Consider the following 72089-nt stretch of genomic DNA (forward strand, 5'->3'; position numbering starts at 1 on the left):
GGTGTGCACAATTGGTTCCAATCAGCCAATGATCGCGGAGAGTGGCGTGACATAGTGTCGGCAGCAGCGGGGGTGAAGGAGCCTGCCCCGAAGACGATTGTGTGCCACGTTTGCGGCCGCCTGTTTCGTCGGCGCGCCGACATGGCCTGGCACAAGTGCACAGCAGTCCGACAGCTCCCCGTATCACAGCAGCCTGGGTCGGTGCAGTGTCCTGCCTGCAGTAGATGGCTCCGGAGCAGGGGTGGGCTTGCAGTGCATAAGTGCCTAGGGAGTGGCAATTGTGACGACCGACCGCCTTTTGATGCTCCTCCTGTTGCCGAGGTCCCGGTGTGTACTGCCTGCCAGCGTACTTTCAAGTCTACTGCTGGCCTCAAGCGCCATCGCTGTGGACCCCGCCGGAAGCGCCCTACAGTGACTGATCGCCAGCACTTTGAACATCATTGCCGAGTCTGTAGTCAACGTCAGTTTCGGAGGCGACAGGACCTGGAGCGCCATTTGAAGCACTGCCTACCTCTCCCCTAACCTCTCTGACAGTACCTCCCTTTGGGGAGCGGCGTGGCCATTTCTGGCAGCTGTCAATAGTAGTAGTAGTAGTGTGTGCGTGCGTGTATGTGTGTGTATGTATGTGTGTGTGTGTATGTGTGTAGGGCGTGTGTAGTAAGATGGTGTTTGTTTGTTGTTGCTGATGGTTTGTATTTTACTTCGCAAGGCCAAACGGGCAATTTGTTTGTTTGTTTGGTTGTCTACTTTATTTGAATTCGCTAATCCAAACAAGCACAAATGCTCAATGACAAGGCAGCGAATATGGTATTGTTTTACAGGGGAGATGAGTTGGGGAGAAATTAATGAGGAAGAAGAGAGAATGGTAGATATCTCAATGATATCTCAATGGAGAGCGAAGCGTTATCAAACCTACATGTACAAGTAAGCCAACGAATGACAGTTCTGTAACCTGCCTAATACGACTCTTAAAACTATACAGTCAAATCTACATATACATGTACATGTACGTATGGACTTGTGTACATGTACATGTATTTGCATGCTTAGATAAGATATTTGATGAAAGTCTTTTTTTCGACTTGCAAAGAAAAGGACGAGCGGAATCGCCTTGTGTAACGACTTTATTTCCTTCTAGGAACAAGCAAATCATGGAAGCCAACTAAGGCTGTGATGGACAATCAATAAACAATGGGCTGAGTACATGTACAACAGAAAGTACATGTACATGTACATGTATGTGGAGAAACAAAAATGGTGGATAATGATTTACGCCAAACTAGCTTTCGCACAACGCTCATCAGGAAGAAACCGCTAAACTGAAGAAAAAATTAATGCGGCGGGGGCTATGGAAATGAAATTCAAAAGTGAGAAATGATACACGCAACAAGGCGAGTAGCAGTGGAGGGAGTGAATTTTCATGTATGTGTACAAGAGAGTTAAATTGGCAGAATTATGGAGAGTCTGGGGCTTGAACAGCGGCGGGTAGACGAAAAACGCTTACACTGTGCGATAATTCAACGGAGGAGGTAGAAAGGAATTCAAAGATAGCATCCCTGAAAATCATACAGGAGGGCAGCCTTGACTGCGACTGGTTAACTAAAGTAGAAAGGAAAATTGTGCTAGAGTATCAATGGCACAGTGGTTGTAGTCGAATGCTCAGTGCACTATTCGAATGACATGTACGTGTACGTGTATGGGTAAAGGTGTTGTATTAATTAAAAGTCGTGTGTGATTGATAGAGTGGGAAACAGAGAAGTGTGTGCAGGAGTACAACAGGGCACACCATGCTTTAGACTTGTGTTTAATAGTTACTCGGTTATCACGGAAGCACGAACCATTGCAAATAGTCAGGTGTTCCGGTGAGCAGTATCCTGTCCTGTGAAAGTTCTGTGAAAGATAAAGAGATTGTATAATAAAACAAATAATCACAATCTATTACAATATGTAAACAAACGTGTCGGAGGCAGCAGTTTTAATATACATGTAGCTACAAGAAGGTCTATTTGTACTGTAAGCATTGCTTAAAATGTCGAAATGTCCAAAGTACATGTATGTGTGTAAAGTATTCTAATATGTTTCCGAAAAAGAAGGATTTCGAGGCAAAAACAGCAGAGACTGGCCTGCAGTGAGCGGAATAGACCTAACTTTCCACCACTCCACAACTGAGAGTACAAAATGTTCATGCGTGTGGCCACGTACATGTATATCACGTGTACATGTAAACAAAGTCGGTAGCGGCCACTATTAGTGTTACTATAGATTTCGCAGCACCGCGAATCGCCTTGCTGCAGCCCCGCAATGTTGCCTGATAGCCCTGGGAGAAACTTCAATCATAAATTTTGATATGAAACAGTGTTGTCGATTAGGCTACAGTGCCGTTTTCTTGGATAACCCCGGGGAAAGCTTCAATCCGTACTTTAACATTGCTCTTACGCGATTAGGCTGAAGCAGCTTTCGCGGAATGATGTACATGCGCCAGCAAGGCTGCCGCGAAGGCCGGAACCAGCGTGATCCATGCGATGATGAAACTGGCACCATAACTTGCTTTAACGTTCAGACCCACGCTGGGGCGAGCCATTTGAAGATTGGCATCCTGGTTGATGAAGGCGACGAAGCTGAGTGCGGCAATGGAAATCGCGATACCTGAGTAAATAACCAGAGAGATACCAATACACAATGAAGAATGGCAGGAGGACATACATGTACATTCCAATTTTGTTGGCACCATTCCTAAGATCCGTAGATATGTCCTGAAATGAAAATGCTGTTTGCTGTTGATCGCTTGAAGCGTGAAACTCGAATTAAAAACACATTCGTCATCCTCTTATTCTCGTTCAATAAACCATGTAATCATTAGCACCTTTTGTACAAGAAGAAATGTTATGCTTGTATGATAGTTCTACATGGAAAAGAAAAATTAACCTTCTGAGGAAGACAGTGCAAATATCTTCCAGGATCCAGACGGAGTGGAGTTGGGTGTTAGAATGATTGACTGCAAACTGGCCTTGGGTATGAAGTGGTGGATAATGGCATCACAGGACTCCGGAATTCATGCATAATATGTGGATTCGCTTATCCTAATGCAGAACGAACTTGCAAACTAACAACGATGTGACTATGTTTGCTTGAGCATATGCACCTGTATATTAGATAGTACTTCTTTCAATATAATCCAGAGTACGTCACTACATTCGGTTCTAGTACTGCTTGGTCTCTGCCTCTTTCTATCTATCCGTGTATCTATCTCTCTCTTGCTCTATCTCTATCTCTCCTTCCCTGTCACTTTTTCTCTTTCTGTCTCTTCTTCTCTGTCTCTCTCTCTCTCTCTGTCTCTCTCTGTCTCGCTCTCTTTCTCTCTCTATCTATCTATGTCCCTCTCTCAAGTATCTCTCTATCTCTTGCGCTCTCTATGTCTCTGTGTCTCTGAATCGCAGTCGATGTCTCTGTATCTGTCTCTGTCTCTCTTTCTCTGTCTACCTCCCTGTTTGGACATTTATCTCTCCATACGTACCAGATACAGCGAAGAAGATGTTAGGCAGTCGCAGGAGTCCGACCTTTGTGCTGTCATACTCAATAACCAAGGTGCTGATCAAGGCTATACCTGTGAATATTGTGGCTATAAGGGAGAAGGACTGAGCCGAACGGAGGCTGGCTGAATTCAGAAATAGAAAAAATCAGACATACTCAATTATGTATTTGATACTCGGATATTGAACCAATGATATTATGTAGAAAGGATAGGGACATATGGAATGTCTCAATACTCTGTCAGTTTTGTGCCTATTAGATGCACTTTCTGACTGTCCTGTATATAGAATATAGTTACTATGGCGGACACTTAAACTTTAAAAAATTAATTAAGTGTCCTAACTACATGAACCTGTAGACTGTAGTCATATACATGTACAGTTGCGCTCACTGAAATCCGACCCAAAGTGCAAAGTTGGCGCCCTGGACCAGTTCCGATTACATCATTGTTTGTGTGCGCGTGTTTGTCCAGCCGCAGTCGTTCCACTTCCAGGGCGTCAAGGGCAGCGGAAGTTGAGGGCGCCAGCTTTGCACGATGGGTCGGATTTCAGTGAGCGCAATTGTACATATACGTGCACAATGTACAAATGTAAAACAAGCAGATTCTATGATGATCAACAGTGTGCTCGATGCCCAAAGGCACATCTACATGTATTTTCAACCGAGAGAAGAGGATGAAGATGTCGTTGTTCGTCCATATCTCACGCACGAGGCGGTCATCAGCCAACAGCAATGGGAAAGATCTGGATGAGTCGCAACGAAATGGTCAACTCTTCTTCTTGTTGTACATCCACCTGTTACACTACATCATACATGTACGTTGCATACAAGTAGTCAATGGTTCCATTGACGATGTGCTGTAACTTGTTTAAACACGTTACAGCACAATACGAGTGGGTATTCTGTACATGTATGTTTAAGTGCAATATACGGCAATCAACTAAACAGATCCTGCCCGTGTTTATCACGCAAACATCTGGCTATGGGGTCCTTTCCGCAACAGGAGTTACGCAAACTAGAAGTGCGCCACACAAAGAGGCGTGAGATCTATAGATATGAAAATGAGACCAAAGCGTCGCATAGAATTCATGTTCTCGTTTTAGGGATTGCCAAGCCAAAACATTTTGATTGTTTGTCCTCAACAAATTTGCTATTTCGTAAATTCTTGTACTTATGCATTCTCCGCAAAGCTGAGCCTAAATCGAGGGAGTCTCCGTCAACAACTTATGATGAAGAGGAAACTGAGGAGACAATTGAAACAGATAGAGCAGCGCGGAGTGGTAGCAAATTAGCACAGAACTATCATCATGCAGTATTCGCAAGAGAACTTCCATGTCGAGGTGCTCGCTTACCGGGAAACTTTGGTGTCGTGATCACGAATGATGTGCATCTAGTTTGCTTGGATGCTCCTCCCAATTTCAGCTCTTGACATTCTCGCCAAATTCCGGTGTTGTGCTTTCTGCTATTTCCAAATCTGTCAGTCAGGGTCTCCTCGTACCACTTTGGTACAGCTGTGTGGGGAAACATACAACATGCACTCAGTAAGCTAAAACTAATTGGCAAAGCATAACGCGTATGCGATGTGTGAAGTGAAGAGAAATATGGGCACCAGAAATCAATGTTACTCCTATCAGATACATTTTACAAAGTGTTTGAAGTGCTTGCTGGAAATATATTGATCAATACCCTTATGAGGGCAGTACTTCCCACATTGTACGGATGGGCATGTGCAGTGGCCTTGTCACGAATCATCTGAGCAATATCACCGTTAATGTTCTTTGTGCGTCTGTAACTTTAACCCTTCCCATCATGAAAGTGAGATTGTGGGCGGGGAGAGGAGGGAGGTACTTACAAATTGGCTACAACTAATCCGTTCTTCACACGAGATTCAAAACGCTTTCCAATGTTTAATAATAGGTCATATACATTCTGCGAAAGCTGGTTTTGAATTCTACTTGGGTTGAATGACAAGTCTGGCAAAAGAGGTCAGGACAAAACATGTTTACCGTAGGATCCTATTTATAAGGCCCATGGCTATAAAACAACACGATGCCATTGTTAGACGTAATGTTGTAAGTAGAATTGAACTGGAATGGAGCAGTTTCTGCGCCTCGGACGTGGCCAGACCAGTAGTGATCATGACTTTCTCTCGCGATAATGAAGCACCTTGTTGAAGGAGAAATCTCACCAGGACTTTATATTACGCGATGGTCCGATATTACATTTACATTCGGGGGAAGAAACACACGCCTCAGTATTGTTTTGAAATCCTGGGTTAACGGAAAAACGCAGTGCAACTAAATTGTTTTGACAAGGACATTTCCAACGTAATGCCCACATACGAAACACTCTCTACTCTGTTTACGTACATTGTACATGTACAAAAAGTGGGACCTCCGAAACTTTCCTTTTTCCTAAACCAGCCATTTGCCAGGTTCCTGTTTGGGCTACGCACTCCTAGATGCACGGTTTGAGGTATTCGACGGCAGTAGGGTAATATTGATAACGTCTCTACATTCAAGCGATCATATACATGTACATGTACATGTACGTCGCCACAACCTACCGATTATAAAAAATGAATTGCAACGAGGTAATAATACATATAGGTGATAAATTCTGGAAACTCACCATGAACAGTAATCAGGAGGGCAAGCGTCACCACCGCCGACAGTATAAGGGGAAAAACAACATTGTTGGCCATCCTTCTTCGTGCAAAGAAAATATCAGAGTCTGAAAAGCTTAGCAATTGCCTGCACAACAAAAATATACTTGCTGAAAGATGCAATGGAGGAGTAGTACTAGTAGTTTTGGAAGACCCTTTCCTCCCTTTTATAGGGAAAGGACACAAGAAGACTTTGGCAAAGGGCTAGATCTTCATCACTATCGAACTTGGTAGACGGGTCTGGACCAGGTTCTACTTTGCGGGGACACTTTGGGAAAAGTGAAGGAATGATAACTGGGGATTTTTTGTGGAAAACTACTTACGGTCGCCAGTGCCAGGACTGTTCGTACGTGTATATTCAATATACATGTGAATGTACTATGCAGTGGTAAACCAATCCGCCTGATGTAGCGCTCCATGAATCATTGAATGCCTTAGACCGTTGGTAGATTTCTGATATTCACCCAATCCACATGTACATGTATCATGTCAATGTATACCGTTCCTTTGTTTGTGTATACCGTTCCACAGCCACATATCTACATGTATATGTACATGTACATTGTACCTGTGTTATGCAGTAGCGTCTTCTATTGCCACATGCCGCTACGGCCGCTCGGTTATGGATATTATACAGTCATGTACATGTATGTACGTACGTACTTGAACATGTACTTGACTGTACATAATGATGTACTCTTTGTGGAGAGCCTAGGGGCATGAATGCGCAAAGCCAGGGTGTTGGTAGAACACATGTACAGGTACATGTATGGTACATGTACATATGTATGTACCATCCCGCCGTGCGTATATTGGTACGTAACGTTTTTGTTCACAGAAGTGTGCCTTCCTTCAGTGGATTGTACCTGCTGTACCTGCTGTACCTGTAATATACTAGTGCACTGTATACAGCATCAGTACAGGAATCAACATAATGCCGTCATGTCACGAGGTTTCACAAGTACATGACTGTCAAAAAATGTACAGTCACGTACATGTATGAGGAGTCAGGACTCAGGAGATGCTGATTCAGTACTGAACTGACATGGCATTATTTGCAACAAAAAATTACATTGAAACAAGACAGGTACATGTACATGTACCTCGACCCGGGTCGACGTCGAGGAAGCGCAGCTGGTTCGAAACAGTGTGCTCAGTGCGCACAATAATCAATAGGCTGAGCAGTACACACATACATGTACAAAGTCATGTACATGCACACGGGATGTGTAGCTGTAACATACATGTACATGTACATGTACATGTACATGAGTCTTTGGCATTCAAATGCTGCCGGCGGGGGCGGGGATGCTGTCTGATGATCACTGAAATGCGTGAAACTACATGTACATGTATTTTAGAGTTATTTGAAGTAATAATTATTATTAGTTAGAGCTACACAGCCTTTCACCTCCGTTGTATTTGTACCGGTTTTCATAATTAATTTATAGAGTCTGATGTTCTCAATTACTTCCTTTGACAACAGTTACATGTACTGATGTAGATTATGTAGCATGGCTCAGTATCGTTTTGCTTTTTCGGAGATTGTTCATGGTTTTCCTTCTCGTTAGACAACAGCTTGTGCATTTCCCTGCATTGATACGTCTACGTCATTGTATGGAAATGTACATGTATTTTAGTTTTTGCGCTTAGTCTACACTATACATGTACTTGTACATGTATATCCGGACAGCTAGCTGTTTTGGCATTGTACGTCGTAAGGTCTCGTCAGTGTACATGTAGCTGATAGTCGCTGGCCGACCCAATCCCAACGAGGATTACACGTGCTGAACAACAAAGCTTTGTTTTGAGCGGCTCTACGAATCTAGGTCATATACTATAGTTAAACATTCGTGAAGCAGACTGTGCATTCCGCATCTGCTAGTGCTAGTACATGTACATGTGTGTGAATGTGTTTGCAAATTGTTATTCTACATGTACGTGTACGTGTACATGTACATGTACACGTACATGTACATGTACATGTATAACTTTCTACTTGTGACTTCAAGCTGTGAGGGATGCACATCTTATCATGTTGTTTGATGCATCAACCTCTGAGTTACAACCACAAAGCCTTTCTGTTCACTTTTTGACTGTTTGATGAAGAGATTGGTGCGACTTCGACGACTTCAGTTTGACTTTAAAAGAAAATGAAAGTACACACGCACATGTAGATATTATTGTCCGTTTTATTTCACAGCAGTCCTTGCCTAGTCTAAGATTTCCGTCCAGGGTGCCCAAGGTATACTACAGAATGAGTTGGGAGTCGAGATCAAAGTCCTGTACTCACACTGCGGAGGAATTTGGGAAATGAATGAACGCTGTCTGCACCATAAAATGAAATAGATTTGAGGCCAGTACGGGTGTGTAAATGACATTGGAAGGACTAAGATAGTTTGTTTACAAATGCGTCATCCTGGCTCCCAAAGGTGCAAACAATTCGCAACAAATCAGCAATCATTTGTTGACAAAATTAATGCGTCATCCTGGCTCCCAAAGGTGCAAACAATTCGCAACAAGTCAGCATGGTCGGGATTTTGGTCACAAATCCAAAGCCCAGCATGCACCCGTACATTATGTCATGTACATGTAGTGTCGTGGACATGGAAATCCGGTCGCACGTCTAGCGGCCCAACGCCCAAGCCGTGCAGCCGTGTGTAAACAGTACACAACATGTCCATGTCCATGTACATGTACAATGTAAATGTTCATGTACATGTAAATGTAAATGTTCAATGATGTCGCTGTAGCGCGCTGGTCGCATCGGATCAATTATTACCACTGTACGTCATGTAGTACTAGTAGTACATACATGTACTGATTATGTGCACTGCATGCAACGACGTTCTGCACGCGCTGAGGGCGCCGGCCCCGCCCCTGTCAATCCACGGGATGTCCATGTCCACGACAGTGCATGACTGTCATGTATGTTACATGTACATGATGTAGCCTATCATTGTTATCAACACATTTTTGTCATGCTGCAGCGATTTTCTCCTCTTGTACATAATCCTCTGGCAAGACATTTTCAGAGCACACCAATGTAGTGTCACTTTCTTTTGCTCTCCTTCTCTTTCCTCCCGTAAAATGGCAACAGTCCATTTCCGTCACAGTTCAGGATGATCATGATGATGGAAATTTACTGAAAAGACGAATACCATTTGCTGGGGCCGGGGAGTAACGCCGGTCACCAGTACATCCTGGAACACAGCAATGGTCATGGTTGGTCGGCATCCGAAAACAAGACAGCGAAAAATCACTCCAGCCGCTATAGAGCAAGCAAAAATATATTTACTGTTTCTTCTATCCAGATTTACAGCTTTAGTTTTTCAGTAATCTCAACGCCGAAGGAAGTGCTAAAACTAGCACAGTAACAGTGGAACTGCATGCATTCCATTCATGCACATCCAGCACCTGATCACATAAGCACGCAACAAGCCTAAAATCCGTGTACTTTGCACATCCCGTGCACTTGACAAGCTGAACCTGGGCGCATGGATCGCATGCCCTCTCAACTTTTCGAGCGCTTAGTTATCATTTTATTTTATTTTATTTTTATTTTACTATGTTCACATAACCAGCTCGAAAAGAATAAGGAAAGACAATGGTACAGAGACTAGGGCAAACGTGACAACTAATGAGCAGGCGCTGCACCGAGACGCAGCAGTGATGGTGGGGCATTGACGACTCTGCCGACCTGAGGTCTCGGCGTCACGGCCAAAAACACGCACCAAAAACAATGCAAAACAAGAAGATAGAACTGTACAGGTACAGTAAGAAAGATGCAAAAACCCAAGGTTTAACACGAGCGATTGTTGGGGAGAAACTGTCTTGGCATCATACTATTCATAGGGAATCGACTGCCCAGAGCCAGTTTGTGCTGCGAAGATGGCGGTAAACATTCGTTTTGAATGATTGCATTCTCTTGCTGTGGGGAGGCTGGGATAAGAGAGCGGCAGGGAGGGAGTTCCTATCGCTGATGCTGCAGTGTGGGAACGAGCGCTTCAGTGCCAGCGAGACAGATGCAGGCAGCTGGTGTTGGAGCTGGTGGTCATGGCTACTGACAGCACCGTGCTCGCTGCGCGTTCTGGGGTTGGTAGAGATGATGTGGCGCGGTGGCAACACAGAGAGCAGCTGCGTGCGGAGGACCAGGCAAGTAGTGCAGCTTGTACAGGCAGGCAAGCGAGGCAACAGTGCGGCGGATGGCCAGGCTGGGTAGGTGTGCCTCAGAGCCGATAGGCGATAGCATGAAGCGCGCGGCGCTGAACATTGTTCAGACGCTGGAGGTGACTCTGCGCAGCTCCCATCCAAACAAGAGGCGCATACTCCATGACTGGTCGTACGAGCGCCTTGTATACGGTCGTCCGGCCGGCGGGGTGAGTATGTGGGCGGCTCTGTTTAGGACCCCAAGCCGTTGGCGTGCAAGGGTGGCTGCGGAGCGTAGGTGATCGCTGAAGGTCAACTTGGGTTCACCTTCACACCAAGGAGGGTGATGGTGGTTGTCTCGGGCACCAGTGTGCCACCAAACAGGAGTGGGGGGGGGGGGGGGAGATCTAAGCCAGTGGCAGAGGGTGTGGCTGAGGCTGAGGGTGAGGCTGAGGCTGAGGCTGAGGGTGGCTATCATGCCCTGGGATTTGGTCGGTTCAAACATAACTTTCCATGTACGACCCCACTCGTGCAGTCGGTCAATGGACACCTGCAGTGACTTCGCGGCGACTGTTGGGGTCTGCTGGGAGGTGATTATTGCCAAGGTCCTTGCAACGTACCGGTATTGTGTTCATTCATTGATGCTTGTCTTGAAGTGCTGGAGCACAGTACAGTGTACTGCATTAGGGTTCGTACGCTACCTGCGGCCGATTCACTACTTCAGTGGAAGCGAGGAAAATGAAGTGAACCTACCGTACTTGTGAAACCAGCCAATCTGACTGAACTCTTACTGTGTTTACAGAATACATGATCTGCTACATGTACATGTATGTACATGTACATTGTATGCCCTTTATGTGATGGTTGTGGTCTAATTGTGATTGATCTAAAAATAAAATGATGACGATTGAAGACAATGGGAAATAGGGTCTGTAAAGAAGTGAGGTACTAGTTGAGTATATACACTGTACATTGTACTGTTGCCGGTTGTCAGTTGTACATGGTATGCGTATTCTCTCTTCATGACGACTACAGAGTCAAAATGACAGATGCATTGCTTGCCACGTCTACCTCCATTCTCGTTGGGTGCCTTTGCGTTTGCTGACACATTGATTATGTGGATGGGACAACAGTGCTCTGTCATGCTCCCTGGGCGATTTAACAATTGTGCGTCACAATTTGAACCTGAATATAGCGGCTTCTGTTCTCAAACATACCTGCAATGGTGGTTCTATTGAACCACTACTTCAGACACTCAGCCGGGAGAGGATGGGATAGAGGTCTGCTCCCGAAAAGGAGCACACCCAACTTGATGTTGTTGTCTTCAGTTTGTGTAGTTGTTAGTTTGAATTTACTACTTGAGAAACGGATTTTAATCTTCAAGTAGATGTACGCTTGCCCCGATCTGAAAGACAACTCACTGTCTACTGGTGGCCTGATAAAGAGAAGCGAAGATGTTATGATGAGAGAGTGAGAGATGTGGAGCACGCGACGTTAGTTTTTGGATGTGTTGTGAGCTGTAGCAGTGGCTTGAGCACGTCATTCACAGCACTACATTATTATTAAGTTGATTGTTCCAACTAGGAACACACGCTTCTTGCCGAACTTGACACTTGACTGACTCACGACTGCCATCCGGAGCACACGAGGAGCACGTCGCACCTTCCACTCGGCAAACCTGCAAGAAAGCACCACTCGCTGCTCAATACACGGTGTTTCGGGGAATTCGCCCCTCATCAGTTGAGCTTGAGTAGGCTGAGTTCGGCAAGATCGGCAAGAAGCGTGTGTTCCTAGTTGGAACAATCAACTTCATGACTATTACCGCCGAAGTCGCAACTTCCAAGTTTACACCATTATTATTATTATTATTATTCATAATTATGTTGAGGAAATGGAAAAGGAAAAAGTCTAAAGAAAAATCGATTCCTATCGCCACCAAGAACCAGTCCTATGTCGACGAATTGATTCTCTGCTGGCGCTGAGAAAAGTATGGAGCAGTACATACACAGCTACATCTTAGACTCCAATTTGCCTTGCTGTGATCGGGCATCGTGCATTTGCCCAGTAGGGTCCGGCGGATTCTGCCGGCAGAAAAATTGGCAGTATTCGGTACTTTGTTTCTGGTAAGTTTCATGCATGTTTGGTATGTGGATAAAACAATGGATCAGGTTTCTACGGTTCTGCCAATTTCACTGCTTTTCGAGCAGAATCTGCCACCTTTTCGAGTAGAATCCACCGGTCCCTATTAATGTCCAGTGCATGGGTATAAAGTTTGCCAGTATTTCTGCGTCATAAATCGGCAGAGCTATTCGCTGCTGAAGTCCAAGTTAACCTACTCAGAAATGAAAACTTGAGCAATTTTACTTCCTGCAAGTTCGAATACTATGCTTATAACTGAATAAAAGAAAAGGACAAAATGTTACGAGTTCCAATGTTACGAGCGAATGTACATGTATTCTGCATCGGCTACAACATGTTGATGCTTCACTGCCTTATCTTCTGTTTGTCATCGTTACGTTAAACATTAACAGTCCTGTATATAAGGAAAGGGAAAAACAGAAAGGTTCCAGGCTGTCCAAGAGAGTGCTCAATACCGAGAGGCAGAGGTACACTGTAGTTCAAACATTTTAATAAGAGAACGGAAAATGTGTTATAACACTGGGTTCAACGCACTAGGAAAAACAGTCACGAGTAAATCGGGATCAGCACTGGTTTATATACCCTCAAGTCAAAGTGTAAATGACTGCATCATGAGCGCAAATCTAAAACTAAGTAAAAGTTGCGAATGACAGCAGTGCAAAGCGTGAATGACACTGAATCATGCCGTTCTCTTATTGTTTCCTATCAAGAAAAGGACATAAATTTGGATGAGGGTAGGCAACGGAACGTACTGTTCGTCAGAATGTTTAGTTCGCCCAAGTACGGGCTCGTTTCAGGCCTACGTGTAGATAAGAGCTAATTCATAAAGTGCAACTGCCAAGCACGAACCTCTGAGGGAGAGAGATGAGGTGGAGAGTTGCTGTCTTAGCTCAACTGCACAGACTGAGACGTTCTTGCTCTTTTTCCCACCCTTGTGTCGCAAAAGTGGAGGCACAGTTGAGTTTGAGTGCGCGGGGAGTGGAGGGGAGAGAGGGGGGTGGGAGAGTGGAGGCACAGTTGAGTTTGAGTGCGCGGGGAGGGGAGAGAGGGGGTGGTGGGGAGATGTGGAACAATGATTGGCACTTGGTTGCGTGCCATTCAGCCACATTAACTGTAATTTGGTGCTCACTCTTCTATTTCTTTAATGCACAGTCCATGGTATACATTGTATGTACTTAGAAGTTGTTGTTTGTTTTGCACGGACAAGCCTTGAGCCTCTTGTACGGGCAAAATAACACATTTTTTGAAGAATCAACACAATCACATAAAAGGAATCATCAGATACAGTAATGTGTATACAGAGTCTGTCACTCAGTAGGATCACTGCAGCTTCACTGGATACGTGCCTCCGCCGCCACTAGCACAGCAACTTTAGAAGTGCAATGATGGAGATGGACAACTGAAGCATTACGAGAGCCTGGCAAGTGGGTCTGTGGGGTGGAATCCCCAATCCCAGTGATTTGTTACAGTCTCTACTAGTGGATGCTTACAGCAGATTGCTAAACTAAAAATGAAAGGCAGCACTTCAAGTATCAAGTAATTACATTATGTAGACTGATGAAGTTGAAGACTCCGCTGCAGCTGTACTTATGGTTGATTCACATGGTGGCAAATATATGTACATGTACATGTACATAAGTATGAATAAGTTATGACCAAAGCAGCAGCAGAGAAGTACAAGCAATATACACGTAGATACGTGAACGTGAATTTACCAATAATTATTTTAGGCTAGTTTTGAGAGTTTTTTTGGATTTTTCTCCAGAATATGCACAGTGACCCCTATTTTCGCCGCGGTACACCTGTTTCAACCCACTTATAGAACGTATTTGAAGTATCCACATATGGGGAAAACTCATAAATAAGCTTCAAAAAATATTCAATTAGGTGTATAATCGATGCAGACATGGCCAGACAACAACAAGTTCATGGAATTTTTAAGGATTTTTATGTTATTCAAAATCGATTTTCGTGTTCCGCTCATCAGTGAATAGTATCGGAACTGAGGGTACTGTGTACAAAAATAGAACATTTTATAACAGCATAATTAATTAAAAGTGTGAACAACAAAGGAAGTGCTACAGCATTACATAATAGGTGTCAAACATAGTGCTAACGTATATAACTGAGTGCAGCCACAAAGCAAGAGGTGATACAGTGCAACATGACACAACATATACATCTGATAACCAGCTACGAGAACAACTTTAGCGCGACTACATGCTTCTTTTGTTTACAAAGAACAGGATTATGCACACGAATACATACAGCTTCCAGAACCTTCAACTGCTTAACATAACTTGCACGGCACAGAACAGAAAAGTGAGAATCATCGTACACACTAAGACAATCTGGACGTGATAACAAGTGACAAAATACAGCTGACTTTTTGCTCACGTCGCTCTCTTCCGTCTCATCCCGCTCCTTTCCTTCGATCTCCTCAATGCCCAACAAGCCGTATGCACTGCAAGTGTTAGGGCAATAGCGGAGGAGCATGCCGAGAAGCCTCCTGATCGCAGCACATTCTCCTTATCTCGTGAACATCTTAAAACTCGCCAGGAACTCATTAAAAACAATGCGATCATTATCACCCGACCTGACAAAGGACGGGCCACAGTCATCCTCACTAGAGAGGAATACCTTTCTAAAATGGCAGTCATCCTTGATGATACCTCGAAGTTCTCAAAATTAGGCCCAGTCGCGACTCATGACAACACCGTAAAAGTAGAGAAGAACCTAGTTACGTATCTCAAGCGACTAAAAGCCGAAAAGGAAATTACCAATGGCGAGTTTCTTAAAATCAAGCCAATGGGTTCCATCCGTCCACGACTTTATGGCTTGCCAAAAATACATAAAACCAATTGTCCTTTGCGACCGATACTATCAATGGTTTCATCTCCACAGTACAGCATTTCTAAGTGGCTCTGTGTTATTCTCGGGGTCGTACAAAGTTATTACTGTACGCGCACAGTGAAAGACAGTTTCCAGTTTGTAGATATCTTGCGCTCTCATCAGGTTCCCGCTAGTGCTCATATGTGTTCATTTGACGTAGTATCATTGTTCACGAACGTACCATTGGATGAGACAATCGATATTTGTGCTGATGTACTGTATCGAAATGATTCGGTAGATACTCCTTGGTTGTCGGAGACAGCCTTCCGTAAGTTAATGTCCTTGGTCACTACTGGCGTAGAGTTCTCGTTCAACGACATAATGTATCGGCAGGTGGACGGTGTGGCCATGGGGTCCCCCCTTGGACCCGTTTTGGCAAATATATTCGTTGGATACTGTGAATCCTTGATCAATGAGTCGATGTGGCCTAAGGTATACGTTCGTTTCGTCGATGATTCTTTTACATATTTTGATTCCGTTGAGCAATGTGACACATTCTTTCATCATCTAAACAACCTACACCCAGCGCTTAGATACACATGTGAGCATGAGCATGACAACAAACTCGCCTTTCTGGATGTGCAGGTAGAAAAATCTAATAACAGCGTCGTAACATCAGTCTACCGAAAGCCCACTTTCACTGGGCAGTACATCGTCTATGATTCATATTGCTCACATCAATACAAGGTGAACCTGGTACGTAACCTGGTGGGAAGAGCAAAGCGGCTCTGCTCTGAAACGAAGCTCAACGACGAGCTGGAATTTCTCAGATCAATATTCCTTAAGAATGGATACCCACATGACTTATTGAACAAAATACTGAAGCAAGAATCTAATAACAAAGATACATTCACAGGTCCTCGGAAGTGTCCTATCTACTTATGCCTGCCTTGGAAAGGCAACGCGTCTGTCAGCATGTCCAGAGCTATCAAGACCCTAGTCAATAAAACATACTTTGCTGCCCACTTCATCCCCGTGTTCACCACGGTACGTGCGTTCATGGTGAGGAAGGATGTCCTACCTCCCCAGCTTTCAAGCCATTTGGTTTATCTCTTTGAGTGCCGGAATTGTGCTGCCCGGTACGTTGGTAGGACTCTTCAACACCTGAACGCACGTATCAGACAACATGTGCCGTTGCACTTATTACCACCAGCAGCCAGAGCAAAGCGGCCAAAGCGTGGTAGGCCGTGTAAGAACCCAGTTAGCTCAGTAGACAAACACGCTGTGCCGACAGCGCCGCCTGTTCCCGTGCCACCACCGGCCCCACCACCTGGGGTGCCGTGGGTGGCTGGGGCTGGGGTGGGTTTGCCATCATTGACCTGGCCACCACTTCTCGACCCACTGCAAACGGTAGCGGAGCCTACTCTAGCACAACATCATCGTCCTGGAATGGAGGAGGGGCCACCGAGAGACACTGAACCTTCACCTCGGCAGTTACCCTTGCCTCCGCCTGAGCCACCCCCTTTACCTTTGGTGACTACCGAGACGGTGGTCCCCCCGGTGCTGGGATCCACGGTGCCGACTGTGTCTGGACAGAGAGGGAGATCATCGACAAACCAAAATGAAACCAATATCCTCACCCACAGACCCAGAAGAAGCACAGCAAACTATTCACTTGAAATTTATGCACGGAATGGACTTGGCCCACGCAAAATGGACAGTGGAAATGGGTGTGCAGTAGCAGAGAACCCAGCAACGGTGACGCGGAGCAGCGGTCAAACGACTTGTGATGCTGGTGGAGATGATGGAGCCATGTTGGAGGCTGATAAGGAGTGCAGTGAGACTGAGCATCAAACGGATGATGAGGAAGTGACTGATGATGATGATGGTGGTGATGAGGACGATGATGATGAAGATGAGACGGAGGACGAGGATAAGGCGGAGGAGATCGAAGGAAAGGAGCGGGATGAGACGGAAGAGAGCGACGTGAGCAAAAAGTCAGCTGTATTTTGTCACTTGTTATCACGTCCAGATTGTCTTAGTGTGTACGATGATTCTCACTTTTCTGTTCTGTGCCGTGCAAGTTATGTTAAGCAGTTGAAGGTTCTGGAAGCTGTATGTATTCGTGTGCATAATCCTGTTCTTTGTAAACAAAAGAAGCATGTAGTCGCGCTAAAGTTGTTCTCGTAGCTGGTTATCAGATGTATATGTTGTGTCATGTTGCACTGTATCACCTCTTGCTTTGTGGCTGCACTCAGTTATATACGTTAGCACTATGTTTGACACCTATTATGTAATGCTGTAGCACTTCCTTTGTTGTTCACACTTTTAATTAATTATGCTGTTATAAAATGTTCTATTTTTGTACACAGTACCCTCAGTTCCGATACTATTCACTGATGAGCGGAACACGAAAATCGATTTTGAATAACATAAAAATCCTTAAAAATTCCATGAACTTGTTGTTGTCTGGCCATGTCTGCATCGATTATACTCCTAATTGCACTAATAAAATTGCTTTCTCCACGCCGGCTCTTTAAAAAATATTCAAAGTTTCATTTTTGCGTCTTTTTGTTCTTCTCCAGGAAATGACGACCTGGATCCTATCGTCAACCAAAGTGGACATTTTTTCGGTGTTGATATCATCTTAGTCAATACCTCAAACAGTCTGCATACTTTTATGCCATATTTTCTGTCCTATCTGGTGTTGTGAACGAGTTCTCATCAATTTTCGGATTTGCGATATTTTGTGTTATCAAGGAAAATTGTGTTTTTGGCAAAGACCTATTCAGGCCATTGAAATCTGAAGTTACTAAGCGAAAATATAAGGTTGTACTTACATGTACATTGTATTCAAACCAGCTAGCTACATGTATAGCGTGAAAATGACAGTGTATAATGAGAAAAGAATACACGTACAACTACAGCGCACACAGCAAACCGCGCATAGCGCCCATAGCGTATACCACGTCGTAAACATCAGCGGTACGGCGGAGTCGAGATACAACTGCATTGAAACGAACACAATGTCACAAGCGAGAAGGCCTTTCACTCTCGAAAACTTGTGGTTTCGATACACACATGATGCGCGACCACAGCAAGGAAAATGTGCTTCTCAGAATGATAGTTGACACCAGATGAACGACATCACATGGCAATACACGTACTGTTCCCTCCTTTTCTAAGCGCGCAGAGGATCAATTCATCGACATACATGTAGGACTGATTCTTAGTGGCGACAGGAAGCGATTTTTATTTAGACTTTTTCCTTTTCCATTTCCTGAACATATTTATGAATATAATGTAGTGCTGTGAATGACGTGTTCAAGCCACTGCTACAGCTGACAACACAACCAAAAACAAACGTCGCGTGCTCCACATCTCTCACTCCCTCATCATAAAATCTTCGCTTCTTGATCTTTATCAGGCCTCCAGTAGATAGTGAGTTGTGTTTCAGATCAGGGCAAGCGTACATCTACTTGAAGATTAAAATCCGTTTCTCAAGTAGTAAAATCAAACTAACAACTACACAAACTGAAGACAACAACATCAAGTCGGGTGTGCTCCTTTTCGTGAGCAGACTTCTATCCCATCCTCTCCCGGCTGAGTGTCTGAAGTAGTTGTTCAATAGAACCACCATTGCAAGTATGTTTGAAAATGGAAGCCGCTATATTCAGGTTCAAATTGTGACGCACAATTCTCAAATCGCCCAGGGAGCATGACAGAGCACTGTCGTCCCGTCAACATAATCAATGTGTCAGCAAACTCAAGGGCACCCAACGAGAATGGAGGTAGACGTGGCACGCCGAGCAGCTGTCATTTTGACTCTGTAGCCACCATGAAGAAAGAGTACACATACATGTACCATGTAGACGTACATGTATGCATTCTAACTCACTTCGTGACATGCCAATATCGCATTGTCTTCAATCGTCATCATCTAATAGTTTTAGATCATTCACAATTAGACCACAACTTTCACGGTAAGGGGTTACATAGGATGTCATGCATTGTATTCTGTAAACAGAGTTCAGTCAGATTGGGTGGTTTCGCAAGTACAGTAGCTTGAGTAGGTTTACTTGCTTTTCCTCCCTTCCAATTACAATGAATAATCGGCCACAGGTAGCGTACGAACTACGAACCCTACTGTGCTCCAGCACTTCAAGACAAGCACCAATGAATGAACACAATACGTCGTTGCAAGGACCTTGGCTACACTACAGCATGACAATATTCATAATGTGTTGGTCAGCTACATGTACTGTGGGGGGCTTGGAAATCCAGTCGATTGATTGGGCCGGTGCCCTGAGCGCGCGTACAGAACGCTGCGTGCAGTGCTCATGTTGATCCGATGCGACCCTGTACTGTACCAGGCAGCGCATAAATAAAATACCTGTGTGTAGATCTACGTCCAAGGACATCCATTGCGACGCGCATCACAAGCGACTTACAGAGGAGGAACATCGACTTGAAGCGCAGCAGTCAGCTGGGGAATGTGAGGGCCATCGCTCTGGACAAGCTTACATGGAGAAATCTGGCCGACAATCCATGATCTGGTGTCACAGGTCATCAGTGCGCCGTGTTAATAATTACCTTGATAATGGAATTTGATCATAGGAGATAGGACAGAAGCGGAACGTATAATTATACCCACATAATTATATTATTACGCGTGCTGTGGTATTATTATTATTATTATTATTAGATCTACCGCTTATCCACGGCTGCATGGCCAGCGCCCTGGGGTCGCTAGACGTGAAACCGGATTTCCATATCCACGACAGCACATGCATACAGTCATTGTACTGTCTTGTGCAGTTTACAAGGAAATCCAGTCGATTGACAGGGCCGACGCCGCGTACAGAACGTCGTTGCATGCCGTGCACATAATAATAACTACGTGGATCCGATGCAACCAGCACGCTACGGCTACAGCACGCTACGGCTACATGTACATGTACATGACTTGTACATGAACACGAAACTCCGAGGTGCGAGCGAGATTTTTGGTCCCTGTTGTTCTGCTTTTGTGTAGTACGCTCTGGCCATTTTAGTGTATTGAGCACTATTTGCAGGTGTACATGATACAGTACAGTTTCTTTGGTAATGGTGTTTCATTTACTTTTGTATTTTCAGTTCGTTTTCTTTGTATTTAACTCCTCATTGTTTTTTTACCAGGCGTGGGCCGTCCCCTGACTTCATAGGTGCCAAACATTTTACGTTTTTCATTTCTATTTTGAGAGTTAATAAAAATTACCGCCTGTTTTTAATTTGCAGCAAGGACTCTTAGAAACTTTGACTTTTGCATTGCACATGACTATGTGTGTACTGTATACCTACGCCTACGGCAGCATGGCCTGCGCCCTGGGGCCGCTAGACGTGCGACCGGATTTCCTTGTTCACGACTCTTCATGTACATGTAGTACGGGCGCATGCTGGGCTTTGGATTTGTGACCAAACCGCAAAAGCCCGACCACACTGACTTGTTGTGTTTGAACCTTCGGTAGCCAGGATGACGCATTTGTCACCAAACTATTCTAAAAAGCAGAGTCCTTCCTATGCAGTTTACACACGCGTATTGGCCTCAAATCTATTGCATTTCATGGTGCAGACAGCTTTCACTCATTTCCCAAATTCCTCCAAGGGAAATTGATCTCGACTCCGAACTCATTCTATACCTTGGGCACCCTGGACGGAAACCTTAGACTAGGCAAGGACTGCTGTGAAATAAAACACACAATAGGAGTTCACAAAGAACGAAACAGCATGCTGTCCGCAGATTGAGTATGTTCGCTCCTGCTCTTTTAGTAGTTGAGCACTCTCATGTGGGGTAGTGCCTTTGCTGTTTGCATTACGTAGAGCTCACTGACTTGTCAGTTCGAGCACTCTGGCAAGGGACGTTCGGGCCTGATTTAAATCTGGCTTTGGAAATTTTATTTTCATTGCTATCAGGTTCGGCCTCATTTTCTCTGTGCTGCGCTGAGGAGTGCACAAAGAACGAAACAGCATGCTGTCCGCAGATTGAGCACAATACTATCTATGTATGCGTGTGCATTGAAAAAAAGTCAAACCGAAGTCGCCAAAGTCATGTACTTTGTACAATGTCATGTATGTGTGTACTGCTCAGCATATTTCGTGCACTGAGCACTCTGCTTCCAGCCAGCTGCATGTACATGTACATGCACCTCGACCGGTCTTGTTTGTTTGGTGAATGCATGTACATGTACGTACAGTCAACTTCGCAAATAACGAGTGCGGATATAACGACAAATCCCGAATAACGACAGAATTTCCATGCCCAGAGCAAAGTCCCATGTAACTGTAATACGTATAAGGAGACTTCGGGTATAACGACACTTCGCGAATAAGGACACACTTTTCTGATGCCCCGCCGAGTGTCGTTATAAGCGAAGTTGACTGTACTGTACTCGAGTTAACTCGCTAAGCCGTCCCGCGGCCTTATGGAACTGCCGGGTGCTCTGGCCGAGATGCGCAAGGTTTGTATTCAACGCCTACCGTGGGTACGCTGTGATCATCTTGAAAGGTTCCTGTACATCTGAGGTCCATACCCTTCTCAGCCTGGAAGGTACTACTCAGGGATGTCCCCTGGCAATTGTAATGTACGCCATTGGTCTGCACCCTCTGATTGAGAGTTTGAAGGAACCCAGCCAGCACACCCAAAACTGGTACGCCGATGATTCTTCTTGCGCAACATCAGGAAGTGGCTCGACCGCCTTATCGATCAGGGTGAAGCTTTCGGCTACGTAGCAAGTTGAGCCGACAAAGAGTATCATTATTGTTTCCCAGGATCTCGTTCAGCAAGCTAATGATATCTTTGGGGATCTGTACATCAAAGTAGCCACATCCGCCCGTTTCCAAGGAGGCTGTATAGGTTAACCCGACGGAGTGAAATCGTTTTTCAAGGGGAAAGTGGAGACGTGGGTGAGCAGTGTCAATTGCATTGCCGCTGCTGCCAGGAAATACCCCCAGTCTGCGTATTGTGCGTTGAATCGCTCGCTCTCATATGAGTGGTCATACCTCCAGCGTGTTGTCCAGGGTCTTGAAGAGGAGTTTGCTCCGCTTTTAGACGTCACCCAGGAGCAATTTGCCCAGCCATCCTTGGGCGGGAGGTTCTTCCTCGGGAACACCAGCTCCTCACCCTGCCAGTCCAGTATGGTGGCTTGGCTTTGGCCGATCCTGTCCACACGGCACCCAAGGCTTACCAGAACACGAGAAACGCAACTGACATCCTGCGCAACTCCATCCAATCTGGTAACCCTGTAAACACAAATGATCACAGCGCTCACTGTCGCCGCATCACAAGCCAAATCAGCAGGGAACGGGATGTGATTTCCGCTGAAATCAGCCAGTCCACCCTCAGTGGCCTGCCACAGCTTGAGGAGCGCACCCACTACCACATTGTACGGGGAAATGCCTCCGGATGGCTTATGGTGTTGCCCCTGAAGCGCGAGGAGTATGATCTGTCGAGTACAGAATTCCGAGATCAACTTGCCATCCGCTATGGGCGGCAGCCGCTTGCCCTGCCAGCGCAATGTGATGGTTGCGGTAAGCCCTTCTCTCTTCAGCATGGCCTTGACTGCCCCAAAGGTGGACTTATCAAGAGAGACCACAATGATCTGCGTGAATGGTAGCAGTGCAAAGCTAGCTGATATGCCATTAGGTGGTGTTGTCGGCGAGCCGATCATGGTGCGGGAGGATGATCGGACGGGGCAGCCTGATCTTCGGGCAGATTGGCTTGCCCGGGGTGTGTGGGAGGATAACAGGGTGGCCTTTTTGGTAATCGCATCATTGATGCCAACGCACCCAGTTACCCCCATTCATCCTGGGAAGCTTCTTCCAACCGCGCTGCTAATGCGAAGAAAAAGAAGTACCGCCAGCTATCAGAAGCGACTTGCTGGTCGCCTCGCGTTCAAGTGGGACAAGCCTTTTTCAGTCATCATGGCTTGGGTGCAATTTCGCAGCCAATTTGCAGTGTTCCATGCAGTCGACCTCCGGCTACGCGGGTCCAGAAGGCGCCGGACAGGCCTGGCGGGATGATGCTGGGGTAGGCATCGGCCATTGAGAACTGAATTTCATCTGTTCTACGTGGAATTTCTTGGAGTTTTCCAATGTATTGTACTTGAATAAAATTCTATTTTACCTTTCATGGTATATCTATTTTTTCACGTCTACATGACTTTATTTTGCAGGTAAAATAGGCCGTTACCCCCGAAAAAATGTACTGTACTCAATCAGTATCTCCTGATTGCTGACACCTCACACAACTCATGTACATGTACGTGTAAAACCTCGTGACATGACGGCATGGTTGATGCCTGTACTGAGGCTGGATACTTGTAGTGCGTGAATGGAAGGCACACGTCTGTGAACACAAAAATTTGTTTTTTAATATGCACGCCGGGATGGTACATACAATGTACATACGTTGTACATGTACCTGTGTTCTACCAACAGTCAACACCCTTGCGCACTCATGCCCCTATAGGTTCTCTATCAAAGAGTATACATGTAATTATAATTATACACCATTATGTCGAGTCGCCTCCACCATTACACTGCGCTCTTTAGCCGACTAGACCCTCCTGCACACAACCATCACCACTGCGAGGACACTTTCGTAGACGATATTGATAAACTCCTTCAGACAGCTGTTTCGCTAATACATAGCTCATCAGTGAAAGTAGATGTTGAATGATTAAAAATATAGACCAAACTGCTATTATATAGGGGTTTCCACATACAAAACTGGCATAGCTGGGTGATAACGCGGGAAAAGGAAAGTGTGAAGTCCTGTTGACGCGCATTGGACATGCATGCAGCGTCGGAAATTCGGCGCTGAAAATCAATCACTATCAAATGCAGAAATAACGTGCCAAAACCAGAGTACTATGTAGCTAGTGAAAGTCTGTGTACATACTAGTATTGCAGTTGTCCGAGCGTCATGAAGGCCCGCGAACGCACCTCACGACCCGCCGACGTCGACAGTCACAGCAGCCCCTGGGGCATGACACTGTACTGCTCGCCCGTCGCGCCAAGACGCTTGGCAGGCGCTAGGCTTCATGCCACCGATGTTGTCCGCAAACTACCTTGTTATCTGCCCATCACCCAGTGCCGCTGATACGCTAGGAGGCCCCGCGGCATTCGCCCAGTAATATCGTCGTCAGAGCTGTGTCGACGGTACAATAACGCTGGTAGCAACTGTCTGGTATTGCGTCCTCCGGATTGTCCCTTGACTCGGCTTGTCCCTCTTCTTGCTCTAACACTAACGCCGCACGTATCATATTATTACAGGGTGCGACAGAGCTCTAGGCCATTGAAGAAAATGTTGAGTCATGTAATGGTGGAGGTGACTCAACATTTTCTTCAATGGCCTAGAGCTCTGTCGCACCCTGTAATTATACACCACTATGCACAATCATGTACAATGTACATGTGTGTACAGGTATGCACATTATGTACATGTATGTACATAATGTGCATACAAGTACAATGTCATACCCATAACCATTATTATAATTATTGGCCGTAGCGGCATGATTGTGGCAATAAAAGAAGCTACTGCACAACACAGTTACAGTAACTTACACATACATTGCACATGTACATGTGCAATGTATGTGTCTGTGCAATGTATGTGTCTGTGGGGCAGTATACACAAACTGACAGGAACGGTATACATACAGTTGTACATGTACAATCATGGTATTAAATAACCCAATACTGGTTCAAAACCAGTATTACATACTAGTAAGCCTTGTTGTACATGTACATGTACATGTAGTTCACGCATATTGTTAGGTTGACAGCACGAAACAAGGTGGAGAACACTGTGTTCGGAAACAGCGGCCTTACTACAACCTTCCGCGGTTGGCAGAACCCAAAATTTGTACAATCATGTAGATTGGGAGAATATCAGAAATCTACCAACGGTCTAAGGCATTCAACGATTCATGGAGCGCTACATCAGGCGGATTGGTTTACCACTGCATAGTACATTCACATGTATATTGAATATACACGTACGAACAGTCCTGGCACTGGCGACCGTAAGTAGTTTTCCACAAAAAATCCCCAGTTATCATTCCTTCACTTTTCCCAAAGTGTCCCCGCAAAGTAGAACCTGGTCCAGACCCGTCTACCAAGTTCGATAGTGATGAAGATCTAGCCCTTTGCCAAAGTCTTCTTGTGTCCTTTCCCTATAAAAGGGAGGAAAGGGTCTTCCAAAACTACTAGTACTACTCCTCCATTGCATCTTTCAGCAAGTATATTTTTGTTGCGCAGGCAATTGCTAAGCTTTTCAGACTCTGATATTTTCTTTGCACGAAGAAGGATGGCCAACAATGTTTTTGTTCCCCTTGTACTGTCGGCGGTGGTGACGCTTGCCCTCCTGATTACTGTTCATGGTGAGTTTCCAGAATTTATCACCTATATGTATTATTACCTGGTTGCAATTCATTTTTTATAATCGGTAGGTTGTGGCGACGTACATTGTACATGTACATGTACATGTACATGTATATGATCGCTTGAATGTAGAGACGTTATCAATATTACCCTATTGCCGTCGAATACCTCAAACCGTGCATCTAGGAGTGCGTAGCCCAAACAGGAACCTGGAAAATGGCTGGTTTAGGAAAAAGGAAAGGTTCGGAGGTCCCACTTTTTGTACATGTGCAATGCACGTGAAGAGGGTAGACAGTGTTCCGTGTGTGGGCATTACGTTAGAAATGTCCTTGTCAAAACAATTTGGTGGCACTGCGTTCTTCTGCTTACCCAGGATTTCAAAACAACACTGAGGCGTGTGTTTCTTTCCCCCGGAATGTACATGTAATATCGGACCATCGCGTAATATAAAGTCCTGGTGAGATTTCTACTTCAACAAAGTGTTTCATTTTCGCGACAGAAGGTCATGATCACCACTGGTCTGGCCCCGCCCGGCGCACAGAAACTGCTCCATTCCAGTTCTATTCTGCATAAATGATTACTCCCGACAATGGCATCGTGTTGTTCTACGGCCATGAGCAATATAAAAATGGATCCTACGGGGAAAATGTTTTGTCCTGACCTCTTTTGTCACACTTGTCATTCAACTCAAGTAGAATTCAAAACCAGCTTTCGCAGAATGTATATGACTGACTATTCAAAATTGGAAAGCGTTTTGAATCTCGTGCGAAGAACGGATTAGTTGTAGCCAATTTGTAAGTATCTCCCCCTCCCCCCGCCCCGAATCTCGCTTTCCTGATGGGAAGGGTTAAAGTTACAGACGCACAAAGAACATTAACGGTGATATTGCTCAGATGATTCGTGACAAGGCCACTTCATATACCCATCCGTACAATGTAGTAAGCAATGCCATAATTAGGGTATTGATCAATACAATATTCGAACAAGGCCTTCAGACACTTTGTACATTGTATCTGATAGGAGTAACATTGATTTCTGGTGCCCATATTTCTCTTCACTTCTCACATCGTATATGGGTTATGCATTGCCAATATGTTTTAGCTTACTGCGTGCACATTGTTTGTTTCCCCACACAGATGTACCAAAGTGGTACGAGCAGACCCTGACTGACAGGTTCGGAAATAGCAGAAAAGACAACACCGGAATTTGGCGGCAATGTCAAAAGCTGAACGTAGCAGGACGCGAGTCGACTACATGCGCCGTGTTCAAGATCACGTCACTAAAGGTTCCCGGTAAGCCTGCAGTTCGAGATGGAAGTGCACTTGCGAATACTGAACGATGATAGCTCTGTGTTAATTTCCTACCACTCCGCATCGTTCCATCTGTTTTACATATTTGTCTCCTCAGTTTGCTCTTCTTCATAAGCTGTTGACGGAGACTCCCTCGATTTAGGCTTAGGATTGTGGAGAATGCATAAATACAAACAAATAGCAAATTTGTTGAGGGAAAACAATCAAAACTTATTAGGCTGGGCAATCCCAAGAATGAGACAACGACACAGAAAATATATAAAGGCCTGATTGACAAATGCTGGTTGCAAAACGTCAAGCCGAGCTGCCCACCATAGTAAATGTAATCATTACGTGACGTTTTGGTCTCATTTTCATATCTATAGATCTCGCGCCTCTTTGTGTGGTACACTTCTAGGGTACGTAATTCCTGATACGGAAAGCACCATATAGCCCGATGGTGCGAGATCAACACGGGCAAGATCTGTTTAGTCTATTGCCGTATAATGCACGTAAAACCCCATGAACAGGATACCCACTCGGATTGTGCTGTAACGTGTTTAAACAAGTTACTGCACATCGTCGATGGAACCATTAACTACTAGTATGCAACGTATGAAGCAGTGTACCAGGTGGATGTAAAACAAGAAGAAGAGTTGACTATTTCGTTGCGACTCATCCAGATCTTTCCCATTGCTGTTGGCTGATGACCGCCTCGTGCATGAAATTCGGGCGAACAACGAAATCTTCATCCTCTTCTATGTGTTGAAAATACATGTACCGGTAGATGTGCCTTTGTGCATCGAGCACACTATTGATCATCATAGAATCTGTCTGTTTTACATTTGTACACTGTGCACGTACATGACTACAGGTTCATGTTGTTTGGACACAAGTATTTTTCAAAGTGTAAATGACCACCATAGTCCCTATATTCTATAATGCGGTGCAGTCAGAAAGTGTACCAACTAGGCACACAACTGAAAGAGTACTGAGACATTCTATATGTCCATTTCCTTTCTACAAATATTATCCTCATAAAAAGGACACACTTCAAGCTCATTACAAACATCTTGAAAGTGTTTTGTCTTCACAAGTATACTTTGAAGCCTTCTCGTCAGGTGAAATACGGGTAAGGGAAAAGGAACAGGAGCAGTGGATTAAATACAGAAAGAATGTAGTAAAACAGCGCAAAGGTTGGGTTTCTTTGTGTGGTTGTATACGGCTTCCAAAACATTCAACCTTTGCAAGCAGAAACAAATTAAATTCACACTTAGGCTGTTAGGTAGGTCGTCAAAACCTCGTTCGTTACATGTATGTCCAGTGTTGTCTCTTGTTGTCGCACTACATGGCACGCTTATTGAGTTTTCTCGCACTTGCACCTTCGTGTCATTATTGCAATTGTTGTCTCATTCTTGGGATTGTATATCATGATTGCGCTGTTTACTTTAGCTATCTTCTTCTTTGCGCTGTTTTACTGCCTTATTTATGTATTTAATCCACTGTTCCTGTTCCTTTTCCCTTGCCTGTATTTCACCTGACGAGAAGGCTTGAAAGTATACTTGTGAAGACAAAAACTTTCAAGATGTTTGTAATGAGCCTGAAGTGTGTCCTTTTTATGAGTATTATCGCATTTTTGTCTCTTTTTTCTATTTCTGAATTCAGCCAGCCTCCGTTCGGCTCAGTCCCTCTCCATTATAGCCACAATATTCGCAGGTATAGCCTTGATCGGCACCTCGTTCATTGAGTATGACAGCACAAAGGTCGGGCTCCTGCGGGTGCCTTCCATCTTCTTCGCTGTATCTGGTACGTATGGAGTGATAAGTGTCCAGACAAGAAGGGAGACAGAGAAAGATAGAGAAAGAGAGAGAGAGAGAGAGAGAGAGAGAGAGAGAGAGAGGAAGAGAAAGACAGAGACAGAGACAGAGACAGAGACAGAGACATCGAATGAGATACAGAGACACAGAGACACAGAGAGCGCGAGAGATAGAGATAGATAGGTAGATGGATAGATAGATAGATAGATAGATGGATAGATAGATAGATAGATAGATAGATATGCTGTCTGATGAAGTGTTTTCACACGAAACTCGGACTAACAACGGAAAGAGACTTGTTTGATTCATTGCTGTGTAATATTACTGGCTGTGCCCACTGGACATTGAGCACTGTAAGCAGTCTAGGGACTTTAGACGATAGATAGACAGATTGATAGATTGATAGATAGGTAGATAGATAGAGGCAGAGACCAAGCAGGGCTAGACCCGACTGTAGTGACGTGCTCTGGATTATTTTGAAAGAAGTGCAATCTAATCTACAGGTGCATATGCTCGAGCAAACATACAATGTAGATGTGTTGTAAGTTTGCTCTGCATTAGGATAAGCGGATCCACGCATTTTGCATGGATTCTGAACTAGCTCCGCAGTTATGTGATACCATTATCCACCACTTCATACCCAAGGCCAGTTTGCAGTTCATCATTCTAACACCCAACCCCACTACGCCTGGATCCTGGAAGGCATTTGCAATGTTTTCCTCAGAAGGTTAATACGCATTTTTCTCTTCCATGTGGAACTATTATACAAGCATAAAATTTCTTCTTGTACAAAAGGTGCTTATCATTATCATTTTTAATTGAACATGAATAGGAGGATGAAAAAAGTGTTTTTAAAGCGAGTTTCACGCTCTAAGCGATCAACAGAAAACAGCATTTTTAATTCAGGACAATACCTGTTGATCTTTCGAATGGTGCCAACAGAACGGGAATGTATGTCTTCCTGCCATTCTTCATTGTGTATTGGTATCTTTCTGGTTATTTACTCAGGTATCGCGATTGCCCTCGCAGCTCTCAGCTTCGTCGCCTTCATCAGGCGGGATGCCAATCTCCAAACGTCTCGCCCCAGCGTGGGTCTGAGCGTTAAAGCAAGTTATGGTGCCAGTTTCATCATCGCATGGATCACGCTGGTTCCGGCCTTCGCTGCAGCCTTGCTGGCACATGTACATCATTCCGCGAAAGCTGCTTCAGCCTAATCGCGTAAGAGCAATGTTAAAGTACCGATTGAAGCTTCGCCCGGGGCTATTCAAGAAAACGGTACTGTGGCCTAATCGACAACAATGTTTCATATTATATAATTGAAGTTTCTCCCAGGGCTATCCCAGGGACCCTCGCTTGTAGCCAACGATGCTCTAACCCTTGAGCTATGGTGTAGTCGTCATCCCAGCAGAGACCGTTCAACATTTTCTTCAGACTTCGTAACTCACATTTCCTGAATAATAATAATAATAATAATAATAATAATAACTCTTTATGTTGTGCTGAACCCCGTTTTCGGGGGTTCCGCTGACTGAACATTATTTTAAAAATAAAGTATGAAAGTGATTTATCGTGTCCGTCCACGTCCTTACAAGCGTTCAATAATGCACTGACTCGCCTTAGAATTAGGCCAAAAACCACATTGCCTTTGCTCCTCGAGGGCCGCGTTTTACCGACCTACGTGTACATGTACATACATGTATGCTTACGGTCCACTGATGATAGTGTAGGCTGCGCTCTGGATTTATTTCACATATAAAATTAATAATTAGACTAGCTTTCAAATCGAAATCAATCCATTAATAACTTTTCTCAGCCTCTTTTGTTTGCCTATCGATCGCTGTTCAAGCACCAGACCCTCTCTTTCTCTCTCTCTCTCTCTCTCTCTCTCTCCTTATCCACTTCCCTCCCTCTCTGGATTTTCACATATCACCTTTTCGTACGTATACATGTAGAATTTGTACTGATCTTCTCTCTCAGCCTGGGTCTTATCTTGTTAGTGTACTTGTGTCATTTCAGAAACATTGTTCAGAATGTATGCTGTTCAACAAAATTATTCCCATCTGTGCATAGAATGGCTTATTCGAAAACTCCATGTCTGCTTACCTGGCTTGGGCAAGTCGGCACTTGTTGCCGAGTGCAAGGCCTACATTTCAAGGCCATCCGTGCCTCTCCTTCCTGCAGCACTACGGAATTATACTGTGAGGTTTTCACGCCACCATTTCGCTCTGCGTGGCGCAATCATCCATACAGCTTCTAAGTTACGAAATGTTCTACAGAAAAGAGCCTAACAGACGGTCTCTGCTTGAAGCAACGGGCTTTAGTTGTGATTTAAACACGTTGAACCAGTCTCAAGCCAATCCAAACGCACTTGCTCAGGTTTACAAGAACAGAGAACAGGAAACGTTTTGACTCTAGCCTAGGTCTACGTGAGCTGTGGCCGTGCGCGTCTACCTACATGTATCTGGGCAAAGCGTTGCTATGGACTCATCCCCGAAACATTATGGATGTGTTCCTATGGTTAGCAAGTGGTCTGCAGTGTACAGTCAGTAATGCTGATCTTACCAATCAGTTACATGTACATGTACATGCACAAGTGCACGCGGGGAGCCTGTAGCCGCCGCACTGTGAAAACTGGGCAGAGAACATGACAATTTCATGTACAGTCATGAACATTATTATTATTTTAATATAGCTATGAATAGGATGAAGGCCGCAGACACCACGCAACTACGCTACTTGTTCGACATGTATTTACTGTGTATTTTATAACAAAAATATTATTGAAAACCCATAATCGATTTTCTTGTTCCTATCATCAGTGGGAAAAATACGGAACTAAGGATACAACCAAAGAAACTGAAGTTAAGTACTGTAAATAGAAAGGTGTTAGAAATAACAACAAGATACAAGTGCAATAAAACCACTAGAGGAAATGCAAAAAAGGTAACAAGATTACGTAACCAAAGGCGAGAAGGCGCTAAACGAAGTGTCAACCTACGAATACAACTTCAGTGCAACAAAGTGCTCCTTCTGCTTACACAAAACAGGCTTATGAATACGTATACAGACTGCCTCAAGGACTTTCAGCTGTTGGACATAATGCGCACGACACAGTACGAGATAACAAGCGTAGATACACAGCTGACTTCTTACGATCAACACATTCATCCGCCTCATCTCGCTCCTTCCCACCCGACTCCTCCTCGTCCATCTCATCATCCTCTTCCTCGTTCCGCTCGTCATCCTCACGATCATCATCACTACCATCATCTGCCTCGTCCTCTGTCTCCTCACCAACAGTTTGGTCATCCAATTGCTCTTCTTGCTCTTCTATCCTCTGATCACCTGTCTCATCCTCCGTTTCTGTACAGACTACTTGTCTCCCATTTGCTAGCTGCTCTTCCCGTGAGCGGAGTTGTTCCTCCAGATCCGCTTCACTCACTGACTCATGATCCTGCTCGACCTTCTTTCTGTTGGTATTGTCCACAACGCGCGGTCCTTGGCCGCTTCTGGCATAAATATCTGTGGAGTAGTTTGCTGTTGCCCTCCGAGGTCTCTGGATTAATGTGGGAGCCATCTCAATTCGTGTGAGAGTTGGTGATGCCAGCGCGGGTGTAGGTGGGTCCACTGCAGCCCCGCCACAAGAAGAGCCTATTTATTATTACTTATTACAACATCTCAAGACTCGGCGGAAACACCGGGCAATGTTACGAGAGTGGGCGATTGCCAACAACGCCGATAAATAAAAATAAGGGGAGGGAAAAAGAAAGAGTAGCAAAATGAACAGCAACAACAACTCCGTAAAGAAAGATAATGTCAAATAAAAACAGTGAAAAACACAGAGACGCAAAGGACATGTGGATAAGGAGCTATATATGTCGTAGTAAATAAGGGGCAGCACGGATCTTAAACAGGCGGAGTGAGGTCAGGTCCTTAACTTCTCTGGGTAGAGTGAGCCAAACAGAATAAGCTATATAGAGAGGGGAGCGTAAAAGAGTGGATGAGTTACACTTAGGGAGTAGGAGCGAGTTTCTAGTTCTTAGAGAAGAGAACCAATTAAAACACATGAGATGAGGTGGGCACAACTCAAGCTTAATAGAATGGACAAGAGAAGCCAGGTGTGCACTGCGTCCATGTGATAACGGGGTTGTGTGAGCGATTTTATAAAGGGCGGATGATGAGAGCATGCGGGGTTGACGGAGGAGAATTTTCTAAAAGGATTTTCTTGTGGTGTATTTCAAGCTTTGCAGCAGCGGAAGAGGATAATCCAACCCAAGACGTATCGGCCTAATCAAATATTGGGCGAAGGTAGGCTAAATAAAAAAGAAGCTTGCAAGAAAGTGGGAGGTAGGAGCAGTTGGGGGGGGAGAGAATTCCTAAGGATTTACTTGATTTTTTACAGATATATTCGATGTGGGGTACCCAAGAGAGTGCAGAGTCAATCACAATGCCAAGGTGTTTGTGAGAAGACAGTATGTCAATTGGATTTGGAAAGTTGACATGGATGAGGGTTGTGAACTCCGACTGGGGCGGGAAGAGCATGATCTTTGTTTTTGATAGATTTGGGGACAACCTCCAGGACGACATCCAGGAAAGAACTTCCTGAATGCCAGCACGCAAGTTGTTTTTCATGCCAGTGAGGGAAGCTGATGAGGTGAGAAGGGTCGTATCATCAGCAAACAGAGACGTTCCAGGGAAGACTGCAGGTAAGTCGTTTACGTAAATTATAAATAGTAGGGGACCAAGAATTGATCCTTGAGGAACGCCCGACAATACTGGCTCTGCAGCCGAGGATGTGCCAAGCACAGTTACGTACTGATAACGCCCAGAGAGATAAGATTTCAGCCAGGAGAGTGGTTGTTTGCGTACCCTGAATGCATGCTCGAGCTTTGCCAAAAGTCCTCGATGCCAGACGGTATCAAAAGCCTTGGCCAAGTCAAAGAAGCAAATGCCAGCAAGCGCTCTGTTATCCCTATGCTGCCACACCTGCTGCACGACATATACACGTACATGTACATGAGACAGATAGAATGGCAAATACAGGCAGGGACTACCTGTATCATGAATGGAGCTATCTTTGAAGTTGAGTGGAGATTGTCAAGTTCTATTTTCATTTTTCTTTGAAAAATATAAACGAGCACAAATTCTCAATGACAAGGCAGCAAATATGTTATTGTGTTACAGGGGAGGGAGGAGGTGGTGAGAAATTAATGAGAAAGAAGAGAGAATGGTAGATATCTCAATGATAACTCAATGGAGAGCGAAGCGTTATCAAACCTACATGTACAAGTAAGCCAGCGAATGACAGTTCTGTGACCTGCCTAATAAGACACTCTTAAAACTAAGTACTAACTGCTAACGAGAGTACTTTCTACTAAACCTGCTACTAACATCGGAGGATTTTATGTTTTTTTTTGTTTTAAAAAAGGCCCAAATTCTGCCCTGTCAGTTACGGACTTACGAGGGTCGCCAAAGCAGATAATAATGGTAAACAGTGAAAATCAATCACAGACAGCAAGCTGTCTCAGGACAAGTGTATATTTTAACATAAGGAGGATCGGAGGGTAGACATGTACGGTACGACGGCGGCTTTGAAGCAAGCTGCTGAGAGACGACAGTACTCTGACTGCATCCGGTAGGACGTTCCAAAGGGCACTACCTTAGGAGGCAGTGCGAGATCGTCCGGCGCGGGTTCGTGTAGCTGGCAGACGGAGCCCCAGCGCGAGATCGAGGCGCGTCCTATGATCCGCGCAGCGTACGAAGAGCTCCTGGAGGGATGGACTCGCACTGGCGTGTATGCAGTGTGTGTACCCCCAGACACAATGGTGCCTAATTCTATGGACGCGAATTTGAAAGCGGAAGAGAGGTACGGACAGAGAGAGAGAGAGAGAGAGAGAGAGAGAGAGAGAGAGAGAGAGAGAGAGAGAGAGAGAGAGAGAGAGAGAGAGAGAGAGAGAGAGAGAGAGAGAGAGAGAAAGAGAGAGAGAGAGAGAGAGAGAGAGAGAGAGAGAAAGAGAGAGAGAGAGAGAGAGAGAGAGAGAGAGAGAGAGAGACAGAGAGAGAGAGAGACAGAGAGACAGACAGAGACAGAGAGACAGAGACAGAGAGAGACAGAGATAGAGACAGAGAGTGAGAGAGAGAGAGTGAGAGAGCGAGGGAGAAAGAATGAGAGAGAGAGAAAGAGAGAGAGAGATAGAGAGAGAGAGAGCTAAGGAGAGATATATATAGAGAGAGGAGAGAGAGGGGGGGGGAAGAAAGAAAGAAAGAGAGAGAGAGAGAGATGCTTCATGCTTTCATCTTCTTTCCCGGTGTGATTCATGTGGTGAAGACGGGATGTGAATTATGGCTCGGGAATCACATGCCTTTGACAGTTCTGAAAATTCGGTTGTTACCTGGCACAAGTCTCGATCTTCTCCAGTCACGTACTACCAGCCAGTTGTAGCGTTCACACAAAAGTCACAAACCATGAGTGCCTGACGGGACCAACAACTAAAATTCACCTCTAGGAGTTGGAGTTTCACTGTGAAAGCAAGCCATTCGAACGCCGAGCCGTACATCTTCAATCCTCATGTGAGTCATGTCTTTCTACTACTTCTTCCGCTAAGCAAAACTGCGTTGCTTTTTTAGTGTTCTTGTTATGATATTTCTGTCGGCATTAGACATACATGTCAGTGATCTACCCCCTACATAGAGTAGCTGAGTTGTCGTCCATTGTTCTGACAGGCTTTTGAACCTCCGAAAAGTGTGGAGTCCTTTGAAAAAATCGGCAAAGCAGAACCGTTTCTCGACAGGATGTCACCAGAACACAACCCCAGGCGCACGCGCATGACACCAAAGTGCAAAAATGAGAAACAGTTTGAAAGGCGCGTGGCTCCAAGAAGTGTCCAGCAGCCGGCCTGCACTCAGGCACTGCTCTACTAGCACGAGTCGATGGTGCGCGTCCGCACACAACCAAAATCAATGCACTTGTGTTTGCAGCGCAGGGGAAATCAAAAGCGTTCGACATTCAGGTTTTCATTCAGTCTGCGCAAAATCCTGTTCTCAACATCGACGACTTGGCGTTCTTCCACAGCCTGTAGACAGACGTGTCCCTCGTGGCGAAGGAAACCAGAAAGGAGCTTCTGCAGGGTGTGGAAACGTGCTGGCACGACTACACAGCTGCGAAGATGGCGAGCGTTTGTTTGGGTCTGTATGGCTCCTTCCATGGCGTTCCGGAGAGTGGCCACAACTACCAGCGCCACCGTGAAGGTCGTCAAGCTCACAGTTTGAGCCAAGAACTTGGAGATCTCCACGATCAAAATAATCGTGTCTTGGAAACTTATAAGGGCTGCGGAACAAAAGCTGGCAGCGCTGGCGGCGACAGTCAGCGAGGATACAGACTCGATGTCATCAGGGAGTGAGTCGTCATCAGATTCAGACGAAGAGTCAAGCTGGACTGCTTTGAAAGGAGCTGTGTGACATCTGTAAATGAAACGAGAGAGCTTGGAAGCTCAGGGCCCTACGCTATGCTTTTTTGCCTTGATGAATTAGACAAAAAAAAGATTAGGGATGTTATAAATTCTTATAAATTTCTACTTTTTGTTTTTAGACATAAAGCCCTTTGCGATAATTCTCCCGCTCTTCTCTCGAGAATGGCTCCACCCCGACACACCAACCCAGGACCACACGCCTCACCCGCCAGGCTGTACGACTATCCACCGCGAATTCCCATCAGTTACAGAAAGTTCTTCCTGCCCATTCCCGGAACAATGTGAGCCGAGCCTTTCCCCACTCCGTCATCCCAATTTGGAACCAGCTGCCTACCTCTATTATTACCCACCCATTTAACCCAAAGAACATCCAAAAGTTCAAGACAGCAGCTTATCACCATCTCCTCAGTACGAACTGGCACGGGGCCACTCATAGCATACGCGAGTAAGAGGGTACAGTGTCCTACCCTGCTTGGACATACATGTAATCTCTCCTCACAGACAGTCTCCTCTAGAATTTAAAAGTCTAACAGCGTTCACATCAATACTCAACTTATTCTTCTGCTCACTGAGCAATACAATCTTTCCATTTTCTTTCTTCTGTTTTCTTTTTCAATTTAATCCTCCCTACCCAATATCCCTTTGGTGCGTCCATTGAGCTATGAAGCCGAGACCTCTAGTCGGCGTAGCTTGATGGGCCCCACCACCACACTCCATCATTCACCCCAGTGTCTGGAGATATGTGATTTTGTAGAAAAAGAAGAAGAAAAAACATAACCTGGGATTCGAACCCACACTATCGCCCTGTATGCATCCCCGGACCCCTGATACACTTCGCATACATACTAATTCTTCCAAGTGGATTCACGTTATGATCTTGTATTTGAAAGCCGTGTTTGAAGATGCATTGTGGCCAGCCGTCTTTGATTGCACGGTACGGTAGGGGACAGGTACGGGACATGTACGAGACAGGTACGGGACAGGTACGGTCGAGGGTAATACGACACCATCTACTGCTTTCATGACGGCAAAAAAAGAATAGGGATGTTATAAATTTTTCAATTTTCCTATTTTTTCAGGCATTACCTGGGATTCGAACCCGCACTATCGCCCTACATGCATTCCCCCATACACTTCGCATTCGTACTCATTCTTCCAAGTTGCTTCACGTTATGATCTTGCGCTTGAAAGCCCTATTTGAATAGTGCGGCCAGCTGTATGTGGCCAGCTGTGTTTGATGGTACGGTACGGGACAGATACGGGATAGCGCCAGGCATGACACAAACACACAAACACACAAACACACAAACACACAAACACCAAACGAGAGAGCTTGGAAGCTCAGGGCCCTACGCTATGCTTTTTTGTCTTGATGACCTAGACAAAAAAGAATAGGGATGTTATAAATTCTTATAAGTTTCTACTTTTTGTTTTTAGACATATTAAACCTGGGATTCGATCCCGCACTATCGCCCTGCATGCATCCCCCGATACACTTCGCATACATACTAATTCTTCAGTTGCTTCACGTTATGATCTTGTATTTGAAAGCCCTATTTGAATATGCATTGTGGCCAGCCGTCTTTGATTGTACGGTACGGTACGGGATAGGTATGGGACAGGTACGGGACAGGTACGGGACAGATACGGTGGAGGGTAATACGACACCGTCTACCGCCTTGATGATTTAAAATAAAATTATTCTATTTTATTATTTAAAAAGGCGACGTGGAGACAATAATCTTTATAATGCAATGAATATAACTAAATGCGCACTCATATCACAACCATGGGGACGAATCATGTATTCCAGAACGTTTTCTTGTCACAATTATCAATGGAATTCGTGACTAAAGAGAATGATGAAACTACAATAGGATTTATACACTTGCAGAGGAACAGCGAGGATACAAGCATAGTAAGAAAAATAGCACAAACCTAGGAACAATTTGCACAGGTAATAAACTATAGGTGAGGTGAGAAATGATAGGAAATTCAGCAAGTGCAGTGTGACAATGGACATGCATGTGCTGCAAGTAGTTTCAAGCAGTTAAAAGTTCTAGAAGCAGTCTACATTCGCATTCGTGATCCAAATCTTTGTAAACAAAAAGAAAATGTCACCGCACTTACGCTATTCCAGTAAATTCGCACTCACACACACTTACACATGCATGTCCATTGTCACACTGCACTTGCTGAATTTCCTATCATTTCTCACCTCACCTATAGTTTATTACCTGTGCAAATTGTTCCTAGGTTTGTGCTATTTTTCTTACTATGCTTGTATCCTCGCTGTTCCTCTGCAAGTGTATAAATCCTATTGTAGTTTCATCATTCTCTTTAGTCACGAATTCCATTGATAATTGTGACAAGAAAACGTTCTGGAATACATGATTCGTCCCCATGGTTGTGATATGAGTGCGCATTTAGTTATATTCATTGCATTATTTTATTATTTATTTATGGATTCACCAAAGGCCGAGGCCTAAGGGCCTGGTCAGACTGCGGCAAATTTTGGTTGCCTGACGAAAACAAAACAGCGTCCAGAATTTGAATCGCGATCACACTACACATGTGGGGAGAGTGAAAATTCAAACTTCATTTGGAGCGTCAAGTGGTAATCTCCACGAACGACGTCAAATTCCTTCACCTTGGGGATCGCCAACACCTTCAGTGCAATCCTTGCAACCATCCTTATGAGTTTTGTTGTTGTCCGTGGCCAATTAGCTCTTCGATATCGAGATGAAAAAATCAGTGATTATCAGCGTCAATGGCGTATCAGCGTCAAATCCTGTTTGGAGCGGAAAAGCGTGGTCCGTTCTTGCTTTTTTTTTGGAGCGTCAACTCTCGCTTTTGCCGCTCTGGCGGCAAGTTACTATGGAGATTCGGATTATAATCCAAGGATTATTTCGATTTTGCCGCAGTCTGACCAGGCCCTAAGTCGAGCGGGTCTCTGTTCATGGCTTGCTGGGAATATATCTGCAAAATTATAACATATAGATTGAGAAGAGGAAGCGTTATAACAAATGCATACTGTAGAAATCAGCCATACCATTCCTTACTATGTTATAGAAACTCTGGAAGGAATGAAACCAGCGGGTTCGAAGCGAGTGTTGGCAAAGATGGTACGGACACGAGACACAAAGCAATGACTATTGTGGGTGGTTCTAATGTCAGTGGAGAGAGAATTCCAGGTGGCAGCGGTAACAAAGAGGAAGGTGGCACGCGAGTAGCTGCTCGCCCTGGCAGGCGGTACAAGTTGGAGAGGGCGCCGCGCGCTGGTGGAGAGACTATAGTCCAGCTCCATAAGGGCAGTGGTCTGGTGGTGGGCCAGGTGATGGAGCTCCCGGAGGCACTGGATGTGTCGCCGCCATGCCAGACTGGACCATTGCAGGTGCGCGAACAGAGATGCCTTCGGTTCAGTAGCGGAGGGAAACACACCATACTGTCTCAAGACGATGTGTGCCAATCTGGCCTGCAGACGCTCAAGCACCGCCGCTTGGGATGCGGACAGTTGGAACTGCCACAGTGGCGAGGTGTATTCGATGGTGGGTCGGACATAACCAGTATAAAGCCGGTTTGCAACTTCCGGCGTTAAAAAAAAAAGAGAAAAAGGGATGTTTCCTATTTTTTTCAGGCGTTACCTGGGATTCGAACCCGCGCTATCGCGCTACATGCATTCCCCCATGCACTTCGCATTCATACTCATTCTTCCAAGTTGCTTCACGTTATGATCTTGCGTTTGAAAGCCCTCTTTGAATAGTGCGACCAGATGTATGTGGCCAGCTGTGTTTGATGGTACGGTACGGTACGGGACAGATACGGGATAGCGCCAGGCGTGGCACAAACACACAAACACACAAACACACAAACACACAAACACACAAACACACAAACACACAAACACCAAATTAAAGCTGTGTGGACCCTGGCTAGCGCCAGACGTTACTGAAGTAACGTCTTCTGCATAGCTACGGGAATTAAAGCTGTGTGGACCCTGGCTAGCGCCAGACCTCACTGAAGTAACGTCTTCTGCATAGCTACGGGAATAAAATTAATATCTTTCATATGCCGCCTTGTTTTCCACTTTGCAAAGCGTGTTCGTAGCCAGAGAATGGTTTGGACTGAACTGTAAAAACGCAACGAAGTTTTGCCTAACGGAAAAAGCAAAATGTATTTCAAACAATGACGGCATGCATTCCTAAGTGCTGCGTCACTACCGCATGCTATCAAGTGCAAGGTATCTACAGTCCATTAAGAAAAAGATGATATCCTAGCTTTGGCCATAAATGGTTCCAATTTGAGTTTTTTCAAAATAATTTCTGCAAACCCCCATAGAATGCTCTTCCAGTTATGTTTCTGAAGTCCCTTTCTCCGAAAAGCAAGCCATAACAGGAATAGAATTTCGGCCAGGTTTTGTCTTGTAAGCACTAGGAAAGGCCATGAAAATCCAATCCGTTTCGCCCCACATGCATCACGGCTTGTCCGGTTCGAATCGCAGTTGAGGTACCCTTTTTGGACCCCTTTTCTAATCTGAAATTTCGCGGCACTGCACTGTGTACGATAAAATCACGAAACATCGCCAACAACGGGAGCTCGCCAGAGCCAGCGCCACCTTACTGGCCCACACTTGCCCAACTTGCCCAGTCATTAATTATTTACACCATAATTATTGCCAGGCGTGTACATGTGTGCTGTACATTTACATTGTACATGTACATGTATTTGCCACCATGTGAATCAACCATAAGTACAGCTGCAGCGGAGTCTTCAACTTCATCAGTCTACATAATGTAATTACTTGATACTTGAAGTGCTGCCTTTCATTTTTAGTTTAGCAATCTGCTGTAAGCATCCACTAGTAGAGACTGTAACAAATAACTGGGATTGGGGATTCCACCCCACAGACCCACTTGCCAGGCTCTCGTAATGCTTCAGTTGTCCATCTCCATCATTGCACTTCTAACTACATGTCCCATCGACTGAACATTAAAGAAATTGTGGGGTGGGCACCAAATTACAGTTAATGTGGCTGAATGGCTCGCAACCAAGTGCCAATCATTGTTCCGCATCTCCCCATCCCCCTCTCTCCCCTCCCCTCCCCGCGCACTCAAACTCAACTGTGCCTTCACTTTTGCGTCACAAGGGTGGGAAAAAGAGCAAGAACGTCTGAGTCTGTGCAGTTGAGTTAAGACAGCAACTCTCCACCTCATCTCTCTCCCTCACAGGTTCGTGCTTGGCAGTTGCACTTTATGACCGTAATAACTATTATTGTACATGTTGAAAATGGTTGCAGCGTGGCACAGATACTGTTGGCTCTTATCTACATGTAGGCCTGAAACGAATCCTAACTTTGGCGAACGAAACATTCTGACGAACTTTACGTTCCGTTGCCTCCCCTCATCCAAATTTATGTCCTTTTCTTTATAACAAACAATAAGAGAACGGCATGATGCAGTGACATATACGCTTTGCACTGCTGTCATTCGCACCTTGTAGATTTGCGCTCATGATGCAGTCATTTACACCAATTGACTTGAGGGTATATAAACCAATACTGGTCCGGATTTACTCGTGACTGTTTTGCCATGATTGCCTAGTGTGTTGAACCCAGTGTTATAACACATTCTCCGTTCTCTTAATGTTTGAACTACAGTGTACCTCTGCCTCTCGGTATTGAGCACCCTCTTGGACAGCCTGGAACCTTTCTGTTTTTCCCTTTCCTTATAATTATACAGGACTCTTAATGATTGTTTTACGTAACAATGAGGGGCAACAGATAAGGCAGTGAATCATCAATATGCGGAACCGGTGCAGAATACTGAATATGCATGTGCATGTATATTCAGTTATAAGCATAGTGTTCGAAGTTCGAACCGAAATGAAACCTTGAGCAATTTTACTGCCTGCAAGTTCGAACTTCGAACTAAAAAAAAAAAAAAGTAAATTATCGTATCCCTTCCCGAAGGGAACTCACGACGGCCGCTAACACCCGATAAACCCTAGCGGCAGATGCAGCGCCTAACGGTGGGGGTGAGTGGGCAAGTCTCACAACCACTGGCACAAGTGCCGAAAACGACCCAATTAGCTGCATCCATGTACCCCTTGTGCCTGGCCACAAGTTCCCAGTTGACTGTGGGTAGCAGCACGAACTTCGAACTTGCAGGCAGTAAAATTGCTCAAGGTTTCATTTCGGAGTAGGTTAACTTGGACTTCACCAGCGACTAGCTCTGCCGATTTATTGCGCAGAAATAGTGGCACACTAATTATACCATGCACTGGACATTAATAGGGACCGGCGGATTCTACTCGAAAAGGTGGCAGATTCTGCTCGAAAAGCAGTGAAAAAGCGCTTGAAAGTGCTACGTCACAGCATAGCAACAATTTCAAAAATTAAAAAACTGGATCCACTTGGATCCAGTTTTGTATGGATCCAAGCACATTTCAAGTGGTCTTACTCACAGCAAGGTGATGTAGCCAGTGAAACTGACTGATTTGGCTACAGGGGGCGGGGTTACAACTGGTGGCGAAGTAAAAGTCACTCCTGCATACGACATGAGTGGGTTGCTATGCACCCATATACTGAGGCAATAGCGAAGTCACACCTTAGTGAATCCAAAATAGAAATCTGATGTCAACTTACTACTCCCTGGCCGTTTTTGACGTCATCACTTTCAAGCCCTATTGGCACAACCATACAAACCTGATCCATTGTTTTATCCACATACCAAACATGCATGAAACTCACCAGAAAAAAAGTACTGAATACTGCCAATTTTTCTGCCAGCAGAATCCGCCGGACCCTACTGCCTGGGAAAATCATTGCATGATGCCCGACCACAGCAAGGCAAATTAATTGGAGTCTAAGAATGAGAGTTAACATAAGATGCAGCTGTGTATGTACTGCCCATACTTTTCTCAGCGCCAGCAGAGAATCAATTCGTTGACATAGGACTCGTTATTGGGGGCGACAGGAATCGGATTTTTCTTTAGACTGGTTCCTTTTCCATTTCCTCAAAATAATTATGAATAATAATAATGTAGTGCTGTGAATGACGTGCTCAAGCCACTGCTACAGCTCACAACACATCCAAAAACTAACGTCGCGTGCTCCACATCTCTCACTCTCTCATCATAACATCTTCGCTTCTCTTTATCAGGCCACCAGTAGACAGTGAGTTGTGTTTCAGATCAGGGCAAGCGTACATCTACTTGAAGATTAAAATCCGTTTCTCAAGTAGTAAATTCAAACTAACAACTACACAAACTGAAGACAACAACATCAAGTCGGGTGTGCTCCTTTTCGGGAGCAGCCTACTATCCCATCCTCTCCCGGCTGAGTGTCTGAAGTACGGACAACGGACAACTGAGTGTCTGAAGTAGTGGTTCAATAGAACCACCATTGCAAGTATGTTTGAAAATAGAAGCCGCTATATTCAGGTTCAAATTGTGACGCATACTTGTCAAATCGCCCAGGGAGCATGACAGAGCACTGTCGTCCCGTCCACATAATCAATGTGTCAGCAAACTCAAGGGCACCCCACGAGAATGGAGGTAGACGTGGCACGCAATGCAGCTGTCATTTTGACTCTGTAGTCGTCATGAAGAGAGAATACGCATACAATGTACAACGGACAACTGACAACTGTACAATGTACATGTATGACGTACTCTACTAGTAACTGACTTCTTTACACACCCTAATTTCCCATTGTCTTCAATCGTCATCATTTTATTTTTAGATCAATCACAATTAGACCACAACCATCACAGAAAGGATATACAATGTACAATGTACATACATGTACATGTAGCAGGTCATGTATTCTGTAAACACAGTAAGAGTTCAGTCAGATTGGGTGGTTTCACATGTACGGTAGGTTCACTTCATTTTCCGCCCTTCCACTGAAGTATTGAATCGGCCACAGATAGCGTACGAACCCTAATGCGGTACTGTGCTCCAGCACTTCAAGACAAGCATCAATGAAGGAACACAATAGTCAATACCGGTACGTTGCAAGGACCTTGGCTGCATGCAGCATGACAAAAATGTGTTGATAGGCTACACAATGCACATGTAACATACTCGACACTCATGCACTGTCGTGGACATATACATGGACATCCCGGATTGACAGGGGTGGGGCCGGCGCCCTCAGCGCGTGCAGAACGTCGTTGCATGCAGTGCACTTTATGTACTACTACTACTAGTAAGATCCGATGCGACCAGCGCGCTGCAGCGACATCATTGCACATTTACATGGACATGATGCATGTCTGTGTGTACTGTTTGCACACGGGTGCACGGCCTGGGCGTGGGGCCGCTACTGCGCTAGACGTGCGACCGGATTTCCAATGTCCACGACACTACATGTACATGACATAATGTACGGGCGTCGGGCGCATGCTGGGCTTTGGATTTGTGACCAAAATCCCGACCATGCTGACTTGTTGCGAATTGTTTGCACCTTTGGGAGCCAGGATGACGCATTAATTTTGTCAAAAAACTATCGCTGACTTGTCGCGAATTGTTTGCACCTTTGGGAGCCAGGATGACGAATTAATTTTGTCAACAAACTATTGCTGACTTGTTGCGAATTGTTTGCACCTTTGGGAGCCAGGATGACGCATTTGTCAACAAACTATCTGATTCCTTCCAATGTCATTTACACACCCGTACTGGCCTCAAATCTATTGCATTTCATAGGGCAGACAGCTTTCATTCATTTCCCAAATAGGGTCCAGCGGATTCTGCCGGCAGAGAAATTGGCAAAATTCGGTACTTTTTCATGCATGTTTGGTATGTGGATAAAGAAATGGAGCAGAATTCGAGGAATTGTCCGCCACAAGGTTTGTATGTGCATGTTTGTGTGTACTGCTCAGCATATTGATTATTGTGCGCACTGAGCACACTGCTTCAAGCCGGCTGCGCTTCCTCGACCCGTCTTGTATTAATGTTTGTTGCAAATAATGCCATGTCAGTACAGTAATGAATCAGCATCTCCTGAGTCCTGAGTCCTGAGTCCTGACACCTCATACATGACTGTACATTTTTGTACATGACATGATGTACAGTCAACTTCACTTATAACGACTACGGATATAACGACAATTCGCGAATAACGACAGAATTTCCATGCCCAGAATAAAGTCCATACTACCTGTATACAAGACTGTAATGAGACTTCGGGTATAACGACACTTCGCGAATAGGGACACTTTTCTGATGCCCCACCGAGTGTCGTTATAAGCGAAGTTGACTGTACTTGTAAAACCTCGTGATATTATGACGGCAATGTTGATGCATGTACTGAAGCTGTATACAATGTACATGTAGATGCAGCGCATTGATTGAAGGCGTACTTCTGTGAACACAGACGTTATGCACGGCGGGATGGCACATACATGTACATGTACATTGTGTTCCACCAACACCCTTGCCCATTCAAGCCCCTAGGCTCTCTACAAAGCGCACAACATTATGTACAGTCTTGTACATGTACATGGTGGTACATGTACAAGACTGTACATGATTGTGTGTACAGGTACATGTATGTACATGTATGTAAATACAAGTAAACGACTTACTTATACATACATGCACCCATATTAAACCATTATTTGCCGTAGCGGCATGTGGCAATAGCAGAGAACAAACGCTGGCAAGTCGAGGTACGCCTTCAACGCTACAGGTAAATGGAACAGATTACCTGGAGACGTCCGCTCCAGCACAACGCTGGAGACCTTCAAAGCTGCAGCAGACCCTACGCAATTGCTCGTTGACTACATGCAACAGTAGCAAATGCCATGCTTGACAATGGATCCGATTTCCAGCTGACTATCATTTCCAGTGCATACACACTTTTTTCTTTCCTTTTTTTTCTCTCTCTCTCTTTTCTTCCCTCTTAAGATCTTCGCTACCTTGTCATTGGAAAGAAATTCCCGTTTGGATTTTGCGAAGTAAAACAAAATTCAAAAAAAAAGAAAAAAAAGACGCTGCTGCATAACACAGTTGCATGTACAGTCATGTAGATATGTGGCTGTGGGACGGTGTACAGCAAGGAGCGGTACACATTGTCATGATACGTGTACATGTACATTGGGTGTCCCAATGGGTGGATATCAGAAATCTACCAACGGTCTTTGGCATTCAATGATTCATGGGACGGTACATCAGGCGGATTGGTTTACCACTGCATAGTATACATGTATATGCACATTCACATGTAAAAGTACATGTAGATGACATACATGTACGAATACTAACAGTTCTGACACTGGCGACGGTAAGTAGTTTTCCACAAAAAATCCCCAGTCATCATTCCTTCACCTTTCCCAAAGCATCACCGCAAAGTAGAACCTGGTCTAGACCCGCCTACTAAGTTCGATAGTGATGAAGATCTAGCCCTTTGCCAAAGTATTCTTCTGTCCTTTCCCTATAAAAGGGAGAAAAGGGTCTTCTAAAACTACTCCTCCCTTGCATCTTTCAGCAAGTATATTATAGTGGTGCAGGCAATTGCTAAGCTTTTCAGACTCTGATATTTTCTTTGCACGAAGAAGGATGGCCAACAATGTTGTTGTTTCCCTTGTACTGGCGGCGGTGGTGACCCTTGCGCTCCTGATTACTGTTCATGGTGAGTTTCCAGGATTTATCACCTACATGTACATGTATAATTATTACCTCGTTGCAATTCATTTTTTATAATCGGTAGGTTGTGGGAACGTTTATGTACATGTACATGTACATATCTATGATCGCTTGAATGTAGGGACGTTATCAATATTACCCTACTGCCGTCGAATACCCAAACCGTGCATTTAGGAGTGCGCAGCCCAAACAGGAACCTGGCAAATGGCTGGTTTAGGAAAAAGGAAAGTTTCGGAGGTCCCGCTTTTTGTACATGTACAATGTACGTGAACAGAGTAGAGAGTGTTTCGTATGTGGGCATTACGTTGGAAATGTCCTCGTCAAAACAATTTGGTGGCACTGCGTTCTTCCGACTTCCGCTTACCCAGGATTTCAAAACAATACTGAGGCGTGTGTTTCTTCCCCCAATGTACATGTACATGTAATATCGGACCATCGCGTAACATAAAGTCCTGGCGAGATTTCTACTTCAACAAAGTGTTTTATTTTCGCGAGAGAAGGTCATGATCACCACTGGTCTGGCCCCGCCCGGGGCACAGAAACAGCTCCATTCCTGCTCAATTCCACATAAGTTATTAACTTGTAAATCACCATTGTATTCGACCTGAAGAGTAATGGAATGAAAGGTGCCCTATTATTCAATATTGGAAAGCGTTTTGAATCTCGTGCGAAGAACGGATTAGTTGTAGCCAATTTGTAAGTATCTCCCTCTCCCCCCGCCCCGAATCTCGCTTTCCTGATGGGAAGGGTTAAAGTTACAGAAGCACAAAGAACATTAACGATGATATTGCTCAGATGATTCGTGATAAGGCCACTGCACATACCCATCCGTACAATGTAGTAAGCACTGCCCTCCTTAGGGTATTGATGAATATATTTTCAGCAAGGCCTTCAGACACTTTGTTCAATGTATCTGATAGGAGTAACATTAATTTATGGTGCCTATATTTCTCTTCACCTCACACATCGTATACGCGTTACGCGTTGCCAATTAGTTTTAGCTTACTGCGTGCACGTTGTCTGTTTCCCCACACAGCTGTACCAAAGTGGTACGAGCAGTCCGTGAGTGACAGGCTTGGAAATAGCCGAAAAATCGACACCGGAATTTGGCGGGAATGTGACGAGCTGAACGTAGCAGGACGCAGGTCGGCTACATGCACAGCATTCAAGATCACAACACCAGAGTTTCCAGGTAAGCGAGCAGTTTGAGATGGAAGTGCACTTGCGAATACTGCACGGTGATAGCTCTGGGTTAATTTCCTACCACTCCGCGTTGTTCCATCTGTTTTGCATGTATTATTATTTTCTCTCCTCAGTTTGTGCTGCTTCATAAGCTGTTGACTGTTGACTCCCTAGATTTAGGCTTAGGCTTGTGGAGAATGCAAAATTACAAATACAAAATTAATAGCAAATTTCTTGAGGGAAAACAATCAAAACTTATTAGGCTGGGCAATCCCAAGAACGAGACCACGACCCAGAAAAAAGATAAAGGCCTGATTGACAAATGCTGGTGACCAAACGTCATGCAGAGCTGGCCACCATTATCAATGTAATCATTACGCGACGTTTTGGTCTCATTTTCATATCTATAGATATCATGCCTCTTTGTGTGGTATACTTCTAGGGTACGTAATTCCTGCTACGGAAAGGACCATATAGCCCGATGGAACGAGATCAGCACGGGCAAGATCTGTTTAGTTGATTGCCGTATAATGCACGTAACCATCCGTGAACAGGATATCCACTCGGATTGTGCTGTAACTTGTTGAAACAAAAAATGTTGAAACAAGTTACTGCATATTGTCGATGGTACCACTAACTACTAGTATGCAACGTATGAAGTAGTGTAACAGGTGCATGTACAACAAGAAGAGGAGTTAACTATTTCGTTGCGACTCATCCAGATGTTTCCCATGGCTGTTGCCTGATGACCGCCTCGTGCATGAAATTCCGGGCGAACAACGAAATTTTCATCCTCTTCTTTCGGTTGTAAAATGGTGAAACGAATATTCGAATATTCAAACATTCGTTCGGTTTGTCGCATTCGAATATTCTTTAAGTCGCATTCGAGTACTTCGAAGTATTCGTGACGTCACTTCAAACGCAGTGCATGTGCATACTGGACTGCCAATGTTGCACATAACATGTATGAACTTCGAAGTAGCCTTATGTGGTGGTGCATTTTACGTGGCACTACCGTTTGTCATACCTAATAGTAACGACAATATCCATCAAATGACTGAGAGGAGGGCATGTGATGTCATCTGTGCCACCAAAAGAATATTCGTACGTTCGTTCGTTAAGCCAGAGAATATTCGGCTACTAGGTTTTGACATTCGTTTCACCTAAATACATGTACATATAGATGTGCCTTTGTGCATCGAGCACACTATTGATCATCATAGAATCTGTCTGTTTTACATTTGTACACTGTGCACGTACATGACTACAGGTTCATGTTGTTTGGACACAAGTATTTTTCAAAGTGTAACTGACCACCATAGGAACTATATAATTACATTCTATAATACGGTACAGTCAGAAAGTGTACCAACTGGGCACACAACTGACAGAGTACTGAGACATTCTATATGTCCATTTCATGTCTACAAACATGATTGGTTCAATATCCGAGTACCAAATAAAACATTGAGTATATGTTGATTTTTTCTATTTCTGAATTCAGCCAGCCTCCGTTCGGCTCAGTCCTTCTCCCTTACAGCCACAATATTCGCAGGTATAGCATTGATCATCACCTTGGTCATTGAGTATGACAGCACAAAGGTCAAGCTCCTGCGGCTGCCTCGCATCTTCTTCTCTGTATCTGGTACGTATGGAGAGATAAATGTCCAGACAGGGAGGGAGACAGAGAAAGAGACAGAGACAGAGAGAGAGACAGAGACAGATACAGTTGCATAGACTGAGATACAGAGACACAGAGACAAGGAGAGCGCGAGAGATAGACAGATAGGTAGATAGATAGATGGATAGATAGAGGCAGAGACCAAGCAGGGCTGGAACCGACTTTAGTGACGTACTCTGGATTATTTTGAAAGAAGTACAATCTAATCTACAGGTGCATATGCTCGAGCAAACATAGATGTGTTGTAAGTGTGCAAGTTCGTTCTGCATTAGGATAAGCCGATCCACGTAATATGCATGGATTCTGAACTAGCTCCGCAGTCATGTGATACCATTATTCACAACTTCATACCCAAGGCCAGTTTGCAGTTCATCATTCTAACACCCAACCCCACTACTCCTGGATCCTGTAAGGTATTTGCAATGTCTTCGTCAGAAGGTTAATATGCATTTTTCTTTTCCATGTGGAACTATTATACGAGCATAAAATATCTTCTTGTACAAAAGGTGCGGCATTCATACTTTACATAGCTATTATTGTACAAAAGGTGCTAATCATTACACTACATTGTAAATTGAACAAGAATAGGAGGAATAGAAGGATGAAAATAGTGTTTTTTTAATTCGAGTTTCACGCTCTAAGCGATCATCACAAACAGCATTTTCAATTCAGGAAAATATCTACGGATCTTTAGAATGGTGCCAACAATTTTGAATGTATGTCCTCCTGCCATGCTTCATTGTGTATTGTTATCTTTCTGGTTATTTACTCAGGTATCGCGATTGCCATTGCCGCTCTCAGCTTCGTCGCCTTCATCAGCCAGGATACTAATATCCAAACGTCTCGCCCCAGCGGGGCCGCGAGCTTTAAATCAAGTTACGGTGCCAGTTTCATCATCGCATGGATCACGTTGGTTCCAGCCTTCGTGGCAGCCTTGCTGGCACATGTCCATCATACTGCGAAAGCTGCTTCAGCCTAATTGAGTAAGAGCAATGTGAAATTACTGATGGAAGATTCCCTGGGGCTATTCAAGAAAACGGCACTGTAGCCTAATCTACAAGAATGTTTCTTGTTTATATTTGAAGTTTCTCCCAGGGCTATCAAGCAACATTTTCACCGCAAGCTAATCTCTGCTGTTTTTGCCTCGAAATCCTTCTTTTTCGGAAACATAGAGTTCTTTACACACATACATGTACATGTACACTGTACATGTCGACATTATAGGAAATGCTTACAGTACAATTAGACCTCCTTGTAGCTACATGTACATTAACACTGCTGTTTCCGACACGCTTGTTTAAATATTATAAGAATATTAGTATTATTAATATTATAAGAATATCTCTTAACTCGTTTCCATATGTCCTTTTCCTTTCTACTTTTATTTTTGGCTCAATATCCGAGTTTCAAATATATTTTGATTATTTGTTTTATGAACAATCTCTTTATCTTTCACAGAACTCGTTTTCTCCGGTGTCAAGAAAGGATACCGCTGAACGGAACACTTGATTATTTGCTATGGTTCGTGCTTCCGTGATAACCGAGTAACTATTAAACTAGTGTCCAAAGCATGGTGTGCCCTGTTGTACTCCTGCACACACTTCTCTGTTCCCCACTCTATCAATCATACACGACTTTATAACGCCTTTACCCATACCCATACACGTACACGTACATGTCATTCGAATAGTGCACTGAGCATTCGACTACAACCACTGTGCCATTGATACTCTAGCACAATTTTCCTTTCTACTCTACGTTAACCAGTCGCAGTCAATGCTGCCCTCCTGTATGATTTTCAGGGATGCTATCCTTGAATTCCTTTCTCCTCCTCCCTTGAATTATCGCACAGTGTAAGCGTTTTTCGTCTACCCGCCGCTGTTCAAGCCCCAGACTTTCCATATTTCTGCCAATTTAACTCTTTTGTACACATACATGAAAACTCACTCCCTCCACTGCTACTCGCCTTGTTGCGAGTATCAATTCTCACTTTTGAATTTCATTTCCATAGCCACCCGTCGCATTAATATTTTCTTCAGTTTAGCGGTTTCTTCCGGATGTTGTGCGAAAGCTAGTTTGACGTAAATCATTATCCACCATTTTTGTTTCTCCACATACATGTACATGTACTTTCTATTGTACATGTACTAGCCCATTGTTTATTGATTGTCCATCACAGCCTTAGTTGGCTTCCATGATTTGCTTGTTCCTCGAAGTAAAATAAAGTCGTTACACATGTCGATTCCGCTCGTCCTTTTCTTTGCAAGTCGAAAAAAAGAATTCATCAAATTTCTTATCTAAGCATGCAAATACATGTACATGTACATGTACACAAGTCCAAACGTACATGTACATGTACACGTACATGTAAAATGCATTGCCTGTGGTGTGCAGAGGAGGAGGGAATGTAAAAGGTAGCGAAAGCAGCCTAAACCTTTCAAGGAACTCGCATGGTTATAAATAAACCTTTCAATATACATGTACATGTACATGTACATGTACATTGTATGATGTGTCCTAATTGTACATGGTTGGGTGGGTGTACATTTTAGGGTCTGGCGGATTCTGCTGGCCGAAAAATTGGCAGCATTCGATACTTTTTCTGGTAAGTTTCATGCATGTTTGGTATGTGGGTAAAGAAATGGAGCGGAATTCGAGGAATTGCCCGCCATAAAGTTTGTATGGTTCTGCCAATTTCACTGCTTTTCGAGCAGAATCTGCCACCTTTTCGAGCAGAATCCGCCGGTCCCTAGACTGTACATGTACATACATGTACATCTACGCAATTATACGTACATGTACATGTACACACACTCGAGAGGAATCAAAAGCATGTACTGTACATGTACATGTACATATACGTATAATTGCGTTGATGGATGTGCAGGTAAGATACTTGACTACGGAAATTTGCCTCAACCGTCGATCACCTCAAAAGGACTATCTGACTATAATAATAATACACGTGCATGGATAATTTTATACAATGTACATGTACATGTACATTTTACATGCAAGAAACTCGTTGAGATGCACTTGGTAATACGCATGGGCGGGTAATGCTAGTTATTTGCAGCGATAATGCTAAAGGGAATGCTCAAAATAATTATGAGGATACAATGCCACTTATAATGCTCAAACTATTCCATAATGCCAGTTTGAAACTTTGAAAAGTCGATTTAAGAAGGCCGTCTTGGATCAAGGCCAAACCGTAGAAGAAAAAACCTTAAGAGAGCATGTCTGAGAAAACCAGAACATAATGTGAAATTCGATCTCTCAGATTTCGCTCAAATTTTGCAAGTAGATTTGCTTTGGGGTGTAGATCGAAATTCCAAAGCCCGCGCAAAATCTTTTGAAGGGAACCATAAAATTGGCATACCCCTCAATATTGGCCCAATATTGGCACGATTAATGGGTCTACAAACGAGCCACGGCACAGCGTACAAGGACAAGCTACGAACAAAACTCCATCAAGCCAACATTACCTAACCTTAGAAGAGTTCTTGGGGCAGCACCACTTAGCCACGCCAGCATCCCAGAAGACGATGGCAATCATCCTTTGACGCCACAAATGAACGTCTTGAAAATAGCCAAATTACAAGCGCTGATAAAACAGCGAGCTACGTCCTCAATTAGCAAACACTATACACCGGCAGATAGTAGAGCACCTCTTCTAGCACTGGGGACATGTCCCCCATTCATCCTTTTTGGGTTTTCTTGAAATAAACAATTTTGAATTTTTCAACTCGAACATTCTGAAATACGTCCAAACTCATACCTGCGCAGGAAAGCTCGCCCCTCCGCGACGTCTAGTCATCAATTTCTACTCCAACACCACTCCCAACGCTGCAGAACAAGCTGTTTTGTTGACTCTGACAAGGAAAAGTAGCGGTGATCACTTGTCACTCCAAACGACAAGCTTCTCCTTGCGCCACCAACATTTTTCGGTGCAACAGATGATGCAAAAGTGACTGAATTTTGCGCGTAGTTTTTGGATTTTACTGCAAGAGGAATGATGAAATCACGTGCCTCGTGACGTAAAATAATGCTTTCTGGTGCACGACACAATGCACCCGATCACGGTCGTTCCTGAGGCGTTGTTTGAAACGGACCATGAGGGAGGAGGTAAGATTTCATTATATTTCTTGCATGGTCTGCTCAGAACATGCAGAAACTATCGTTATAGCGCTAGCAGTATTGCATTGGCAAGAATTCTTTGAGATATTTCCTCTTCCAGTAAGAACAGGGATGCATTTGTTCACACTGACCTCGCTCATCCCGACCATGGTTCAACAGGAGCTACGGCTAGTTTACATGCTGATGATCCACGTAGATCTGCAACAGCAAGGAATGACCGTGGTCCATGCCATCAAGGTCGCTTGGAGTTGACCAGCACACGTCCTACACTGGTTGCATGGGTATGTGACGCGCCCAAATTAGTCAACAGTCCGAGGTGGTATTTCCTAGAAACTCGTAACCAGTAGGAGCTCACACATTTTTGAGAGCTTTTTCTGACTAAGTTGTGGCTGCTGAAGACGATAAAAGTATCAGCAAGTCTGTACAGTTGTCCGTTTGTTAGATATGGCGATCTCCCGCTGCGTACGGAAATTGTACATGTACTCGAACCCAGATATTCTAGAGTTTAGTGGGTTTCTGCATAGAGAGTCCGTTTTAGACTCCAGTTGGTGGCAGTCAGGGAAGGTACACCTCCCTGGTGGCAATAAAACATCATTCAGCTGAATACATTTAAAAAAACAAAAAAGTTTATGCAAAATTACTAAGGACTTGCAAGGTCAGTGCGAGCAACTGTACAAACACGATCAAATTGATTTTCATGCGAGTCTGTGGCATGGCTGTCAAACTTTGAGTTGTGTAATTATGTGGCGCTCAGTCCCTGATACAAATTTAGTGTTGGTGCTACAAAAAATGTAAAGTACATTGGCTGTGCCATGTACTTAAGCGCAGCAGCAAGTAGAATACAGTAGCAATGACTCTGAGCCGACATAATTATAATACAAGTGAAAAGACAACCAAACCATTTACATGTCTGTCTCAAGCGGCGCAGCAGCAAAGAATAGCAAAGAGCGACCAAAATGATATACAAGTGACACAACCAAATTATTTACATATTCAGCAGTTTGCAAGATTTGAAGTATTTACATGTACATAATTATAGCAAACCAAAAAAGCTCTGTTCATGACGCAGTAAACACATGCATCAGAGTTTTGCTCGCGATCCACAAGACAGCAGGATGAAGTAGGTCAATACAGCTCTTGGATTTCAGTGTTGATGTCGTCATCATCATTGCAGCAATCACGGCCAGCTCCATAGGAAAAGCCAAGTCAACATGCATATCATCATATCATCAAACTAAAGTGGGGAAATAATATCAAAATAAACAATTAAACACAAAAGCAATAAAACATTGGTCTTATTGTTTTGACCAGGTGGTGATCAGGGAAATCAACTCAAAGTCTTCTCAAAACCAATTTGTGAATGATTGAACATGTGATAACTCGCTCGGACAGCGTTCCGGTTAGTCTCGTCTGGCTGGATCGCTAACCTCGGAACGTTTGTGACAAGTATAGTCACGGCTGGTACGGAACGCAACTTCACCCAATCCTAATCCCAACACACACACACCAACTGATCTCGTCAGAGCAGAGAATATGTTCAGTGTTTGGAAGAAGAGCACCGAAAGAACCCCTCGCTAAAAGCAGCAGCATGCTATGATATAACACACTGTAGAAAACAGCAAGCAGCGGCAGTAGCGATAGTACTTGCTAAACATGCAGCTAAACTGCTACTTTGTCCTCTGCGCGGAACGGCGATCGGACACGCACACGCACACACATACACGCACAGGTCTGCGTGATCTAGAAGCGGCGGTCATCATGATAACTTAAATATGCAAAGTGTGAAAGAGTATTAGAAAGGGGCGAGACTAGACCCGGCGTCTAGACTGCAATAACCTGATTAAAAGCATTGCCAACCAAGTGATCAAGTAGGTGCACTCACACTCATCCACACCTCGCGTGCTACTACTATATTGCGAATTCATAATTACATTGTATTGCACTTTCTACCGCAAGTGCACAGTCGTGCGCTTCATCTATTGAAAGCAGCCAAACCTATCATCAAGAGTACATAACTGTTCCAACTACGCAAGACATAGTGTGTCCACGTTCTACGCACAGTAGCTATCAGCAGTAAGTTACAAGCCCTCACTCCCGGGCTATGACAAACACAACAGCCTAAACATTGGCGATATTATGTTGAACTGGTAGGTATTGGAGTAAAATAAAAAATAAATAGGAATAACACCAAGTACATACGGCCAAGGGCAAGTGCTTACTCAGCCTGGCGACACTGCGCAACAAACGAGTTCAACCGGGGCCTATCACTGTATGATGGGCGGCATCCTCTGAAGCAATTGACGGCCCATCTACATGTAACAAAATGACAATCTGGTGCGCAACAAGCCCATCACCACTGAATAGTTCAGTCCACTGTTCCGCTCCACGAACATCGAGGCTAAGGACTTTCGGCACACCTGTTGACGGATCGCCCTGCCGGGATGTCCCCGCCCGCACAAGGCAACAATCTCGGCTCTGTCTCAACTTTCTCCGTCCCGGCCTCTCGGAGCAGATGCGCAATCAAATAGCGCACCTCATTATGGCGCGCTATCATAATTATAGCCACCAGTTGTGTGGGTGAGCGCATTCTGTGCGGTGAGTTCTGCACCGCAAACACATGTGTCCGGAAGGCCCACCGAACGGCGGCCGTATCGAATGCAGAGTGCATCCCTGAAGTAAGTATTCTTCAGAACTGTTCCGCCCTGGAACCTGGGCACTACCGTAAGCCAAGATGAGAGTCCCTTCTCATCTCAGACCTCAACCAGAAGCTGCTGCTCCTCGTTTTAGACTCGCCTTAATCTCCTGCTGGCAGCCATATTGTCCGTACTTAAGCTGACCGCGCTACTCGCGCAAGTACTAGTAGTAGTAGTAGTAGTTGTCGAGTGGCGAAAATGGCAGGTATCTTACGTCATGAACAACGTCATTTGACCCTACTAGTACTCGCCCTAGTCTCTGTGCTGCCTGTTGCGGGAAAGTCCCGGTTGGAAGGCGTACAACACGTGACATGCGTGCTCTGAGCTGGACATCAAGATTCAAGATGCACTTGATCCGATCTAGATCAACGGGCGATACATGTACAATCATGTACATCTAAGTGCTGGTGCGCTTGATCACAGGTGACTCGGAACAACTGCTGAACCGTGATCTGCGAGACATGGCATTCTTGTGTCACGAGGCACGTGACTTCATCATTCCTCTTGCAGTAAAATCCAAAAACACTACACGCAAAAAATCAGTCACTTTTGCAAACGTCTAACTAAGGACCACGAGCCATGGACTAAAGACGGCTTTTTCTGGGCTCAAGGGGTACCGGGTGGTCGTTAGTCACATGCACAGGTTTCACTGTAGACTACATCAGTTAGGCCGAGAGTCGATTGCCTCATCGAATGTAGATCGATTGTGGTTCGGTGCACTCAAGGAACAATGAATCTAGACAATGTGAATGGCGTGCGCAAGGTAACCCAGGAATGCTGCAAGTACAGCCAGTAGCATTGACAGTTTCCTGAATTGTGAGTGACAAAGGTCGGGTATTGATTCGCATCTCTTGCTGCCTAGGAAATAATTTAATTCCACATCTGTATCAGTGTTTGCTGGGAAAAGTGCTAGTGATTAATTTTCAAACTCGAAGCCCGCGTGTAGATTTGAGATGGCCAGCTCGCCCACCTGGGCTGAAGTGCAGAGCAGCAGGAAAGAAGGCACCTCAGGATGCTGACCACTACCGGCCTGTGGGGACATACATAGATTATACATGTACATGACATGTATCGCAGGCCTATGTACAGATGTTAGTAAGGCTGTGACAAGGACTAACGCAACAAAAAGCTGCAATGCGGTGTGGCGGAGCATGCTTTCCAATGCACTGGACAATGAATGTAAAGTTCACGATGTCATTGCTTCCAGTATGCCGGTGCAGGTTTTGGTGATGTAAAGGTTCTGCCTAAGTACTGAGTGGGCAACAGAATGAACAATGGCGGTGTTCGTCGACTTTTCGATGTAATGCGAGCAACTAACCTCAAAACATGTACATGTACATGTACATAGCAGATTCAGCGGAGGACGTTCAGGTTGGTTGTCACTCTGAGTTTCATGCAGTTAGGCAATCATCAGACAACTGATACTCGGGTCTACCCAACAGTATGCTTACAAACGCAGAGGGCCACAAGCGTAAACAAATTTAGCGCTAAATCTGGTGTAAGGTATGGCTAGAAAGCTGGCGCGGGCCAAGGCGCGACAGTAGAAGGTCTAGGAGGGTGGCGAGCACCAGGCATGTACTGTGCCTTGCGTTGAGGTATAAAAATGTGACCACTGGTCAGATACCCTATCATAATCTCTGTAATAACTTGGTAATAACTGCTGCTGTGCCTGAAGTGCTGGTGCGTTGAAGAGCATAGTCAGATACATGTACGTCTCCAAACCTTACATTCAACCTAACTGTGTTCGTTACCAACCGGATTTATTACAACGTAGGTTGGATGTTAACCGGGCTTCACAGACAAGTTTAGATCATCTGTAGTTTTAGTAACAAAGCAGTTGAAGATGGCGAAGCTAGGTATACCGCTGCTGATAGTTGCTGTCGTTACGCCTATTCTGGTGTTCCTGCAGTGGATTCTCATGTATCCTGTGTTTGAAAGAGATTGGGAGTTTCTGAAAAGCACTGTTTGCTTGCATATGCTTTCTACTACAGGAAGGAGAAGGTACACAGTATGGAAGTGAATGCGCTCTCCGTCCATCAGATGACCATGTGTTGCCACCACCATCCGGGCCTGTGTCATATAAGCCACTGGAGACGTCAAAGGACACCAACTTAGTGTTCTTTGACCTGGAATCGACAGGGTTCGGCGACTGTGCCGAGATAGTTCAGCTTGCGGCCCAGTCTGGCAGCAACACCTTCAGCCAGTACGTTGTGCCGGAAAGACCCATCCATCCGAAAGCCACGGAGAAGATCGGCCTGACTGTCACTGCGGTCAATGGCCAGAGGAGGTTACAGCGCGTTGGATCCAAAGAGCCTTTGCAATCTGTCACCCTCCATGATGCCATCACCACTTTCATCCGTTGGTTGTAGGGGCTTGGCAGTCAAACTGTGTTGGTTGGTCACAATTTACTCAAGTTTGATTGCCGAGTCTTGTTCAACCAACTGGAGAGATTAGGTATGGTGCAAGACCTTCTCTCTGCGGTGGCTGGGTTCATTGACACTTTGCCTGCCATCAGGAATGCGCATCCAGGTTGTGTCTCCTACACTCAGGAGCATCTGTTCAGACAGTTTGTTGGCACCCAGGGGTATGATGCACACAATGCGATTGGTGATGTGAATGCCTTGTCTGAGCTCTATGACAAATGCCTAGATTCAGACAAGGCATTCACACTCTGTGTTACATCTCAATCGTCATTTGATGTGCATGCATACAACCTCCGGTGCAAGAAATTGGCTGAAGAGATGAAAGCTTGCATCCCCGTCAAGGCGCTGTCTAATGGCATGGCGAAGAAAATTGCCAGCAGTGGGCTAAGCCTTGCGGATTTGAGGGTTTCTTTCCGGAGAAACGGTGCAGCTGGTCTGAGAGCGCTACTTGCAGAGCCCGATACGACTGGTCGGCCAAGGGTGACTAAGTCTGCACCGACTCTAGCAAAGCTGGCGGGGCACTTTGCTGAGACCGAAGCCATCCGCCAGGCTACCAGTGCAACACAGTGTGAAGACATCAGTGCTACGCCAAGTGCCACTGTCAGTGCCGCCCCAAGTTCCACCGTCACTGCTACGCCAAGTGCCACTGTCAGTGCCGCCACAAGTTTCACCGTCAGTGCTGTTGCCAGCGCTTTGCTGCCACCGGCCACTCTAGCATTGTATCGTCGCCGGAAAGCAGAAGGGTACGACTTGCCAGATCCTGCTTATATGAAGTGGCTGAGAAGTGTACAAACCTAGAGTGTCCGGGGGACCATGACGACAGCATGGGCACGTACAGGTAATGACAGCTACTACGTGTTTTCAAGCCTTTTACTATGGCGATACATTGTGCCTACTGTGTAGGTATTCCTTTCCGTAGATCTACTCCAGATAATATTTATGGTTTCTTGATTGCAATGCCGCTGCGTTTGATGATTGGCTAATACTCATATTTTTCTTAGTTAGCTCAGGTTCTTACTGCTGTGAACAAAGCCATTGAAGTATAATAATAATAATACTGAGTTGTGTAAACAAATATGTAAGATAAATGTTGGTCATACGTGCGATTTGATTGGAAACGCACTCTGGAATGCATTGCGATTCTTCATTATGATACAATTTCGACACTTTCAAGCTCTATTTGAAGAGTTAGATCCGGTTGAATCCGCTCAAAATTGTTCAACACTATCCTATTATTTAGAAAAGCGATCCTGTCAGCTTTTCTATTATTGTGTTCACATGGCAGAAAAAACGACACCGCTATGCTACGTAAGTTTCTACGTAAGGTGCTCGGTACTTCACTTAGGCTACGTAAGTTTCTACGTAAGGTGCTCGGTATTATATTATCTACCAACGCGTGGTAGCCGCATGCTGTGCACGTGCACGGCAGACATTGTGTTGCATGCAGTGCAGTCCGTTTTCGGATGTGCATGCGCGAGGAACTTCCTTCTTTGGAACTGCTTCTTGCATGAGCTGTTTCGGATATTTCGTGTCCTGGCTTATTTCGCTTCGGCTCTGCTGAGACCTCTTTTCACGGAATATTACTCAATGACAGGTGAGTTGACCAGTTCCCTTTGATTCATTTGCTTGTGTTGACTCTTTCATTTACGAAAAGTGTGCTGATTTTAGGTGGAATACAATAAAATTAATAAATGGAAAAGCTGACAGGATCTCTTTTCTATATTATTAACTTTTCTGCTGTCGAGGCCTCCTTTTACGGGATACTCAATGACAGGTGATCTCTGAATTGACCAGCTTCCTTCGATTCATTTGCTTATGCTCACCCTTTCATTTACGGAAACGTGTGCTGATGTTATTCGGATTTAGATCCATTCGTATCTCTTTGCCCTTGCCAACAGTGTGCGAAGAACGCGAGTTCACCTTCTTGACGGTAAGGCTTATGTTGCTCCTGAGGCTTAGATGTGTTGTCGAAATACTCATGTTCATTGTACATTGGTACGTTACAAGTAAGGCACTGGTCATGATTACTTCCGGCATTCCGTGCTCCGATCATAGGGTAGAATCTGAATCAGTGGCATAGCATCGTTGGCAGTTCCCAATCTGGAGGGAAAAGTTCAAGGACGCATTGGCCGAGTACTAGTATGCAAACTAAATTCGCATATCAGGGAAAATCTCCATTATGGAGAGGTTCATGCATTCAGTGACTTGTTTGCTTCATACGAAACAAGCCAATGGGTGCAGTCTCGTCTCGTGAAAATCTCGTACGATCGGATTTGTTTGAAATTACTCGAGCCTGGGCTGTTTGATTTGTGAGTAGCGCCGAGATTGCACTGCCCCAAATAAAGTTGCGTGCCGGTAGAGCAAGAATTACGATCTGCAATCTGTTTGTAGTACCTGCAAGAATGTGCTGTACCGTAAGGCCCTCATCAGACTACGTACATAGAAAATCCAGTACAAAATCACATAAAACCTAAAAGGCAACATTTTTCCATGCCTGCTTTCAGACTACACATTTTACATGCAATATACAGGCAACCTTTGACCCTACGAAATTGCGCAAGGGGCCTGGGATGTGTGAAAGCAGCGGACAGTCGTACCCGGGTACAAAGTTCGTACAACTGCCTGGTGAAAGTACGATAAATGCAGGAAAGTTGCCTTGTACAAGGGTTGGCACCCTGCCTGAAAGGATTGGGCAGCTTTTTAGGCTTCCCGCCAGATTCTTGTTGTTGTCCTGGAAACTTCTATGTAAATGTGACTTATAGGCTGTTTTGTACCTAGTCTGAAGAGGGCCTAAAGTACCGCCAGAGCGCCCCACCATCTCATCCTTTCGTGGTCGTATTGTGGAGGTGGTCTGCTGTCTGTAGGTCATACGACATGAACCTTGTACACATATTGCACGTTTTGCAGTCAATCTGTACCTTCAAGATCAAGAGGACACAAGCTCCACACAAAAACCTGCCAAGTGTGACCTTAGTACACTAAGATTCTCACATCGTACACACTTCGTTGCACTCTGCCATACGATTTTACTTTCTCTGGCTGTAAAATCAAGGTGGGGCGCTCTGGCGGTACTTTACGGTACATGTATCGTATTTTCTCTGTTGTTGTTTCAGTTGCCGTCATGTTGCTAAAGAAAGGTTCAGTGACTCATTTCTTTCATAAAAGACGAGTCAATGGTTTGGTCTGGCTTCGAATCTTTCGCTGTAGAAGAAATCTATTCGTGTCTCTATTGGAGAAATAATTATTGTATGCACTCGTTATAAAATAGGGTTAAGACAAACTCACAGAGCAAATGCTATCGGTCCCTTGATGTTCGTCCTAAAGAGGTTTGACTGGATATCATTCATACTCCCCCAAAGTCGTGTAACCTGTTATTATTATGGAGTGCCTTGGTTATCTCTCAGTACCTCCAACCATATATCCTTGCCCCCTATATCCTCAGGATCAGTGTAGTTGTTGGAACGACGTGTTGGACTCAGCAATGTCTTTGTTTACATTTTAATACATGTTTATTGTTCCTACTTTGCTGTGTTGTTTTAGACAATCGTGGACTTGTAACACTTTGAAGTCATTGAACTGCTTCCAAAAGTTTTATAGACATCAACAGGATTACGATTTCACTACAATATGATGCCGGATGTGTAACAGGTTTAATCAAACTTGAAAAGTAAGAGGCCTGGTTGAGCGTGCCTCGACCAGTTATATGCAAAATGTGATAGTATACATGTGGCAATGGCGCCAATGAAGGTGCTAATAGACAGGCGTAAGACGCATGAGGTGCGAGGGAGTGTAAAGTTATAGAGAACAGGGGAAAACTGTTACATCATCCCGCTCCTATGGAGAGGAAGGAGCTTATAACCCAAATGCTCAAGTGGAATAGAGTACAATAAGCGCAAACACGTGCGAGACGAAAAAAGGCTTCGCACTGAAGTAACACAATAAGACGACTGAAACTCCATGCAAATAAAGTGTAATAAGCTCAACAAATGTGTAAGGTGAAACTAGAAGTTCAACTGCAAAACTCAGCGGGCAGAAGCCAAGGTTTTGTACTTCTGAAGTGGAACAATGTCATTACCAGATTCATCCAACAAATAATGTTCAGGCTCCCAAGTGGCATCAGAGTAGCCTTGCCACTTGACTAGGTACTGAAGCTGATTCTGCCGGCGGCGGTGACTGAGAATGTTCTCCACCACATAGCGGGCATGACCATCAAGGTCCGTGATAGGCGGAGGCGTAGGCTGTCTCCTATTAGGAATAGCGTTCTTCTCGTAGGCACGGAGTGCCGACACATTAAATACCGGGTGACAGCGGCTGGTATGAGGCAACTTGAGCTTGTAGGCATTCGGGCCGACCACATGGGTTATAGGAAAGGGGCCAAACCACTTGGGGCGTAATTTATGGGATGGTCGGTCCCGAGCTTCAGGAGTCAGGAGGAAATCCCGGTAGACCATTACCAAATCTCCCACCTTCAGCTTTCCCTCGACCCTTGTCCGATCTGCATAGAAGGCCTGACGAGCTTGAGCTGCCACTAGCGCATCTTGTGAGATCTTGACCGCGTCTTGTCTTGCTTGCAACCAATCAGCTGAATCTCTGCCTCCCTGAATAGGGTTGAGGAAGTCGGGTGGCGCTCTGGGATTTAGACCGTAATTTAAGAAGAACGGTGTGTTTCCTGTAGATGATTGAGTAGCGCTGTTGATAGAAAACTCACAGAGAGGTAGGAGCATATCCCAGTTATCTTGTTTATGATTTACAAAAGCCCTCAGCACATCCTCTACTATTCTGTTTACTCGTTCAGTTAGGCCATCTGTCTGAGGGTGATTGGCAGTACTAAATGCTAGTTTCGTTCCTAAGCGATCAAACAATTCCTGAAAAAATGCTGCCGTAAATCTTGGATCACGATCACATACAATACTAGAACTCAAACCATGAAGTCGAAATACATGTTGAATATACAGATCAGCACTTCCTTTAGCGTCAATAGTAGAGGAAGTAGGTGCTAAATGTACACACTTTGTCAAGCGGTCTACAAATACATATATAGCATCATGACCTGTATCGGTCCTAGGCAAACCCATGATAAAATCCATCGAGATATCCGCCCACGGCTGACTGGGCACTGGTAAATTCTGCAAGAGACCAGTTTTTAGCTGGCCGCCTTTAACTCGTTGGCAGACGTCACATGACTTGACAAACGCCTTTACATCCAGTCCCATTCTGGGCCAATAGAAATATCTAGCGAGTCTGAAATAGGTGCGATCTCGACCGGGATGCCCCGCAGTCACACAGTCATGGTATTCTTGAAGCAGGGCGAGTCGGAGTTTGCTACTCTTTGGAATGCATAGCCTGTTCTGTGGTGAAGATCTGAGATAAAGATAACCGGGTGTTTCATTTAGATTGTAACGGTCGTGCAGATTGTCATAGCTTGAATTTTTCAGTCTCCTGATAATGGGAGCAAGATCCTTGTCGCACTTGTAACCGCTGACAATTAACTGCGCTAAGTCTGGATTAATCTCTAGGGTATGCTCTATGGCATTCAACTGAATGTTAGGAGGATAGGATGACCCGCCTATTTCAGAATCACTGAACAGATCTGGACGGCGTGAAAGCGGGTCGGCAATGTTTTTCTTTCCTGGTTTGTGAAAGACCGTAAAGTCATAGTCAGCTAAAAACTCTACCCATCTTGCCTCACGCTTGGTGAGATTCGGTTTGGTTCGTAAATAGGCAACACCCATATTATCAGTCATCAGGTCAAAGTGGCGGAATAGATAGATTCTCCAGCACTTTAATGCAAATACCACAGCCAACGTTTCCCTCTCGGCCGCAGTATAGTTGCGTTCTGCAGCTGACAGTTTCCGACTACAATAGGCTACGGGATGCAAATCCATATCTTCTCCCTGCTGCAGGAGCACACCCGCCACGGCAAAGTCACTTGCGTCAGTTTCTACCGTGAAGCTTTTCTCAACATCGGCCAGTTGCAACACTGGCGCCTCGAGTAATGCTGATTTTAGAGACTCGAATGCCTTCTGTCTAGCAGCGCTCCATTCAAAGCGTGAATTTTTTCCGGTGATTTCTTCTAATGGACGAGAGATGGTCGAGTGTCGATCTATGAACCTTCGGAAATAGTTAGCAAAGCCAAGAAACTTCCTCACATCAGTTACTGACGACGGAGTTGGCCATGTTTCCACAGCACTTATCTTCTTGGGATCAGGGGAAATTGATGTGCCGTTGATTTTATGCCCCAAGAAGAGAACTTCTCTCACGCCGAATTCGCATTTAGACTGTTTACAATACAGCTCACTATTTCTAAGTGTTTCTAGAACTGTTTGAAGATGATGCTGATGATCTTCCCAGGTCTTGCTGAAAACTAGAATGTCATCCAAGAATACTACAACGAATTTTCGGAGATGCGGTTGCAGAATAGAGTTCATGAGTGACTGAAAGGTGGCCGGGGCATTAGTCAGCCCGAATCCCATGACTCTAAATTGGAAGTGGCCGAACGGCGTATTAATAGCCGTCTTAGAAACATCCGAGTCTTGAATTCTGATTTGATTGTACCCCGACCGCAAGTCCAACTTGGAGAAATATGCACTGCCCTGGATCGTGTCGAATAAGTCATCAATATTAGGAAGACAAGCTTTGTTTTTGATCGTAATTCTATTCAATTCTCGCCAATCGCACACCATTCTCAGAGTACCATCCGACTTTTTCACAAAAAACACAGGTGCACCGTATGGCGACTTACTTGGCTCAATGAATCCCTTCTCAAGTAATTCTGACAGCTGTGACTGGAGCTCGTCCATCTCTGGTTTCGGCAGGCGGTAGGCGGGTCGAGACGGTGGTCTGGCTCCATCTTCTATCTGGATTTCATGGTCGACTGGTCTCTTCGGTGGAAGCTCATTCGGCAGCTCGTCTGGAAATAAATCCTGGTACCTCTTGAGCAGGTTCTGGATGTCTTGTTGCTCTGATTCCTGGAGTTGTGGCCCGGAACGATTCTCCTCGTTTGCAGCAGTGACCCATGCAAGAAACCCCTCGGCTCCACTCCTCAGGGCATGACGAGCTTGTCGGCCACTGATAAACATGCTTTCCACAGATGGCCGGTCGGCTGTCGGCGGGTTAGCTGAAGGCAATTTGGCAACAAAGGGCTCACCGTCCAACTGAACTTCGTTCGTACGGAAGTTGATGCTGGGGTTGTTCCTTGTAAGCCACGGCTTGCCAAGAATAGCGTCGTAGCGAGTCAGGGGATACACAGTAAAGTGCTGTTCCTCACTGAAGCCCCCGACTGTCACCCTTAGCGTGCGTGTGGAAATCTGCGGGACCTCGCTGGTCGAGCCGTCCGCCAATGTTACGCTCAGCACTGCTGAGCTTGCATCCGTGTCAAGATGATGCTTTCGAACAAAACTGTCTGCAATGAAGTCATGCGTCGAACCGGAATCTATCAGCATCACTGCACGGCGACCGCCGATCTTTCCCTGTATGCGCAGTAGGTCGTGTTCAGGTTCATTGCCGACGCTGACGTTGCTGACATGACACCTTTCTGCAACGGGACAATTTCCTACAGCTATGGGTGTCTCCGGCTCCGTAGGTTCCTGGAGAGCAACGTCTTCAACCTCCAGAGCTCCGAACCGGTTAGCGACTGGTACCGGCGTGGGTGCTTGGGTCGTCGCCAGTAAGCGCACCCCCTTTCTTACTGGCGACCAGCGTTTGGGTAGCGCTGTCCACCCTCAGTACAGTCTTTAGCGAGGTGGCCTGGCTTCCTGCAAGCAAAGCAGTGTCCCATTGCTCGCAGTTGGACACGCTCTTGGTCCGTCAGCTTGCGGAGGCCCTGACCACGGAAGCTGGGCACGGAACGCGACTCTCTACTGGCTGGTGGCCCCGACGCCGGTGGCCCTGACGACTGCTCCACGGTGTTTGCTGCCATGACAGCTTGCTCCAGGGTACGTGGATGCTCACGCATGACCTGTCGCTGGATGTGCGGCACTAGACCCCTGACGAACAGCAGCGCTCTGGTGTGGTGGTCGATTTCCGGCACTTGCAGGCTGAGGCGAGTGAAAGCAGCAATGTATGCGTCCAGCGACCCGCGCTGCGCTGCGGAAATTAGTCCCATACGCGATGTTTCCTCGTTGTGCCGTGGTCCGTACACATCGCCAAGTGCCGCTTTCAGAGCAGGCCAGTCGGAAAACACTTGGTTAGCTTCCAATGCCGCTATCAACCAAAGACGAGCGTTTCCAGTCAAAAATCCTGCCGCGTAGTCGACCCTCTGTGCCGCATTTGGGAGTGCCAACGACCGTAGGGCCATGTCCATTGCAAACGTCCATTCTTTGAATGTAGCGGAATCTCCTCCAAACACAGGCGGCTCTTTCGTAAGGCGGGGTGTTGGCTCCCACGGTTCCGAGTTCGGATGTATCGTTCGGTTTCCTTGGCTAACGCGCTGAGCGGTCTTGATATCGTTTATCAGCCGAACGACGAGTACGAGGAGCGTAAGCAGAGCGACCAGAACACCTGCCAAAAGCAGAGTAGTAACCATCCTCTGCTACCAGTGTAACAGGTTTAATCAAACTTGAAAAGTAAGAGGCCTGGTTGAGCGTGCCTCGACCAGTTATATGCAAAATGTGATAGTATACATGTGGCAATGGCGCCAATGAAGGTGCTAATAGACAGGCGTAAGACGCATGAGGTGCGAGGGAGTGTAAAGTTATAGAGAACAGGGGAAAACTGTTACAGGATGACCTTATCACGACAACCCATGATTACAATTATAAACACAGAATCAACAAAAACATCTGCGGCACGCACCTTGTTACAATTCTCAAGTAAATGTGATTTAGGGTGTGGACACCTGAATTTTCTGAAAGACAAGACAATTTTATGAGTCATGAAATTCTGCAACATCCACAGAATGACCTGCGTATAAAAAAAGTATCACCGCCACTACCCATATGATTCCCCTGCAGAAGAACATGAATACATGTATGCAAGACTAGTAGTTCCATTTTCTGCAAGAAAAGGCTTGCACATCAATGCGTATATATACTACGGTATTGAATTTGATATGATACACGTACATAGGGGCTCCCGTAAGAAGACCATAGGTCTGTGGGAAACACCCTAGTAAAATAAAATAATAATAATAACATGTAGAGGCGCTACATGTAGGCCATCATTTATTTGGGCATTCCATTGGTAACACAATTATATCCTTTAGCCAAAAAAACAAAAGAAATTATAGCAATAAAAACTGCTTTATGGCAGATTTCTAAAAAATGTTATTGTGTTGTAGTCCATGGACCCCGTCTAAAAAGTAAGAAATTAACGAAATGTGATAGCCGAAAATTAAAATTTCACACAAAACCTCACAATAATCACACACAGAATGCGAGACGACCTTTTCCCCTCGTGGTCCTCTTTCATATGCATGTACTTGTACAAGTACAAGTGTCGGAATAAACAAGTGTTGAAAGTGTCGTGATTATTGTGAGGTTTTGTGTGAAATTTTAATTTTCGGCTATCACGTTTCGTTAATTTCTTACTTTTTAGACGGGGTCCATGGACTACAACACAATAACTTTTTTTAGAAAACTGCCATAAAGCAGTTTTTATTGCTATAATGTTCTAATGAGAGCTCAATCGAGTAACTACAAGCTATTGTCTGCTATATGTGAGTGTTGGTGGTTCATATCTTGGGGCGACGAACTCAATGCAATGTGCTTATCCATGCAATTTCGGTTACATTCGGAAACTTCAAAGTTTTATTTCATGAGTTAGCTTCGGTAGAACCTGCTCAAACTTGCTACACCGAACCACTATTATGTTCTGATGGCATAGCCATCAAATGCAGACCAAGTCCAGTGTCAAATACTTGTAGGCGGGGCTTATATTCAGGACGCGTTCGCTGAAATGGTACTATTCCGAAAAGAGAAAAAGGCACCTCTCGGGCAGGATTCTACCTACTTGTAATGCTTGTAATGCTTGTGTTGGTATAATTGCAAGTATATGACTGTCCGGATGTTGCACATCAAGAAAAACGGGGCAACTACGATCACTATGGTCAAAAATTGGTTTTTTCTGTATTTTTTAGCCTAATTTGGCAATTGTGAGTATGCTATGTTTGACCCCTCCCCCGAGTGAAACCGGCCGGTAGAACTTGATAAAAACGTGTCTCCGCACACTAGATATCCTACGGAACAAAGTACAATCGTTTGTAGCCACGTTTCAAACTAAAAAAATTGGACCCGAGGGGTAGGAGCCACCTTAACTTCCCCTTTAATGGTGTACGCATGTCTGTTCGTGCACGTACACGGCCGCGCTACACGCTAGTAGACACCAGAAAGCGGAGATTGGATCCTTTATACACGAGCCACAGGGCCAAAGGCGTGAAAAGGCTAGCGTCTAGTAGCGCTCCAGTGCAGCCAGTTCACGGTCTGCATCGACACTCTCTGCCCTCATAGCGAAAACCCGTCAGTGGTTGGCTGGCGGCCCTATCCACCACGTGCAAGCACTTAAAATCGGTCGACTTTTAAGCCGAATATTGACCTGTCGATACTTGGCCGAAGGCTCGTACGACAAGAAACTCGCTGCAGATTTATCGGAAACTTACTTGAACGACAACACCTTCCACATCAGGTCATTTTCGCGCCGATCTTAACGATTTTTCGCACAACTCCATGTGGGCCGATGAATCGGCCTAGTGTGGTCCACTAGTTTTCTAAATATTTGCCTGCTCCATTGCTGCACAATAGCAGCACATTACTTTTCTACAATCTAAACGTGCAAACGTGGTCTCTCTACTGCATATCTGACTTCCGGCTCACTAAATCTTCAGACCTTGTTTATAGTCGGGATGAAATAGTTTTTCCGCAGCAGAAAGACCATGTTTGAACTGAAGAAAGTAATGCTTTTGATTTCCCGAAGAATGAAACATCAGTGAAGCCGAAGGCAGCCGAGAGATTCTATAGGGTTAACAGGCCAGGGCCTGGATTTGTGATAATGACAGGGAAATCTGCATGTTCTGCCTGTTGTACGTGTTGGCTTCTTCAGGCATTCGATGGAGAACGGATGCAGCAGAACAAAGAAGATGTGCAACCCTTCTAGAAAGGTGGACGGTATGGGTGTTAATAGGTTTTTCATTTGACCCGACGAGACCACACGACGCTTGCAGATCACAGCACAGCACGAACAGTTCACCAGCCACACTCCACGAAAGCAAGTAGTAGTACTCCTGACAAGTCTTGTTTCGTTCCATAGAGATAATAACGGGGAACTCATCAGAGGAGAAGCAGTTGTTGAATGAAGGGGTTTAGCTGAATAATGCGATTTTATAGAAAAGATATTGGCGCACTGAGGTGTAAACACTCAACTAACTCACATATGTGATATATCAACACAAAAGGAATAGTGCAGAATGGAGGTGTTCTGAACCCTACCAGACACAACTATCACAAGTGCTAAATCATTCACAATGAGAAGGAGAGGTACACAGGAATAGGTTGCGCTAGTTTACACGTCACAAAAGGTACTGAGGTGATGACAAGGATAGGTGAAAAGTAGACGCCAAGTGAAAGCCAACAAACCATCACGGACGTCTAACGTCACATCTGAAGATTGCTAACTGCACAAGACAAATACTTCACAAACCTCGATAATTAAAACTCAGCCAGCTACCTATTACTACTATTTGACGGACCTATGGAAGATGGCAACAAAGAATTATGACTTCTCCTGGACCAGGAAATCTGCCATTGACCAGAGGAAGGATTTGATCTGCTGCTCGGATTATAGCGTTAGACGCCAACCCTGCAGTCAAGATCAAGATGGATACGTCGCCTCAGCAGCCCACAGTTCTATGTCACACCCAGCAGCCTTCCTTTCACCTATACCGCTGGCTGAGTTTCAATTATCGAGGTTTGTGAAGTATTTGTCTTGTGCAGTTAGCAATCTTCAGATGTGACGTTAGACGTCCGTGATGGTTTGTTGGCTTTCACTTGGCGTCTACTTTTCACCTGTCCTTGTCATCACCTCAGTACCCTTTGTGACGTGTAAACTAGCGCAACCTATTCCTGTGTACCTCTCCTTCTCATTGTGAATGATTTAGCACTTGTGATAGTTGTGTCTGGTAGGGTTCAGAACACCTCCATTCCGCACTATTCCTTTTGTGTTGATATATCACATATGTGAGTTAGTTGAGTGTTTACAACTCAGTGCGCCAATATCTTTTCTATAAAATCGCATTATTCAGGTAAACCCCTTCATTCAACAACTGCTTCTCCTCTGATGAGTTCCCCGTTATTATCTCTATGGAACGAAACAAGACTTGTCAGGAGTACTACTACTTGCTTTCGTGGAGTGTGGCTGGTGAACTGTTCGTGCTGTGATCTGCAAGCGTCGTGTGGTCTCATAGGGTCAAATGAAAACCTATTACTACTATTTGACGGACCTATTGAAGATGGCGAAAAAGAGGTATGGGTGTTGCCCTTCTTTGCCGGAGCACTGGGGTGTGAAAGCGCTATTTATCTGCAAGTTTGTGACAAAGGTAAGCGAGTGAGTGTAGTCTAGGAAAGACCAAGGAACCTAGTGTCGGTCGTCTTCTGCACCCCCCCCCCCCCCCACCCCCCCCCCCCACCCCCCCCCCCCACCCCACCTACTTTTTTGAGATGACCTACTTGTAATGTTGCAACCTTTCATATTCGTGTCACCCTGCTGTGGAGGAAAGTCACCCAACCATCTACGGCTCCATAGACAAACGGTCGGTAGCCTACATTGTGTGTTTTGTCATGACATTGTATTGTCTCGGATGGAGAGCCAAGGATACATTTATACTGAAGTACAAAAGGAAAGACCCGATCATCCGTCGTGAAATGTTATCGCATGAGCTGATTGTTCAGTAACCGGTGGCGTTAGTGGACAGTATAACTTGTAGTTCCCTGGTCCTTTTCTTTTCTATAAACATTGTATTGTCTTCCTAATATCTATCTGCATCTCCAGTCTGCTCCGTTCGTCCAGTAGAGTCGCGCGT

The 72089-nt window shown here is 44.9% G+C and overlaps 4 protein-coding genes across 4 annotated transcripts; 3 read left to right on the plus strand and 1 right to left on the minus strand.

Annotated features, from left to right (window-relative positions):
• Positions 1 to 1106: 1106 nt before the first annotated feature.
• Positions 1107 to 6429, minus strand: LOC135829417 (uncharacterized). Its single transcript, XM_065341828.1, has 5 exons — positions 6163 to 6429; positions 4884 to 5042; positions 3515 to 3655; positions 2437 to 2646; positions 1107 to 1890 (listed from the first exon to the last, which is right to left on the minus strand). The coding sequence occupies exons 1-4, from the start codon at positions 6233 to 6235 to the stop codon at positions 2441 to 2443; spliced, it is 579 nt and encodes a 192-aa protein (XP_065197900.1). The 5' UTR covers positions 6236 to 6429; the 3' UTR covers positions 1107 to 1890; positions 2437 to 2440.
• Positions 6430 to 25420: 18991 nt separating this feature from the next.
• Positions 25421 to 30937, plus strand: LOC135829608 (uncharacterized). The gene is made up of 4 exons (XM_065342005.1): positions 25421 to 25740; positions 26878 to 27033; positions 28696 to 28836; positions 29856 to 30937. The coding sequence occupies exons 1-4, from the start codon at positions 25668 to 25670 to the stop codon at positions 30059 to 30061; spliced, it is 576 nt and encodes a 191-aa protein (XP_065198077.1). The 5' UTR covers positions 25421 to 25667; the 3' UTR covers positions 30062 to 30937.
• A 15830-nt stretch (positions 30938 to 46767) lies between these two features.
• Positions 46768 to 52069, plus strand: LOC135830013 (uncharacterized). The gene is made up of 4 exons (XM_065342401.1): positions 46768 to 46950; positions 48001 to 48156; positions 49651 to 49791; positions 50601 to 52069. Exons 1-4 carry the CDS (start codon positions 46878 to 46880, stop codon positions 50804 to 50806), a joined length of 576 nt encoding a protein of 191 aa, XP_065198473.1. The 5' UTR covers positions 46768 to 46877; the 3' UTR covers positions 50807 to 52069.
• A 5802-nt stretch (positions 52070 to 57871) lies between these two features.
• LOC135829779 (uncharacterized) lies at positions 57872 to 60330 on the plus strand. The gene is made up of 2 exons (XM_065342163.1): positions 57872 to 58028; positions 58649 to 60330. The coding sequence occupies exon 2, from the start codon at positions 59114 to 59116 to the stop codon at positions 59876 to 59878; it is 765 nt and encodes a 254-aa protein (XP_065198235.1). The 5' UTR covers positions 57872 to 58028; positions 58649 to 59113; the 3' UTR covers positions 59879 to 60330.
• The last annotated feature ends 11759 nt before the right edge of the window (positions 60331 to 72089 follow it).

This window comes from Sycon ciliatum, chromosome 13 (assembly GCF_964019385.1).
Source record: "Sycon ciliatum chromosome 13, ocSycCili1.1, whole genome shotgun sequence".
Classification (NCBI taxonomy): Eukaryota; Metazoa; Porifera; class Calcarea; order Leucosolenida; family Sycettidae; genus Sycon; species Sycon ciliatum.

Coding starts and splice junctions, on each gene's coding strand:
- LOC135829417 (XM_065341828.1), bottom strand. CDS start 6,235: ATGGCCAACAATGTTGTTTTTCCCCTTATACTGTCGGCGGTGGTGACG. Junction 5,043..6,162: donor CCTCCTGATTACTGTTCATG/GTGAGTTTCCAG, acceptor TTCCCCACACAG/CTGTACCAAAGTGGTACGAG. Junction 3,656..4,883: donor CACGACACCAAAGTTTCCCG/GTAAGCGAGCAC, acceptor TTCTGAATTCAG/CCAGCCTCCGTTCGGCTCAG.
- LOC135829608 (XM_065342005.1), top strand. CDS start 25,668: ATGGCCAACAATGTTTTTGTTCCCCTTGTACTGTCGGCGGTGGTGACG. Junction 27,034..28,695: donor CACGTCACTAAAGGTTCCCG/GTAAGCCTGCAG, acceptor TTCTGAATTCAG/CCAGCCTCCGTTCGGCTCAG. Junction 28,837..29,855: donor CATCTTCTTCGCTGTATCTG/GTACGTATGGAG, acceptor TTATTTACTCAG/GTATCGCGATTGCCCTCGCA.
- LOC135830013 (XM_065342401.1), top strand. CDS start 46,878: ATGGCCAACAATGTTGTTGTTTCCCTTGTACTGGCGGCGGTGGTGACC. Junction 46,951..48,000: donor GCTCCTGATTACTGTTCATG/GTGAGTTTCCAG, acceptor TTCCCCACACAG/CTGTACCAAAGTGGTACGAG. Junction 49,792..50,600: donor CATCTTCTTCTCTGTATCTG/GTACGTATGGAG, acceptor TTATTTACTCAG/GTATCGCGATTGCCATTGCC.
- LOC135829779 (XM_065342163.1), top strand. CDS start 59,114: ATGGTGCAAGACCTTCTCTCTGCGGTGGCTGGGTTCATTGACACTTTG.